Below are 72,089 nucleotides of genomic sequence, written 5' to 3'. Positions count from 1 at the left end.
TGAGAGTCGTGGTTATTATAGGCACGATGGAAATGTTGGTGATTAGCTCAGAGGTATGCTCGAGGATCGTGTCGATGGGAGTGCTACTGGAGAGGGTGGGATCGGTGATAGGGTCGATAGAAGTGGTGCTCGAGAGGGTGGGATCGGAGATATGGTCGATAGGAGTGGTGGTCGAGAGAATGGAATCAGTGATAGGGTTGATAGAAGTGGTGCTCGAGAGGGTGGGATCAGAGATATGGTCGATAGGAGTGGTGGTCGAGAGAGTGGGATCAGTGATAGGGTCGATAGGATTCCTTTTGACATGTTGTTCATCCACACCATTATGGTCACGTGACTCGTCCTCACCATTATGGTCATGTGACTTCTCTTCACCATCATGGTCATGTGACTCGTCTTCCCTATTGTTCTACACAATTACACCATATCATTCATACGTTACGCACGAAACACATCGACTCATCTACAAATCAAGAAATATACATACCCGACATAATATTTGCAATATCTCAGTGATTGCCTGCATTTGTACATTCACCTCTTCCAAATTAGACTTCACCTCCATCAAATCAGATGTCACCTCCCCCAATGTAGTCTCCACTTTCGAGACTCGCTCGTCTAAGATTTGCAAGTAGTCTCTACTCTAAATGCTCGCCTGTTTGAGTTAACATTGGGCTCTGGTACACGGTGATCTGACTCACGGATCTCAAATTCCTCTTCATGACAAGACTCATGCTCGAATTGGAAAGGCAATGGTCCCCCTCATGAGGTTCATGTCTACCAGATACCTCCGCTTGGTCAATGTCTGCTAGTTCTTCTTCGAGCTTCTTAACACTGATAACATCAGATCCTCCTCCTAAAGCTTTAAATACATTAGGCGTTTGTCAACTCGAGTGTCCCTAAATTGACTCTCCGCATCAGACATTGTTAATGGCCTGATCACCAACTACATGACAAACATATTGTAGACAATGTTAAATAATGTTAAATACTAAAACAATGGGAGGTGGTGCTTGTTACTCACTGAAGGGGAGTTGAAGACATATTTCTAAAATAACATGTTAAACAAAGAATGAGAGCATGACCACCTTAGAAATCGAGGCACGACATTATCGTTAAGTCGAACTGTAGTTCTCCTAGCAATAGTGGATATAATCTCATATGCCTAAACCTATAAGACCGTTTTAGTTTATAAGAAAATGTAAGAATTGATACCTGGAACATGTGAAGAAATTCAGGTAGATTGTATTTTAGCACGTAACTTTTATTTGTTTTCACCTTTTCCTTGTATGAGGTGACCTTGTCTTTTAATGCTTTCTTTAGACCATTGAAGGTCCGTTCCCATAAAATTTAAGCTGTTGAAGTATTCGAGGTCCTTCACATCATCAAACAATGATTTATCATTGCTACTTTTTGTCTTATCTTTTCCTATCAACCTCAACTCATACTAATATACAAGATTAACTTTCCCTGCATCCAAGTCATTTTTGAACTCTAGCGCCTTATAACATTCTTCAAACTTGGTGGGATGCACTTCCATTGCCATTAAATTCTTGAAATACTTAAATCGTAATGATTTCGTCACTTCAACAGTACGAACCAATTTGGTGAATTCCACAATCCCATCTCCAATAGAAAATTCTCATTCGAAAAAATTCACAATCGTCCCATCCAAATCAAAAGTCATGGAATTAGACCTACTACTTTCCACCTCCCTCAATTATATATGGTGGACGAGTGGGCTATTAAACACTATGTCCATATCTAAGAATTTTCCAAACACAATCCTCCTAAATATTTGAAGCTGCCTCTCTATAAGTTTTCATTTGATTATGTTATTCACAATCCTAATGTGAGAAGAAAGGCTTGTAGCTTGTCCAAGAAAATGATCCTTTACAGCAGTCTTCATATTAGCCATTACAACTGCAGGTAAAAGAAAAAACAATAGAGAAAAAAAGGAACAAAAATCACATTATCAAGCATTCTGGAAAAATCTCGTTTCAAGATCCCACTCCTTCCTCTCGTTCCTCTCATTTCTTCCTCTCGTTCCTCTCGTTCTTTTTCTAGTGCATTCCTCTCGTTCTTTTACTCATTCTTCCTCTCGTTCTTCCTCTAGTTCTTTCTCTCGTCATAGAAATTTGTACAGAAATCGAATCGCATGCATGATGACATGCATGTCATCTTGGGCCTTTTACTTAGAATTATGAAGGTTGTTAGGCAGAATATGCGGCAATCATGTTAGGAATTCACAAGAAAAAGAGTTTGCGTAGATCAGCATGTCAAATCTCAGCTAACCCATTATTTTGCATTAATTATGTGTTCAATGTTCTATTTTTGTAGCTAATGTAGGAAATGAACGCAAACGCGGAAACCGGACCACCGCATAGACGACCGCATGTGGAGAAACACTCCATCACAAAGGCAAACGCATCAATCAACACATGGAAGTTGCGGTAATCATCCGTATGCGTCCATCGCATGGGAGTTGTGCTCGTCAAGTGATTGCGGACATCATGTAGAGTTATGGTATTAAGAGAATGCGGCCATTGAATGTTTGCGGCTACACGACAATGAAAACTAATGAGATCAATGCAAGGTAGGTGGAATGAACACATCAATGCATCTACCTCGAGAAAATCCAAAAGATGATGTTGACATTTCACCTACCACGTTGTTGGTGGCAGAGGTTCAGAAAAGGACTAACGTGCGGAACTTCAGACTCAGAGCAGTCCAATTAATACTGTCGGCAACCCAAGCTCTATAAATAAAAGCCGACGAGCTGAAATTCAAGTTATCCGGGGGAAGATCCTTGTGAACCGGGGACTTTCCTCGCGATCCAAACAAAATGCATGAGAAGACGCTTACGAGTTCTTTACCTTCTTCATCCATGCCGAGTGACAACCGGAGCCTTCGACCGGAGCTAGATCTTGAGAGAGTCAGCTTCTCCCCCACCCATGGCACCACCGGCAGCCTTGATGCGCATCTGTTGGAAGCAAAGTTTTGCTTCCAGCCGATCATTTCTTTTTCCTTTCTTTTCCTATATTGTATTGTATGACATTTTGAATTAAGAAATTAATACAATGTGTTTTTCAATGCATTTCTCTATTCCTTCGACTTCATCTCCATCTTCTTGCTTAGAATCTTTACTTTCATTGCAACACTTAGTGGGATTGCTTGGGTAATGCATACTTAGTCATGTGGATTAGGGATATGAAGCATGTAGCAAACCACCGAGAGGTGTGCATTGCGTGAGTGTGTGAGAAAACCTTATTTGCTTAGTGTGAAGCTGCTGCAATTCCTGTCTATAGGCTAATGCATTGCTTGTCTATGAGTAAAGTCAGCAACAATCAACTGCCCAGGAAGGTAAGTGGTTGGATGCATTAAGCAAGGTTTGAATTGTTCACTAGGGATAGTAGCAACCTTGCGTCAACCAAGTTCATGTGATTGTCTTGTAGTATGTATGCTTCATTCATCCATTAGGGATATTCGGGAGGGTAGTCTAAGGATAGGATCTAGGCTTGGGAAGGTCAGGTCAGAATCTAGGCTCGGGAGAGTCAGATTAGAACAGATAACACAAGAGATAGGCGCTTAGAAATGAGCATTATTTGTTATTAACGCATCACATGCATCCTAGAGATAGGATACGATTGAATGCAGTCACCTTGCTTTCATGCATTTTACATCATCGCATAGGACAAGAGTAGAGACTTAGGAGTAAGCTCTATGGACACTTTGCGTTCAACACATGCATCCTAGAATTAGGAGCACCGCATTTTCATTGAAAATGACTTGTCGTGTATGGTTGTACCATGATTGCATGGATTGCATTGACTAGGGTTGCCCTTGCGATCATTCTTAAATTTTGCAATGAAACATCTCTGCATTTTATCTATTTTCCCACACATTTATTTCATGTCAAGATTTGTTGCATCTCTACCTTTCATGCATATTCTCATTGCGTTGTCTAATAGATAGGAGTATGAGTAGGATTAACATAGCAACATCCCCTCCATTCTTTTATTCAAACCGCCGTATGCACATCACCGCAAACATATAGCTAAAAGTCCCTGTGTTTGACCTTGGATTACCCGAGAAACTTGCGTTCATGTTATACTTGGCGTGAATGCAAGAAAACTTGTGGCAGGACGCATGGTCATCGCATACTTTCGTTAACGCATTTTTCATTCCAACGCATGATCATCGACGCATGATTATCAATGCATATCTTAGGAACATGCTTCGCACACCGCGTCCATAGGATTTTGGTTGTTGAGTAAAATTGACTTCTAATTTCTCGCCATCAATGCAAGAAATGGAAAACATAAACCACAATATGTACCACTGTTACCTTAACTTGTGGAGGTGTAGAAAGGAGCAAACGAGACAGTTCACCAGTGGAGAAAACCATCTACAATTTCTTGGCATTCAACGGTACAAAAATCGAATCGCGTGCAAGTTGTGGCATTCGATTTCAACGGTACTGAGAGAGATAAAAATATTGTACTAAGGAAGAGGAAATAAGTTTTAGCGAGAGGAATGAGGAAGTCTGGAATTTAAAATTTAAAACATTCTTCAGTCCAATGAAGAATGAGTCCAAAACAAGTTGAACAAGCGAGAATATTCAATGCGTGGGCAACTTCGAGCGTTTTGGGGACTAAATAGACATTTCACATGCAGTTGACGTTATCAAAAGGCCAAAATTCGAGTATTTATGAAAGATTGGCCAAATTTCGGGTGGGCCTCAAAATTTGACCCACCCGTATGAAATTTTCATAAATCATTTTGAAATAAATTAGACTATTTAGTAACTACTCAAGATAGCTTTTTAAATGTATTTTAATTATCTAGTTTCTATTTAGTCCCTAGATTTCAAAATGTTACACATTTGGTTCTTAAGTTTTGAGTTTGATTTCAATTTAGTCCTTAAGTTTCAAAATGTTACAATTTTACCCGTTACATTTGAATTTTATTTCAATTTGGTTCCTAGATTTCAATGTTTACATTTTTAACCTAAAGTTTTCACTAAATATTCATTTTCTGTCTTGACTGTTAATGTATGTTGATAAATTTTAAATAACTAAACAAATTATAATAAATTAAGTTTCACTATTTCGATCAAATTTTAAATTTTATTTCATAATTATTTTAAATTAGTTAATAGAAATTGACATCGATATTTGAAAATGAGTATTTAATGAAAAGTTAAGGTTAAAAATGTAAAATCTTGAAATCTATGGACCAAATTGAAAAAAAAAAACTCAAATGTCAAAGATAAAATTGTAACATTTTGAAACTTAGGGACTAAATTGAAATCAACATCAAAACTTAAGGACTAAATGTGTAACATTTTGAAACCTATGGACTAAATAAAATCTAGACCCAAAACCTAGGGACCAAAACAGTATTTTCCCAAAAAAAAAAAAAAACTAGCACACTCAAATGTCAACTGAGTTATGTTCGCTTTAGCTAGTTTGTAATTACTTAATTACATTACTTTTAAATTTGTAATAATAGTTGAAAAATAAGTGAATCAATATGTAGCTCCACATGATAATATGAAAGATAAAGAGCGAGTAAATAAAGATACAAAAGTTGGTAGCTCGATTTGGTGCAATATCACCTCCATCTAGAGATAGAATGCCAAGTGGAAAGAAACTTTACTGATAAGGAGTAAAACGATTACAATAAAATACTTATATTTTTTAGACATTCTTTATAGTGACTTTCAAATAGTCAACTCCGATTGAAGAGTTCAGGGTCTGTTTGGTTTACAATTCAAGTTTTGTTTCATGTTTTCAAATTCACCGAGTTCAACAAGTATATGTGCCAGACCATCCAAATTCTATTTCTAAAAACTGTTAGACAACATTTTTATGTTTTCTTTATATCCGGAATTTTAATTTTAAAATTTAAAATGCATAATTACATTAATTAAAGATAAAAACATTTAGAAATATAATATGTAATGTTATAAACCTAATTCAATTTTTTTGAAAATTAAAATATGTATTATGTAAAGTATTATAAATTAAATTAGGTTAAATTCCAAGTTTGGTTCTAATGGTTTGGATAGAGTTAAAAGTTATTCACGTGATTTTAAAATTTAGAATTTAGTTCTTATTGTTTGATAGTCCATATGGTTTGTTAAATCCTACACGATAGGAACTATTTGTTGGATTTTATGCCCTAAAACTCATAAATAGTAAATGTTATTAATTGACCACCATCAATAAAAAGTTATAGATGTTAATTCAATAAATGTTATTGTTTGTTTTATTTGTTTATTTTTTTCTTAATAACCCTAAATCCAATAAACTAACATCCAAGGTTGTCTTATAAGTCTTGAACTGTATGTGAAGACATACAGGGATCAATGTCCAAAATACAACTTGAAGGGCCTATAGTATAGGGATGAGCTTGGGTACCTTATCCTGATAATACTATGGATACGACCCGCTTTGTATTTGATACAAACACAATGATCCAACGTGTTCATGTAGTTGACATACGAGTGGTTGCATAAGACTGGACCACGAAATAGTAGCCACTATATGTAACACCGTTAACTAGTTAGGTTCTTATTTCAATAGGATGACCTAGACAACTTAGTCTTACTCCTGAGTATGTTATGAACTTCTGTTCACGAGGGATATCTTTTGATTTGTATGGGTGAGGGTGGCCAGTTCACCAACTCAATATGCCTTCCATTTTTGGGACAAGACCGAGTGGGGAGCTTGGAACATAATAATACAATATGGAACCCACTCCTTCCTACCTTAGGCATAAGTAGATGAGTGTTCCCTTAAGTGGTGTCTCTGGGACTTGAACAAAGGGCCTTTCCCTCTCATTGGCCTGAGAGAGGTTTCTGTTTATTGGTTGAACCATAAACAGACTGTTCATTGGAGGAGCACTGGTACTTAAGGAATTAGAGGTAACCCAATGGTAAAACAGTAATTTGACTCAGTTAGAGTTACGAACATTCGTGAAGGACTAACTTACTGTTATTGGTCTATATTTGTGGACACAAAAATATATCTATAGTGAGAAGAGTGCAGCTGTGGGTCTTTAGTGGATTATACTCACAGTTAACGAATATTGATTAACTTGGTTAATGAGTTTAGCCCATTAATCTCATATCGTGGGAGCTTCTGATCTACAGGTCCACCAGGTCCCCTTGTTAGCTCATTAGAGGATATTTAAGAGGGATGATTTGAATTGTTTAAATTAGTTTGAGGAAACCATATATCAATGTAATTAATATATAATTGATTATGGATATGATCTATAATTCAAATTAAATTGGAAAGTAATATTTGAATAAGATTCTTCAAGTGAATTAGATTCACAAAGAATTAATTATTAGAGAGGTATTGCACATATACATATGATGTTTATGATGATTATATATATATATATATACACATACATTAAATTAGATTGAATGTATAAATAATTATTTAATTAATGTACAAATTAAATTTAATAAGTGTTATTTAATTGTGCTAATTAATTAAATAGGTATTATTTAAAACTAATTGTTTTAAATAACACTTATTAAGTGTTTTTCCAATGTTTTAATAACTCATGTTTTACTTAAAAGTTCAGACTTATGCTAGCTTTATTTATAAAGATGTTTAAGATAGTTCCAAGCAAACTGATTTTAAAGTGTCTATTAACGCATGGCTTAGTTTAAAGAAGTTATGAAAGAATGTTCAAGTATTATATACTTTATATTGACAAGCATGTATTAGTAGTTCATGATTATATGAATAGGATGTTTAAGCATATGTTTCAGGCTACTATGCTTTTATACATGTTTTAATGAATAAGTTTTTATGATGATTATGATGAACCTGATACTAAAGGACAATGAGATTGAGAAGGTATCCGAGCCATAGTACCTAAGTTATAACGGTACTTAGTTATTACCTGCACGTAGGAAAAATTGACGTTGGTTGTGTTGAGATTACTCCGAACCAACTAAGGATAGAAGTTGAGGGATTGAGCAAAAGGGTTCTCTCTCAACAAGGTTTAAGAGGAGTTATGATGTTCTAATGTTTACAAAGATTCTATGTTTAAAAAGTTTTAAGTATGAGTTTGCATGGCAGCTTTTCAGTTTTAAGCATGATGATTAAGTTTTATTAGTTACTCATTGGGCTAGTAGCTCATTCTTTCAAATGTTTTCCTTTTCCCTAAGTAGTGGTCATCTCCCTAGAGGTTAACCACCCTACTTCTCTGCGACGCAAGGACTCAAGATTAACTCAAAGTTTGAAGAGAAGTTTTAGGTGTTTACTTTTTTAATGTCTGTACATATGTGTTGCTCATGTTAAGGACTAGTGAAGAGTCTTGGGACCCACTGAACTCTGTAATTGTTATTATGATGTAATTATGTAGTGTGTTGGATCTTAGTGTTCTGAGGTTGTTTCTAAGTTTTCCTTAGTTTACTAAATGTTATATATGGGATTCAGGGTTCTTAAGCAGGTTAAGGAGGCTAGTTTGGTAGTGGGTGCCACAAAGAGGGTTGCGAACTACTGTCATCACATTCTCTTCCAGATTAAGAGGGTAATCTGGGAGGGGGTTGTTAGGATTTTTGTCTTAAATCTCCTTGTAATCTCGTAGTTTGTAAACTCTGTATAAACATATTGTTGCTAATAAAATAAGTATTATTTTATAAGCATATACTCAATCTAATAAACTAAGATCCGAGGTTATTTCATGTAATTTAAGCAAGTATGTAGATACATACAAGTGGATCTTGTTTAAATAATAACCTAAATGGTCTGTAGTAGATGGACAAGGTTGGGTACCTTATCCTGGTGACACTACGAATACGACTCACTTTGTAGGTGTTACAAGTGTTGTAAAGTGCTACAAATGATCCGATCCTGATCATTCATGTAGAGATATGCGAGCGAAGGTATCCTATACAAAGAGTTTATATAAGACCAACCCACGAAATGACTAGTCTCTTTATATAACGTCATTAATAATAGACACTTACATTTCACTAGGATGACCATGGTGACTTGACCCGAATCCTGAGTGAGTTGTGAACTCCTACTCATGAAGACAGTTCTTTGATTTGTATAGGTGAGAGTGGCCAGATTGCCAACTCAACAGACCTACCATTTTGAGGATTTGTCTGACTGGGGAGTTGGGAACACAACTACACAAGACGGAATTCACTTCTTCCCCGATACAGGGCCAAGTAGATAAATTACTCCCTTAAGGGCAGGTTCCAGGTCTTGAACATAGTGGCCATACCCTCTCCTGGCTCGAGAGGGACTTGGTCATAGTGGGACTATGATTTATTGTTCATTAGAGGAATCAATGGTACTTAAGAAGTTAGATGTAACTACAGGGGAAAAACGGTATTTTGGCCCAACTTTACTTACAAGCAATTTGTGAAGGGTCATCGCACTGTTGATTGGTTATATCCAATGGACACAAAAATTTATCTATAGTGCAAAGAGTGCAACTTCAATCTTTAGTGGAGTGACCGGCAATTAACGGATGTTGGGTAATTTAATTAAAGAGTTTAATTCATTATCCGAGTACCGTTAGAGTTTCAATCTACAGGTCTATAAAGTCCCCACTGTAGCTCAACAGGAATTTAATCGAGGATTAATTTGAAGTGTTCAAATTAATTTAGGGAATTAATTATATATGATATAATTAATTAAATTAATTATATATGTGATATAATTAATATATAATGTATTTTGACACATTATAATTTAAGGTAATATGAGAGGAATTTGAATATGATTCAAATACAAATTATATGAATGAAATTCATGTAATTAAATATAAATATGATTTATATTGAAAGGGATAAAATATTTGGATATGATCCAAATATCATTTATATGGATGAGATTCATTTAAGTGGATTTAATATAAATGTGATTTATATTAAAAGCCATGTATAGTTGAGAGAGAATAAAATTTGTAGTTTATGTTGTATTTGATGCAATATAAAACTATAGGCTATATGTTATATTTGATATAACATATAGTGTATATATATAATAAAGTAGTTATTATATATATATAATTAATTTAATTGAAATTAATAAAAAGGGAAGGAGTTACAACTCCCTCCCCTTATTCTCTCAATTATGATAGGTGGGATTCAAGTTGGTTGTGTAAGTTTCTACTTCCAAAATGGCTCAAGAAAGAAGGGTTCTCTCCAAGAGAAAAGTTCTCTATAGAATTTTCCCTCTCCTCCTCTCGACCTCCTTCCCTCTTCCAAGGATTCAAGCAAAGCCCACAACTTTTGCTTGAATCCTTTATCCCAAAGAGAATACAGAGGGTTCTCAAGTGGTGGTGTCCTCATGAAGAATGAGATCTGCGTGGAGAAGAAGTTCCGTTCGTGACGTGAATAAGGGAGTTCTTGAAGAAAGGGTTCTTCAAATGTAAGGGTTTCTGAAACCCTATGTAAATGCATATCTAGTTGTTGTTCTACTGTAAAACTTTACGTTCAATAAAAATAGAATTTGGAACGATCTTTGCTTCTACTCAAAGGATCTTTTCCGAAAATTTCCTTCAGGTGTGTGACAGTCTTCCTCTAAAGACGTAGCATTTGTCAATACAAACACTTTATTTTTTTTAGGGTCATAGAATAAACCACCTCTCATTTCCTTAGGGTAGTGATGATGAGTGCAAGCACACGCGTCAAATTATAATATAGTAGAATAGTCAAGATATCGAATATCGTCCTCTGAGGAATTGGTTTAACTTCTTTAGCTATTCAAAGATTCTTCTCATTTTATTTAAAGAACTGGGCTGTAATGAGAACCTAACTAATCTAATCCTAAAAAGCAAGAAAAGATAAAACTGGGGTGAAACTAGTCAAAGACACGTTCTAGGGTCTGATTTCATTAAACGGATTAACCAAATTAATTACTTTAACCTTAGATTGATTCATACAAATTATAGATCTAGGAGTCTTTTATCCAGGTATCCTCCCTCGAGCTCAATCCTTTCTAATGACTAACCATCAACCCGAATCTCTTCTATTGCTTGACTAGCCACAACATTAAGTTCCTCTATCGACAATCTCTATTAATCTCTTATCACTCTCGTGCATACTCGATTAACAGTTTAACATGCTAGATCCAACTCAACACCTTCTCTCTCTCAACAGACATTAAGTAAAGAACATTCAATTAATGATCAGTGAATCAAAAGCATTAAGAATAAACATGCTAAAATAATTATGCATAAATTCAATCCAAGAAATAACCAAATCAATTTTCCCAATCCATAAAACTAGATCAACGCCCTAGAAACACAAATCAATAACTCATGGTTACAACAAAAATATAGACCATTCATGAGGTTTCCAAACACAAAGGACAAAAAATAAAATAGGGAAGAAACTGCAAGCCATGTTCTTGACTTTCATCCTCGAATCCGGAATCGCAACCCAACGATCTCTTCAAATCTTCAATCCTTTGAAGCTCCTAGATGCCGCCTCTGTCCAAAATTACTCTCCTCAGGGAGAACTCACTGAAATATTGCTTTACGCTCTCAAAATAGCCTTAAAAATGCCTCCATTGGCCTCCTCTCGGCCCCACCAAATCTGCTCGATGATAAACTACTTATATAGACAGCAGTCGTAGTGTTGCAACGCTCTAATGTAATGTTGCAAGGCTTATGGTAATTTCATACGTAGCGCGCATCACTAGCCATAGTGTCGCAATGCTACAAGCAGCGTTACAACGTTTCCCTATTTTTAAATGCTTTTTTCCTTGCAGCGTCGTGGGGTAGTATTGCAACGCTTGTTCAACACTGCCCTACCTCCTATTTCTACATTTTCTTTCCTTTTTCTCCATTGATCAATGCCCTAGGTCAAAACCTTGACCTTCTTGGGGGTATTTTGGTCATTAATCTTTCAAAATTGCTTCTTCTCATCCAATTGCTTGATTTCCTACAATCAAACAATAAAAGCATCAAACATCACAAATTAAGCATAAAACTAACCAAATTCTAAGCCCAGAAAACGCACTTTTTAGATGTGTTTTAGGTAGCTAAAAAATTGGCATAATCTTGATTGAGATTCCATCTTCTTAGGATTTTTCACTAACACATGTGCAGGACAACCCCAGATTCTGAAGTAATATAAACTCGATTTATGTCCCCTCCATAACTCGAAAGGTGTTACAGAAACACTCTTCGAGAGAACATTGTTCAAAATGTGTTCCATTACCTTCAAACTTATGTTCCATTAGGTATAAGTTACCATACCTCGAATAGTCATCTATAAAATAGATGAAGTATTCGTACCCTTCTCTAGCCTTTACATTCATCAGACCACATAGATTAGAATATATGAGCTCTAAGGGCTCTTTGGCTCTATAACCTTTTCCACTAAAAGGTCTTTTAGTTATTTTTCCTTCGAGACAAGATTCACATGGAGGAAAAAAATCATCTTCAACTTGCTTAGAAGTCCATTCTTTACCAATCTCCTGGTCTTATCGAGATTTATGTGGCCTAATCTCAAATGCCAAAGGTGTGTATCATTGTTACATGGAGAAATTCTTTGCCCTTTAGTTTGAGTATTAGTAGTTTTAAACATCTCATGATTTAAAAGTACATTTGATTTAGTTGGTCTTAACACATATAAGTTGTCTTTTAATTTAGCTGAACAAATAATCACACCATTTTTCATAATGAACAATTCATTTAAATTAAGAGAAACCGATTATGATTGTTCAATTAAACAAGAAATAGAAACAAGATTCCTCTTTATTTTGGGAACAATGTATAAGTTTTCCAAAAACAAAAATCTATTTCCAAAAGAAAACTTAGCAACTCTCATTGCACGAGCAGGAATAGTGTCTCCCGTTCCAACCTTAAGCATCATTTCACCCTCTTCTAACTGCTAAAAGAAATTAATTTCCTGTAAAGAAGAACAAACATGATTTGTGGCTCCTGAATTACTATCTAGGCATCATGGTCATTTTCCACTAAACAAGTCTTTAGGACTATTAAATTATATTTACCTTCATTCTCTTTCTTTTTCTCAGCAAGGTACTTGGGGAAATTGCATTTTCAGTGACCATCCATATTATAATGGAAGCATTTACCCTTGCCTTTGCCAACAGTAGGAGGAGCCTTCCCCTTCCCCTTCCCTCTTTTCTTTTTCTGGATCTTAGTACCAAAAGTTGAAGAAACGGAATTAGTTCCAGAGGATGAACTCTTATGGAACCTTTTGGAATGGGCAACATTTACTTCTCCTTCTATTGTTCCTTATCTTTCATAAGGGACTCAAAAGTCTCATTCAGAAGGGCAGTCATATTTTTCTGTATTTTGTTCATTACCGCATTGTTGCGAAACTGAAGAAAACTCTTCAGAAAAGATTCCAAAATAAAGGACACCTGACTCTGCTCATCTATGACCACACCATTCATTTTGCCAACATTGAAATGGACCATCAGGTCGAGAAAATTTTCTCTCACTGATTGACTCTCTTTCATGCGCACATTATAAATGTACTTAAGAGCCTCATGTCAGGTCTAAGCGGACGGCTATCCAAATATCTCCTAAACAGACTCCATAATCTAACGTGCAGCCATCATGGCCTCGTTCTTCTTGGTAAGAACGTCAGACAGACTTGCCAAGATATAGACTTGGGCCTTGTCATTGATCTTTGTCCAATGGTTATAAGCATCCTTCAACGCTTGAGATGCATTTTGAGCAGGGACTGGAGGACATTCCTTCATCAAGACAAACTGCAGATCATCGACAACTAGAATCGTATTTAGGTCAGATTTCCACGTCGCATAGTTTTCACTGATTAATTTCTCATTTTTAAGCAAAGATATGATTGTGGAAGACATGCTGAAACATATAACAATCAATTAACCTTATTGGTTATCTTTGTCATAATCCATTACTTAATTATCCAATCAATTTAGCAAAAGTATATTTAATCACAGAATGCTTGTTAAACTTTTGATTTTAGTTTTTGCAATGATACTTCAGAGGTTTAGAGCAACAACCACCGAAGGGTGATCAGTTACTCCTCTGAATTAAGACAATCTCAGCCAATTACTAATACCATAATAACTTTTATTCCTATAGTTTTTAGCTACCGTGTTTCAGTCAAGGATTCATTAAATAATATAATTAATCCCGTAAGTTTAACCTTCTCATTTTCAGATCCCAGAGGTATGCTTCAACAGGCTACCGAAGGGAAAAACAACTGTTGAAGATTAAGCTAAGAAACCCTATACATTATTTGAGTTCACGTTGTTCTGACCCCTATGATGAGGCCCTCCAAAGGGATGGTCACTCTAGGATGACACGCAAGCAGACCATAGGAATCTCATGGTGCAACCTAATAGAGGAGACAGTGGGACATGTTGACACACGTCCCTTTCGCACTTACTATGAATACTTTCCCCATTCACCTTGTTATTGGCCCATGTTAACACTTTCTGAAGGGAGGGTGCTCCCAAGGCAACATGAAACCAAGTATGAATCTTACAGTGTGAACTCTTGGGGATGTGAGAGCTAAAATTTGAATATCATATATACCAACTTCCTCCCACTAAAGTATTCTAATATTTTATTAGGATTTTATTATACTTAGTTAAAACCCCGACTAATGAATTTTTCTAAGTCCTTTAAATTTGCTCAATATGACATTTATATTGAATGGTTTGCAATATTAATTTCATTTAATAAAATCAATCATTTATTGCATGCTTATAATATATTTGTCCAATTCACCTTCTAGGTCGGTTCCTAGGTGGAGGTGTACGTTTCCATCAGCTTAAAAACCCCCTCCTAAATAGAACCTGTTGGGTCTTATGTCCTAAAACTCGCAGCTTGTAAAAATTAAACATATTCTATTATCAATAAAGATGTTATTCAACATTTCTTCTTGAGTTTCTTCAATAAAGGTATTGAATCTATTAATTGCATTCGTAAAGTCTAAATCCAATAAAGAATGCAACTTTCACGATCCTCAGAAAGACAAGGTATTTATATCGAAAAATGTAATTTCCTGGAGGAAGACCACATAAAGAATCATCAACCTCGTAGTAAGCTAGTAATAGAAGAAATGTCTAGAGAAACAAAAAATGTATCAACAAGAGTTTTTGACAGACCAGGTCCATCGACAAAAGTTGCTGATGAAAATAGTACTTCACAGCCTTCTTAAAAGTTGAGAATGCCTCGTCGTAGTGGGAGGGTTGTGCAACAGCCTGACCAGTACATCGGTTTAATTGAAACTCAAGTCATCATACCAGATGATGGCTTAGAGGATCCATTGACTTTCAAACAAGCAATGAATGATGTAGACGAAGACCAATGGATTAAAGCCATGGACCTTGAAATGGAATCTATGTATTTCAATTCTGTCTAGGATCTTGTAAATCAACCCGAAGAGGTAAAACCCATCGGTTGCAATTGGATCTACAAGAGAAAACAAGACCTAGCTGGTAAGGTACATACCTATAAAGCAAGACTTGTGGCAAAAGGGTTTACCCAAAGAGAGGGGGTAGACTATGAAGAAACCTTCTCTCTGGTTGCCATGATAAAGTCAATTAGAATACTCTTGTCCATAGCTACATTTTATGATTATGAAATATGGAAAATGGATATCAAGACAGCCTTTCTGAATGGCTATCTTGAAGAGAGTATTTATATGTCTCAACCATAAAGGTTTATTGAACAGGATAAAGAGCAAAAGGTTTGCAAACTTAACCGATCGATTTATGGGTTGAAACAAGCATCTAGATCTTGGAATATGAGATTTGACACTATGATCAAATCTTATGACTTTGAACAAAATGTTGACGAACTTTGTATTTACAAGAAAATTGTTATCATAACTGTCGCCTTTCTGGTGTTGTATGTTGATGATATTCTACTCATAGGAAATGAAGTAGAACTTCTAGCTGACATTAAGAGATGGTTGGCTACGCAGTTCCAAATGAAAGATTCGAAAGAAGCACAATATGTTCTTGGGATCTAAATAGTTTAGAACCATAAGAATAGAACTTTAGCACTATCTCAAGCATCTTATATAGACAAAATGTTGTCTAGATATAAAATGCAAAATTCCAAGAAAGGAACGTTGCTTGTCAGACATGGAATTCATTTATTTAAGGAACAAAGTCCTAAGACACCTCAAGAGGTTAAGGATATGAAACGATTCCATTTGCATCAGTAGTCGGGAGTTTAATGTATGTAATGTTGTGTACTTGTCCCAATATATGCAATACAATTGGAATAGTCAGCAGGTTTCAGTCCAATCCTGGATATGATCATTGGACTACCGTTAAGAACATTCTTAAGTATCTTCAGAGAACAAGAGATTATATGCTTCTGTATAGTGCTGAGGATTTAATCCTTACTGGATACATTGATTCTGACTTCCAAATGGATATTGATTCTAGGAAATCAATTTTGGGGTCAATATTTACTCTGAATGGAGGAGTAGTTGTATGGAGAAGCATCAAGAAAAGTTGTATTGCTGACTCCACAATGGAAGCTGAGTATGTAGCTGCAAGTGAAGCAGCAAAAGAAGTAGTATGGCTCAGAAAATTCCTGACTGACCTGGAAGTAGTTCTTAATATGCCCCTGCCTGTCACCCTCTATTGTGACAACAGTGGAGCAGTTGCAAATTCAAAGGAACCTCAAAGCCATAAACGAGAAAAGCACATCGAGCGGAAGTACCATCTCATTAGGGAAATTGAACACAGAGGAGACGTGATCATCACGCAGATAGTCTCACAAGACAATTTAGCTAATCCATTTACAAAGGCCCTCTCGGCTAAAGTATTCGAGAGTCACCTAGTAGGACTAGGTCTATGAGATATTTGTAACTAGGGTAAGTGGGAGAAATTATGGGTATCTAATGCCCTAGTTTATTGTATTTATACTTTTTGTTCTCTTAGTGTAACTCAACATTGTATATATTTGTATATATTGATCCACTAGAGTTTTAGTCCAAGTGGGAGTATTGTTGGGTTTTATGTCCTAAAACTCGCAGTTTGTAAAAATTAAACATATTCTATTATCAATAAAGATGTTATTCAACATTTCTTCAATAAAGGCATTGAATTTCATCAATAAAGGTATTGAATATATTAATTTCATTCGTAAAGTCTGAATCCAATAAACTAAGATCCATGGTTATTATATGAATACTTGAACTTTATATAGAGACATGGAGATGGATCAAGTTCGAGTAAATAACCAAAACGGTCTATAGTATATGATTAAGGTTGGGTACCTTATTCTGGTAACACTATTAGATGCGGCCTACTCTGTAGCTATAACAAGTTGTTGTAAAGATAACACAAACAAAGTAATCCAGATTCGTTCATGCATTGACATGAGGAATGGGGGTATCCTATGCAATGAGTTTACATAAGATCGGACCAAGAAATAAGTCACTCTTACTTTATAATGTTGTTTACTGTTTAAGACTAATTTATTCGCTTAGATGATCTAGGTAACTCGATCTTAATCTTGAGCTAACTATGAACTCCTGTTTATTCGGGATTATCCTTAAATTTTCATGGGTGAGGGTTGGCTCAACAGTGCCAGTGATGCGTGGAAAATGGAGTAAATAAATATGCATTCATTGTGTATTCTCCATGTGTCACTGGTCATGTGTTGGACTAAGGGATATGCAATATGCGTCTAATGACCATGCGTTCCTGCCACAAGTTTTCTTGCTCTCTCGCCAAGTATAACAAGATCGCAAGTTTCTCGGGGTGATCCAAGGTCGAACTCAGGGACTTGTAGCTAAATGTTATAAGGTAATGTGTTTGTAACGAAGAACAAAAGAATATTGAATTTTAAGGGCTATGCACTACTCCTACTCCTAACTAAACAGATTAAGTAATGGAAGTATGACTATGAGAGTTAGAGGCACGACAACTGTTAACGCGTAATAAGATGTATGGAAAAATAGATAAAATGGTGGAGGAGATGACTTTACCACATCAATAAGTTTGATCGCAAGGGTAACCCCAACCAACGCAAGTTATGCGATTATGCTATACACAATTGACTAAGACGCATGTAATGCATATGCGATAGTGTCAATAGACTTATGTCTAAGTCTTTATTCTTGCTCACATGCTCCCACACATAAACAAGGTGACTACCTACCACCGTATCCTACTTCTGGACACATTCAATGTGACCGCATACTTTCATATACTATCTATAGGGTGCATACGATGTGTAATAGCAAACAGAACTTATTCCTAAGCTTCTATTCTTGCTTATGTGTTCCAATCTGACTCTCTCAAGCCTAGATTTGGTTTTTAGACTACTCTCCCGAGTATGTCCAAATGATGAATGATGTGCTCATAAGACTAGGTAATCACATAAAGCATGGTTGACATAAGATTATTCCTATCTCTAGGAACACTACTTACTTTGCTTAATGCGTTCCACTACTTACCCTCTCAGGCAGTTAGTCACTGCTGATCAGCTCATAGAAAAGCGTTGCTACAGCCTCACACTAAGCAAATAGGATTTTCTCACAATACCCCTATAACACACACCTCTCGATGGTTTGCTACATGCTTCATATGTCTATGTTGCATGATAAGTATGCGATACTCTAGCAATCTTACTTAGTCGTGCAATGAAAGTAAAAGATGATAAGAAGAAGTAAATGAAGATGGAATCGAAGGAAATAGAGAAATGCATTGATCACAATATATATTAATCTCTTAAGCCACAATGTAATATAACGCAGAGATAGAAGAGATATGGAAGACCAGATGGGCAATGTCTTGCTTCCATCAGATGTGTGTCAAGGCTGTCGGTGGTGCCATGGATGGGCGGTGGAGTAGTCTCTCTCGAGATCTATCTCCGGTGAAGCTTCGGTCATCACTCGGAATGGTTGAAGGAATAAGAACTCTCAAGAATGTCTTCTCACGCTTTCTTCTGGAACACAAGGATCTGCACTAAGGCAGAACCTCGGATGATTTCAATTTGTGCTCTAAGGCTTCTATTTATAGAGCTTGATCGCCGACAGCATTAATGGTCCTTCTCTGAATTTCTGCTGCTAACGGCGTGATGGACCTACTCTGAATATCTGCTATTAATGGTGTGGTAAGTGAGATGTCAACTTCACCTTTTGATACTCCCAAGGTATGCGTTCATGTTTGGTTTCCGAAGTATCATTGCATTCCACCACCCTTGTATTCATCCCTCTATTATGGTTATTACTCTGTAGCCGCAACCTCTATACGATGGACGCATGCGATTAATGGCTGAAACATCCATGCGTCGAACGTATGCGATCGCCTCTACGATGGTGAGATTTCCCGCATGCGATCGATTCCTGCGATAGCTACAAAAATAGACAAATGGACGCAAAATAATGCATAATAATGTGTTAGCCGAGATTTTCATTGTTGATCGACGCAAGCTCACTTTCTCATGAATTCTTAGTATAATCACCACATATTCTTCTTATCAGCCTTCATAATTCTAAATAAAAGGCCTATAATAACGTACATTTCTGCCCGTCATCAGCCAGCTCAATAAGCCTCCTATTTCAGGGGTAAGACCAAGTGGATAGTTAGGGACATAGGGTGCAAGACAAAATTCATGTCTACCCAATTTAGGGTTAGAAGAAAGGTTGTTCTCTTAAGTAACTGAATCCAGGTCTTGAACAAGGAGCCCCACCCTCTCACTGGCCTGAGAGGGATCTGGTTTAGTGATTGGATCATAAACCAATTGTTCATACAAGGATCAGTAGGAACTTAAGGAACAAGACATAATATTGGGAGTAAAACAACATATTGACCCAACCGTTATTACGAACAACCTGTGAAGGGTCGACTTACTAGTTATGGTTAAATCACGTGGGCACAAATATATCTACAGTGAGGAGAGTGCAACTATCGAGCTATAGTGGTGTGACTTGATAATTAATGAATATTGATTAATTTGGTCTAAAGTGGTTTAGCTAATTAATCTTAATCGTTGGAGCTCATGATCTGTAGGTCCATAAGGTCCCTCTTCTAGCTCGTAAAATATGAACACCTTGAATTATTATATTGAGTGAATTTAGAATGATATCAATTTGAATTGATCAAATTGAATTAGGGTTTGAATTTGAATAAGTTCAAAATCAAATTAGGGTTTGTTTAATTATATTCAATATAATTAACGTTTAATTTATTGAAATTAAACAAAATTGGAGTGTTTATAATATTTAAATATTAATTGCATGAATAGGATTCATGTTTAAAATTAATTATGTGATTAATTTAATATTTGATATTAAATTAATTAATTAATCAAAAATCAAATTAATTTTCAATTTTAAATTCAATTTAAGAAATTGGATTTTGTATTTTTTAGATTTGATTAATTAAGAATTAATTGAATCAAATATTAATTAATTAAAGAATTAATTAAAACAAATTGGAAATTAAGAAATTAATTGGAAATTTTGATAAAGTGGGTTTTTTCCACTTTTCTCAAGCATGAGATGCTTCTCATGCACAAACACATAAATCCCACTTGAATTAGGGAAGTAGCTGTTGGCCATCAATGGGATTGAAGATGCTTGCATGCTGAAGAAATATAATACTCTCACAATTTGCTCAATTGAAGGGGCTAAGAAGTGGTTCTTGAGCTAAAAAAGATTTTCTACTACTTCATGTTCTTCCTCACAAGAACTCTCAATTCCTTTCACCAAATTCACTCAAATTCGAGTTTCACCACTCAATTTCAAGGCCAAGAATAGTAGAGAAGATCTCTTGGTGGTTCACTAACAATTTGGAGCTGAATTAACGTGAAGTGCAGCTTTGATTTGGGAGAAATCATCAAAGGTATGTTCATTTTGAAATCCTCTTCAGTTTTTTTGTTGAAACATGCTTTAGAACTCAAATTAAATGTAATTAGAGTGTTTACTGATTTTGTTTGCTTCCATTGCATACTTGTGTATTCCATCAGAACCTTCCTTAGACAAGGTTCTTATGGAAAATTATTTTATAAATTTAATCTTTTATTGAAATTCATTTTAATCCTATTAACAAAAATTAAAAAGATTTACATATTCCTAAACCCATTAGAAATAACATAAGCCAATTTTAAACAATTAGAAAAAAAAAAACCTATGTTTGCATGCAATCTAGATTATAGATTTTAATCAATTTCATTAATACTATAATACTTTATGAATTAATGAATTATTAAATCTATAAACACATCAAACATTCACATACATCATTCCACTATTTATTAAAGCAATTTTAATATATAGTATGATGCATGGATATGCTAAGGTAAATCAAACATCACTAATATAACTCTTATGTTATGATGCATGAGTATGCTATTTTGATCATGCATAAAAGAATATAACCCTTTATATTTAATTATGATGCATGTACATGCTTATCTTGAGGTGGGTATTTTTGAATCTATAGGACATATAATATGTAATATGAATTCAAATAATAATTTAAAACATACATCCAATGCATAGTTAAATTAAACATATGGACTGATTTTTACACCCTAAAATAAAATTAACTAATTAAATAATTAATAAACTATTATAATTAATTGTTAATTAATTAATAGTTTAAAAATAATTTACAGAATAAGGAGACTATGTTAAAGAAAAATTCAGCCGCCTCAAAGCCCTCACGCGTGCCGCTCGGCTCCGTCGAGAATTCATAGTGTTGCAATGCTGTGGGCAGTGTTGCAATACTGCGACTACAATGTTTCGCCTCTGCCTTGCAACGTCGTGACGCTGTACGACAGATTGCTTGAATCCTCCTCGTTTTTGGCTCCAAAATTGTCTCGAACACTTTCGTTTCTTCCTAATTTCTTTAGAAACCATTGCTCTATCGATCGACACGAACTTACAAACTTGAAGCAAGAATTAAAATGCCCAAAAATACAATAGACCTTTACAATTTAATCAAATTGAAAGATAATCTAGTGCTAAAATCGAAAACATCCAATTTTGCAAACCAACATTCAACACAATTCTGAATATTAAACCCACCTCTAAACGATTTTGTTTTGAAAAATACGAAGAACGAAAATACAAGGAATTGTCTCTGATACCAATTTAAGGGATCGAATCCCGCAGCAGAAGCGTTCTCGTGTGAAATCGCCTTACATCCCACGATTCGATTTTACATTAAACAAAATCGTTGTACTAAACAAAATGTATAAACATGTAAATTAGCATGCATTAGGGAAAATATTAGAAAAATTGTTACCTTTGTAGATTCCCTAAGTACCACGAACAATCCTCTCCAAGGTTCCAACGAAGGGATCTCTAAACGGTCTTGATCACGAACAACTCCTTGAGGGATCTCGAACACTATCACGAGAGTTACCTCGTTATTTTCTGGAATTCCAATAGAGGGATAGGTGGTATCCAATTATTGGGAGAAGAAGAGGAGAATAAGGTTTTGGAGAGTAAAGAGGATTTATGGCTTAGAAAAAATTATGCTCAATAACACTAAAGAGATGTATTGTCAAAGTTTCTCTGCAATGAGAATTGTATATTCAATGTATATCCAAAGGGTCATGGGGAGGTCTTTATATAGAGAAGGACCAAACATCTTTCCCAATATATTTTTCTTTTCTATAATTAATTAAATAATATTTTTTTAATTAATTAGCCCATTTAATTAAATAACACTTATTCGATTAATTAGTCGGATTAAATAACAATTATTTAATTTGCACAATAAATAACACTTATTTAATTTTGATTTGCACAATAATTAAATAACTACTTATACATTAAACCTAATTTAATGTATGCATTTAATTATAATATATCTCATGTATATGTGTAAAACGTCTCTATTAATTAATTTTTTGTGAATCTAATTCATTGAATTAATTAATTTGAATCTTATTCAAATATTACTTTCCAATTTGATTATAGATCATATCCATAATTAATTATACATTAATCACATTAATATATATTTTCCTCAAATTAATTTGAACAATTCAAATTATCCCTCTTAAGTATCCTCTAGTGAATTAACGAGTGGACCTAGTGGACCTATAGATCAGAAGCTCCAACGATATGAGATTGGTTAAACTCATTAACCAAGTTAATCGATATTCGTTAACTGTGGGTACAATCCACTAAAGACCCACAGTTGCACTCTTCTCACTATAAATATATTTCTGTGTCCATGGATATAGACCAATACCAGCAAGTTAGTCCTTCACAAGTGTTCACAACTCCAACTGGATCAAATTATCGTTTTACCCTTGGGTTACCTCTGAATCCTTAAATAGAGTACTCCTCAATGAAAAACTTGTTTATGGTCCAACCAGTAAACAGAAACTCCTCTCGGGTCAATGAGAGGGTAGGGCCCTTTGTTCAAGTCCCAAAGATATCACTTAAGGGAACACTCATCTACTTACCCTCAAGGAGGGAAAGAGTGAATTCAATCTTGTATTATTATGTTTTCAGCTTCTCACTCAGTCTTATCCCTAAAATGGTAGGCATATTGGGTCGGCGAACTGGCCACCCTCACCCATGAAAATCAAGAGGCAATCCCTCGTGAACAAGAGTTCATTATATACTCAGGATTAAGACTAAGTTTCCTAAGTCATCCCATTGAAATAAAAACCTAACTAGTCAACAGTGTTACATATGGTGGTTACTATTTCGCGGTCTAGTCTTATGCAAACTCATTGCATAGGATACCCTTACTCGCATGTCACCTATACGAATAGATTGGATCATTACATTTGTATCAAATACAAAGTGGATTGTATACATAGTGTTACAAGGATAAGGTACCCAGCCTTATCCATATACTATAGACCCTTTAGGTCGTATCTTCAACATTGATCCCTGTATATCTCCATATATAATTCAAGACTCATAAGGCATCCTTAGATGTTAGTTTATTGGTTTTAGGGTTATTTAGACAAAATAGACAACAATACAAAAAATAACATTTATTGATTTAATATGTATAACTCTTTACTGATGACGGTCAATTAACAACATTTACTATCTATGAGTTTTAGGGCATAAAACCTAATAGTATGTCTTGGGTGATAAAGTATACAAACATGCAGCGAAAGAAATCAGAATAAATAAGCATTCTAATTACACTTAATTTGAGTTTAAAAACATGTATGAAAACTATTTATAAGAGAGGGTTTCAAGATGAACAATACCTTTGAAGTAACTCTGCAATTTCAGCACCTCTTCACGAATTTGGCCTTCAAACGCACAGTGGACCACCAAGAGAATCTTCTTACTATCCTCTAACTCAGATTGTGCAGTGGAAACACTTAATTGAGATCAATTGGGTTGAGAAGGAAGAGGGTTTGGGAGTCTGCAGAATTTCAAAATTTCACATCCATTCCATCTTCAATGTTGAAATTCAGCATAATTATGAAGAACATGCATGCAACCACTACTTGGTAATGCTGATTGACACTTCTATTAGCACCGAGTTAGTGGGATTGGTGTTGATCTATGGATTAATCCACTATCTATTTATTTTCCAATTTTCATTTTCAATTTAACCCAATTTTCACCAAAATTAGTTTTAATTCAAAATTCAAAACTGAATTTGAATTGAAACTGAAAAATGTGTTATTTATTTAAATAATTAATAAAAAAAATTTAATTAATGAATTGAATAATAATTTAATATCAAATATTAAATTAATCAAACATTTAATTAATATATGAATCTTATTCATGTTATTCAATATTTAAATATTCTAATCTCTCCGATTTCGTTCAATTTCAACAAAATTAAACGTTTTAATTGTTTCAAATAAAATTAATTAACCTTAAATTGAATTTGAACACTTCAAATTCAAAATCCTAATTTCGAATTTGAACATTTCAAATCCGCTCAATTCACTAATCCAATTTAATTTTACGAGCTAATAGAGGGATCTTATGGACCTAAAGATCATGAGCTCCAACAATTTGAGATTAATTGGCTAAACTCTTTAGACCGAATTAATCAATATTTGTTAACTACCGAAACACATCACTATAGCTCGATAGTTGTACTCTCCTCATTGTAGATATTTTTCTGTCCACTTTAATCATAATTAGTAAATCGATTCTTCACAGGTCGTTCGTGTTTACAACTAGGTCAAAATTATAGTTTTATCCCTGTAAATATATGTTTCTCCTTAAGCTCCCACTGATCCTCTATTGAATAATTGGTTTATAGTCCAACTATTAAACCATGACCCTCTCAATCATGAGAGGGCGGGGCCCTGTTGTTCAAGACCAAGTATCAATACTTTAGGGAACAACCTATCTGCTAACTCCTAAATCAGGTAGGAGTGAATTCCATATTGCAGAACTATGTCCCCAGCTATCTATCCGGTCTTATCCCCAAAATAGGAGGCTTATTAAGTAGTGTTGTTGGACTATTCTCACCTTAGTAGATCAAAGGATAATCCCGAATAAACAAGAGTTCATAGTTAGCTCAGGATTAAGATCGTGTTACCTTAGGTCATCGAAGTTGAAATAGTTAGTTTTAACAGTAAATGGTCATTATAAAGAAAAGTGATTATTTCGATGTTCAATCTTATGCAAACATCCTTTGCATAGGATGCTTCCACTCGCATGTCTCCACATGAATGATTTTGCGATCACATCATTTGTATCAGTATACAAAGTGAGCCACATCCAATAGTATCACCAGATGAGTTACCCAATCTCATCTATATACTTATAGACCTTTTTTACTATAAGCTAAAACTTGATACATATTTATGTCTCTACATAAAGTTAAAGTTTTCATACTATAGCCATGGATTCGTTTATTGGGTTTACAACAGAATGCAATATCAATAACATTTTATTGAATGAACAACTAAATAATACTTTTATTGATAAATAGAATTGGTTTCCAATATTTACGAACGGCGAGTTTTAGGACATTTTCAACAATCTTCCACTTGGACTAATACTCTAGTGAGTTGCAAATACATACAAATATATAATGTACACAATGTTGAGATTAAGAGAGAAAATTCAATAAAGTAGGGCATTTATATACCCTTGACATTCTCCCACTTTCCCTAGATTATGAAGCTCGTAGTCTGTTAGCTCTAAAAAAGAGCTAATATTCCTAGCTTAATTCGAGCTCCTTAGTGGATTTTATGTGTTTGTTTCCCTATATTGCAGGTATTGAGCGATCAAGAGGTGGAATTAATCATTTAGTGAAGAACGGAGTTAATTTGAAGCAATATGAAGTTAATTTGAACATCCGGTCTTCAAAGAAGTTGAATAGACTAAATTGCCATCGAATTCCACCAAGTATGAGGCACCATCGAGTACCATCAAGTAGAAGGTTGTCGAGTAATCAAGAAAATGCTACCGAGTGACCGAGGATTGAGTATCGAGCTATCGAGCATCGAGTAGTGAGTATCCAACAGTGGACGCAGCATTGCAACGTTTGAGCGTCACAACGCTCTGGATTTTCATTAGTACCACCTTTGCAACACTGTGCAACGCTCGACTTCAACGCTGAGGGAAAGAAGTATCAGCGTTGCAACACTCTTTAACAACGTTGTGACGTTACAACATTTGACGGACGAACTTGAAGCGTGCGTGCGAGACAGTGTCGAGGCCAATGTTGGACTTCTTGCCTGACATATCCCTTCAGCCACAACAACGTTGCAACGCTATTCCAAGCATTGCGACACTACCCCGTATTTTTTCTATAAATTCACCTCTTCGTTTAGGGAAAAGATTATGCTGAAAAGGCTAAAAATGCTAAAAAAAAAACCTTGTTATTCTTCCATGGAGGCCGAGGAGAGGCCTGGACTTTCTCCTTTTCCTTTATGTTTTCAGTATCATTAGGTTAGATTTATTTTATTTTTGGATTACGAACATGTACTAGAACGTATCTCGTCGGTTTATCTATGAATCGATGAGGTAATCTTTCATTTAGTTCTTGGATCAACGTTCTTTGTATTTTGATGAGTTTTCAGTTCAATTTTTATGTTTTAATCCAGAGTTATGTTTTCTTTAAATCTTGTTTAATCTAGACTTGCTTTGATGTGTTGGATTGACGCCCCTATCATGATCGCATGTCTTAGCTAGTTACATTCAAGCTCGCACGTATCCTAATAATCGTCCATGCTTTGAATTTACCCTTGTAGTACAAATTAGGTGAGCATGCTTAGGTTTTAAGTTGGTCTTGAATCTTTGCATCACACGTTTAATGTAGATTTAAGAAATAAATTGATTATTTGAACACGGTTTTCCTGACACTTAATCAACATAGTTGAATCCTAAATCTTAATGCATGTGTTTCTAGTTCCTTATGGCTGCTGAGGACCCAATTCCATTTAGGAGCATGTAGGTTAGTTAGGGCATGGCTTTCCAGCCTTAATTACGAATTAGGATGCTTGACTGGTTCGGATTAATTGATTTTCGGGCTTATAAAGATTAGTTAATTCGTATCGATTGAGTAGCTATGCATGTATAATTCGAATATATGATATTTTGGTTGAAAACAGATTTAATTTACATTGAACGACTACTTGATCCGAGAGCCACACGAATCCATTACCGTTTCATATATTCATTACACTTTACTTTATCTTGCATGTTTTCAATTTAAAACCAAAAACCAAACCTCGTTTTTACTATTTTTCCACGGTCAAATCTAACCCAAAAGAAATTAATTCTTCGTTTCTCTATGGTTCGACCCTACACTTACTACTGTTGCTACATTTTAGTAGTAATAAGAGTAGTTCGGTAATTTTACAAATTTTCTTTTGTTTCAGTTTGGAGTTGAATTAACAACACTGATCCCCGATCCGAGCATAGTCCTAGTCCGACAAGATGGCCCTCGGACACTTTAGCCGTGAGGGCCTTCCTAAATGGATTAGCAAGATTATCTTCAAAGGCTATCTGTGTGACTATCACGTCTCTTCTGTGTACTATCTCCCGAATGAAATGGTACTTTTTCTCGATTTATTTCTCGCATTTATGGCTTCTTGGTTCCTTTGAATTGGCAACTATTCCACTGTTATCACAATACAGAGTGATAGGCAGATGCATATTGGGAACCACTTCCTAATCTGACAGGAACTTTCATGGCCATACGGATTCTTTAGCTACTTCACATGCAGCTACATATTTAGTTCCATCATGGAGTTCATGATACGACTCTGTTTGATGTTTCTCCACACTATAGCTCTTCCATTAAGAGTGATAACTGGTCCCAAAGTAGATTTTCTAGAATCTACATCAGTCTGAAAATCAAAATCAGTATATCCAGTAAGGATCAAATGCTTAGGCCCATACACGAGCATACAGTCCCTCGTTCTCCGGAGGTACTTGAGGATGCTCTTAACAGCAGTCTAATGACTGTGTTCAGGGTTGAACTAGAACCTATTGACAATTCCAACTGTAAAGCATATGTCAGGATGTGTACACAGCATAACATACATCAGACTCCCAACTGCAGATGCATATGGAATTATTTTCATTTCTCAACTTCTTGAGGTGTCTCAGGACACTATTCCTTGATAAATGAATTCTATGTCTAAAAGGTAACATACTCTTTTTGAATTTTGAATATTATATCTTGACAACATCTTGTCAATATAAGATGCTTAAGATAGTGCTAGCGTTCTGTTCTTGTGATTCTGAACAATTTGGATTCCAAGAACGTACTGTGTATTTCCTAAATCTTTCATTTGGAATTGAAATGCTAGCCATCTTTTAACATCAACAAGAAAACTTGTCTCATTCTCATTGAGCAGAATATCATCAACATAAAGAACCAGGAAAGCTACAGTTTTGTTGACTAATTTCTTGTAAACACAAGGTTTGTCAACATTTTGCTCAAAGGCATAAGATTTTATTGTAGTGTCAAATCTTATATTCCAGGATCTAGATGCTTGTTTTAATTTATAAATGGATTTTTTAAGCCTGCAAAAAAATTTCTTTTGACTCTGTTCAATAAACCCTTCTGGTTGAGACATAAATACTTTCATCAAGACGGCCATTTAAAAAGGTCGTCTTGACAATCATTTGTCATATTTCATAGACATAAAAATGCGGCAATGGATGAAAGTATTCTTATAGATTTTATCATGGTAACAGGAGAGAAGGTTTCTTCATAGTCTACCCCCTCTCTTTAGGTAAAACCTTTTCCCACGAGTCTAGTTTTATAGGTCTGCACCTTACTAGTTTGGTCTCACTTTTTCTTGTAGATCCACTTGCAACCAATGGGTTTGACCCCATCTAGTTGATCGACAAGTTCCCAGACAGAATTGAAGTACATTGACTCCATTTTTAGGTCCATGGCTTCAATCCATCGATCTTTATCTACATCTTCCATTGCCTGTTTAAAGGTTAATGGATCATCTAAGTCATATCATATATGATGACATGAGTTTTTGCTAAACCCATGTATCAATCAGGTTGTCATACAATCCTCCCACTATGTCGAGGCATTCTCAACTCTTGAGAAGGATGTGATGGAGTAACAATTGTTGTTGGTGGACTAACTTGATCAATAACTCTTATTGAATTTGTAGTTTCTCCGGATATTTCATTGAATACTAGTTTACTGCAAGGTTGTTGATGATTCCTAATATGATCTTCTTCTAAGAATGTAGCATTTGTCGATACAAATACTTTATCTTCTTGACGATCATAAAAAAATCCACCTTTTGTTTCTTTAGGGTATCCTACAAATAGGCATAATTTTGAACGTTGTTCCAATTTCTTAAGGTTTTTCATAACACGTGTGCTGGGCATCCCCTAATTCTGAAGTGATGTAAAATACCTTTACGTCCTCTCCATAATTCATATGGTATTTCTGAAACACTTTTTAAAGGAAACCATGTTCAAAATATATACCGTAGTCTGTACTGCATACCCCCAAAAAGATTGAGGTAATTGAGCGTAACTCATTAATGAACAAACCATGTCCAACAAGGTTCGATTTCTCCTTTCTGCCACACCATTTTGTTGTGGTGTTCTAGGCACTGTGAGTTGGGACCGAATTCCATGATCTACTAGATAGTTCTGAAATTGTAAATCCATATATTCACCACCTCGATCTGATCAAAGTATTTTGATTCTCTTACCTAATAAGTTTTCAACTTCTGTCTTAAATTCTTTGAACTTTTCAAGAGTTTTAGACTTATGACTCATTAGGTAAATATAGCCATATCTTGAATAATCATCAACAAATTTGACGAAATATTCATATCCTCCTCGAGCTTTAACATTCATTGGACCACAAAGGTCTGAATGTATAAATTCTAGGGTTTTTCTAGCTCTAAGACCTTTTCCTATAAAAGAACTTTTGGTCATCTTACCCCCAAGACATGATTGACACGGAAGCAATGAATTGTCTTCTAACTGATTTAGATGATCATTTTTTACCAGTCTCTCAATCTTGTTGAGATTTATGTGACCAAGTCTTAAGTGCCAAAAATAGGCGTTGGGAGAAACCTTTCGTCTTTTATTTTGAGTTTCTACCATTTTAAACATCTCTATATTTATGGCTTTTCCTTTAGTTGGTTTTAATATATACAAGTTATTTTCAAGTCTAGCAGAACAAACATGAACACCTCTTGAACTAATGAACACTTCATTAATATCAAAGATTACTTTGTACATATTTTTTAGCAGACAAGACATAGAGATTAAGTTCCTTTTCATTTTAGGTACATAATATACATTTTCAAGTAAAATGTAAGCATGTATGAAATATAACTTGACGTCTCCCACTGCTTCTGCTGAAATGACTTCATCCATTCCCACCTTGAAAGTCATTTCATTCTGATAGCTATGTTCAAGAACTAGTTTCCTGGAAAAAAAATGCAAATATGGTTAGTGGTGTCTGAATCTAGTATCCAGGTTAAGTGAGAACTTTCCACTAAACATGTTTCTACCACAAGTAAATTGGATTTACCTTGGTTTGCCTTTTCAGCTCTCTTTTCAGCAAGATGCTGCAGGCAATTGCATTTTCAATGCTCGTCTTCATTGCAATGGAAACATTTTTCTTTTGGTGTTTTATTCTTGCTTTTCTTTGCAAGGGCTTTCTTCTTTCCTTTTCCTTTCTTCTTCATCTGAATACTCTTATCCTTAGAAGAATGAGACTTCTTTTTCTCTTAGGGTTTTGTTCCAGACGAAGATCCCTTAAGAGATTTCTTCTGTGAAACAACATTTACTTTACTTTCCTTGTTTTTCATCAAGGATTGATAAGCCTGTAGTTCATTCAGAAGAGTGGTCAAATTGTAATAAATCTTATTCTTTACAGCATTAGTACAAAATGTCCAAAAGCTCTTCGGAAGAGATTCCATTATCATACTAATTTGACTCCTTTCGTGGGTTGTAAAGGGGTACCATTGGTCATTTCTTAAGATCTCCCTTCTTATTTTAGCCTTCATATATATTTTCAAACATTGTTTCAGAGATAACAACCAATAATTTTAAATCATAAATCCTAAATATAATACTTTAATAAAATACAAATAAATTACCCAACTATTTAAAAGCCTGTGTTTTAAAAAAGAAACTTACTTACAGTCATCATTTATAGATTTTATTTGTGAAATGCTCAAAATTGATGAAAATAAACACATCTCTTCTGTAACAAACACATTCCGAAAGTTTTTTTCTTTAGCCACTTTTTGATCCTTTTCTAAAGGGGTAATATTAATCATTTTTTGTCGATTTGAAAAGATATCATTTGCTATTTCTAAAGAACTCCCTTTTGTTTTAGTTTTTGTATATATTTTCAAAATTTGTTCCAGCGATAAAACCAAGATTTTAAATCATAATTGTTTAGATTGGCAAAAAAACAACAATATTAATGGAAGCTCAAGTCCGACATGGTTTATAATATCATGAATCATATTATGCGTGTTAGTAGGACTACTAACTGAGTATTCTCAATATTCACTACACCCCACAGCCCACCAAATAATAACAAAGTACAAGGCGAGTGAGGGATTTTCTACATTAGAGTTGTTCAATTTTCATGTAATATAATTTATTTATTTTATTATTATATTTTATAATTTTTTAATGAAAGGATAATTTTGAGTACAACTTACACTCAAAAGAAATAACACTTAGGCCATGTTTACCAATCTATAATCAAAGTTGGTGTAATCATAATAAAATTCTATTGATAAATCAACCGTAATAAATTACAATCGCAAACATTATTAGATTATTTTTTTCATCACGTTTACTTAAAGTCACAAAATTGTCACGTTTATTGTTATCGTCTGTTAAGATTAAACGATAATGATAATAATAACAGAAAGTGTGATAGATTCATAATCCTCGTACCGTAAACAATATTGGTGAAGGTAGTAGATCCCACATTTTTCAAATACAATCAAACTGCAAACTTTCTTTCCTCAATCGAATTGTGCATCTTGATTACAAATTTGGAAGTGGATCCTGCAGTTTCTTATAATTAAGGAAATAGGTACACAACAAACGTAATCAAATGAGACCCACTTTTCAAACTACCATTAATTTATTATCTATCACCTGAGTAAAGTAGCCCTAATTGAGACATTGCGTAAAAAAATACAGTGGATTATTTGGATCCCTACGCTTTTTTGCACACAAAGGGCAGCAATGAGTTGGAGAAAGCCATAGACCTAACCTGAAACCACCATTCTGATGGGTTTCCAAAGCAATGGCCAGGAAAAACAATACATAAAAATCCATAATAAAAAGTAAATGAGAAATGGGGTAAGCTTAATATATATTTAGTCAAATATCCGCTAAACCATAGACACAGACAGACAAAGAAGGGGGAAAGGGCCTAAGACTTGAGTAAAAAATGCTAACAATTGCTATTTACAAAGGACGGCTTTGGTTGAGATGTATCAAGTACTTTCACTCATTCCAAAGATTTAAGAAGCCTGAATAATGCCGCCGCTTCTCTAATCCGAGAGAATTCGATGCAGAAAGCTTGAACTTCGATGAAAAGATCTTTGACTGCAACCAAACCCAAATCGCTGAATTTAGCAGACTATAGCTGCAGTTACTCGAAGTGTTTATCAAATAATTAACAAGCTACTAAGTTGGAATTGTCTTCCATTCCAAGGTATCAAGAACTGGTATTGAAAAGAAAAGAAATAGAAGGCAGGGGCTTAAAATTATAACAATCTTATAACAGGAAATTAAAGAACTGTACGTTTTTGCATACTGAAAAAGCAACGCTCTGTTTCAAAATGATGGTGATACTATAAATAATAAAGCGTGCCCTCATAAGAGCTCTGAGCCAAGCTATCCAAAGAGATCGCAACTCTTATTGACAGCTTATACGGATGTTATATGATAGGACTATTATCCAAAAAAGATTAGATTCTTCCTTTGGGAAATCTCTCACAAGGCAATGCTATCATACATATCATGGTTAGCATATCATGGTTATCTCCCCAAGCCAAATTTCCCTTCACTGCCCATTTGCTTGCCTATTCAGAGGTAGATTTTAAATTCCTGCGCTAATAGTTCCCAGATGACTATCTATTGTACTTCATTGGACATTGGAAAGCAAAGGGACTAGAAGTGAACTCCCAAAGTATAAGGACCAAAATGGTATTTTAACCTTAAAAAAAAAATGAGTACAATACTAGTTAATATTAGGTAGCAAACATCATATAGGTACAAATCCATTCACATCACATAAGAGATGATACTTATTTGACAATTCTAGACTCTTCCAATCAGATTCCAGTATTTGTATCTCTCGTTAGAAAGATATATGCAAAGATGTCAAAGAAAACAAAGGTTGTAGAAGAAATCACAAACCAACTACTATAGGATAGAATGAACTACATTCTTAGAAGTGAAGAATACATATAATCACTTCAATTCAAGCAGCATGAGAGGAACTTACCATTGATGATGTTATTTCGAATTAGACTCTGTAGAAAAACACATACAAGTCGAACTAATCTGTTCTGCATGTACTTATCCTGGGGAAAAAATAAAAAATAAAAAAGTTTAATATCTTAAAGATGTTAAACCAAAACTAGCATATTGCAATCGGTAAATTCCTCCTCCCTCAATTAAATATAAAAGGCATTTGAGAACCAAACAGAAAAAAAAAAAAAAAAAAAAAAAAAAAAAAAAAAAAAAAAAAAAAAAAAAAAAAAAAAAAAAAAAAAAAAAAAAACTTAAGAAATAATTTTTTAATTATTAAATTAAATTTTTTTTATTTAAAAAAAATATAAATAAAATACAAATAAAAAAACCTATTGACCGGTTGACCCAAATAAAACTATTGCTCTTGTTACCCGTAGTGGAGGCTTATATACAATAATACGATCCCCTTAACAGTTTCTCCCCAATATCATATTTCTAAGGTACACATTGTAATGGGCACATGCAAACTATGGAAGGAAAATTAGAGAGTTTGAGGAATTAAAAACTCCAGAAATTCTGCCGGTGTTTTCTTTCTAAACACTTCTGGTTGTTTCCCTTTCTAAACACACACACACAGAATATTGTTTACCAAAAACGGCTTTTGATACCAAAATAAATCTTAATTGAGAGCCCATTGAGAAGCATCAAAATGCACTAAGTTCCAAATATCCTCCGATGATCTCTCCCTAAGAACAATCTCCTATTATTTTCCAACAAAATAAACCGCATAAGTAAAGAAACCAGTCTGCCAAAGAACCCTCCCCTAAAAGGGATCCTGAAAAACCTTCTCCGCCACCCCTCCCATAAAATGGAGTCCTCAAAAACCTACTCCAGCATCTCACATACAGTTCATACATAGGGACAAAATTGAACCCCTACCAAAGACACCTCCATACTCATGATGGTAAAAGGACATAACAACAATACATGATTTAGGTCATCAACTTCGCTCTGACAAAGAACACATTAATTTGAGCCTAAGACACGAGACGAGGCTATCCCCGCAAGCATAATCCTTTCCAAGGGGCAACCAACAAAGCAAATAGTCCCTTGAACCGTTAGGATCCTTACGTTTTCATCTTTAATGATGTTTCCATATTTAATGGAAAAAGCTTTTCATCTCTGAAAACATAAGAACAAATGATTCAAATAAGAGAATAGAGTTCATGAAAGTAACATTTCTTCAAGAGCCAACACTTGCAAGAAAATGAAGACTTAAAACCTCAAATGTTGAAAACTCAAATGAGTAATAAAAGCACATACTTTAATGCCCTCACACGATGATATACAATTAGTGATGTACATGTGTATGAACTCAGAGGGAAGTTCAACCGCTGTCGTTAGCCTGTTGACAACTTCCATAGAGTGTAAACTCATGTCCATGTTAACTAGTACAGTAAAGTACCTGCAATAAAAAGGTGTAATGATGAATACAGGGAAAAAGTCCAGGAAGAAAGTATCCCAGGACACAACCAAAAACAAGTCAACATGTGGATTAAAATCCATACTCTGCAATTTCAGGGGAATTAATCAATTTCTTTAGAACTTCAACTGCAATAAGAGGATTGTTTTCCACCAGTTCCTAATGATAAGAAGAAGAATATAAAAAAGATGAGGTAGACCAACATCTTTTCTAATGAAATCAACTAAGAGATCATCCAAACACATACAGGAAGCTTTCGGGGTGTCAGTCCACAATGATATACAAGCTTTGGGTCATTTGCCAACTCCACCACCACTTGCTGGTCTCAACCAAAGAACTAGCAGTTAGTCATTTCATCTTTTTGCAAGGAAAAAGAATTCATGTGAAAGTTAACAAAGTAACTGCAGGACTTGAACCTCTACCTCTTGTTGCGCAGGAATAAGAGGTCCCTTCAGAGCTTTTGCAATTAAGTCCCTCACAGCTGCACCTCTACTAGTGTCAACACACATTCTATGATCCCATAAAAGTTCACGATGATCGTCAAGGTTCAACCAAACTAACTGTAAAGGAGCTTTCCCAAGTATAAATCAGGTGTGCTCTATTCTATCTAAACCACACATGTTATTTCAAAAAGAGAAATAAAATGTGTCACCTCTCCATTCTGTATCGGAAGCCTTGGTGGAAGAGGCCGAATCCACTCAGGACTTGATCCCTGAAGTGACAAATTGGACAGTAACCCCAGCAATGTCTTATCTCTCTCTCCAGATCCCACTTTAGGCACCACTCCAGGTAGCAGGTCGAACCTAAGATGTCGAACATCATATAAATAACAAAATGAAAATAGTAAGTTAGTGCAGAGGCTTGATCTTTGATGTAGCCTAAAGAGATAAAAGGAGAACTTTCTCCAAAAATCAAATCAGCCTTTATTATGAATCAAAAGTTATCAATACAAGAAGACAATTACTTGATTTAGAGAGAATTGAAAAGCAAATTAATCCTAATCCTAATTAATAAAAGAAACTAATCCTAATCCTAATAAATCAAAGAAACTAATCCTAATTCTAATCAATCAAGGAAACTAATTTTGATCCTAATCAATCAAGGATTTGATCAAGATACCAAAAATTACTATAATCATACCACATTATTCTATCCTTCCCAAAAGAAACTCATCCTCAAGTTTCAAAAAGAAATTGAAGATTACAAAAAATAAAATATGATAAAAAGAAGCATCTCTGACATTAAAATACGTTGAAAAACGTAAAAGAAATTCATCTTCAAGCTGATTGAGCACAGATAATAGTGTGGCTTGAGGAAAAAATTGTCCAATCAAGTAAGGTTGAAAATCAGTTTAGTTAATTCTATAAAAAGTTTAGAATTGGTTGGTTTATATTTTGGCTTGGTTGGATTACCAAAGTCGGGTCAAGTTGTGCGAATTGTGGGGCCAAAGTGAAGAGAACTGGTTAGAGATCGGGTTTATGGTGTTCGGGCAAAAAGACTCATCATGCTTGTAAGATCAGAGGTTCCAATTTCTTCCTTCTCGACTTCTTTGTCTTTGCATGCAACAAACGTAGGTGAATTTGTGTAGGAACCTTAAAATCCTTGGTTTGGGTTGCAGAAGTAATTGGTTGAAAATAGTCGCACAATTTTTCCCTACAAACATGTTTCCATCTTCTTGTCATATGCAATAACACAAGGTTTTGTCAATTGATTCTTTCCCCTCCTTGACTCCTGCAACTTTATTTAACAAGTTTAATTCACCTTTGTCTTTGGTCGTGTCGCATTTGTTTTTACTTGAATTTGTTTCATTTGTCTCTTCTTCCTCTCCTCCTTCTCCTCCTCCATCGTATGCCTTTTCTTCTTCTTGTGTGCAATTGGTCTTCCCTTTCAATTTGGCTTGCTTGAATTCACCTGTGGGCTTCAACCGTGATTCGTTGGATTTTTCTTGTGTAAATTCACAGCTTTGAGTGATTTTCCGCCTTTCTTGAACTTTCCCCAGAAGACCCCAAATTTCATCCATTCCCTTCCAAAAGTTTTCTTGATAGATGTACTTATTTGAATATTTCTGTTTTCTTGAAAATGTTTCGACCTCCGTATTGGTGTTGAAATGATTTAGAGGTGTTCTTTGATGTTGGTCATAATAAATTCTTCTTTGATGTTGGTCATAATAAATTCTTTTACACTCTGAATCATTTTTTGAATCATCTAACTCCCAATTCTTGCGTTGATTTCTCAAAAAACTGATTTATTTGGACCGTCTAGCTCTTTGTTGATAATGTCCCCTTGTTATTCCGTTCCAAACTGCATTAGAATCTTCATTTGAATAGCTAGAAAAGAATCATTATAATCAAATTTTCAATGTGGATAATGATAGGTTCTTTGAAAAATCGAGAACGAACAAAATCATTATATATGAAATTCTTCTTCTGAATCACTTGAATCAGAATTCCAGCACTGCTTTTGGGAGCAAATTTGACTTTCTTGCCTATACCAACTGCTATATTTTTCTACGGCGTTTTCCTTGATTGGTAATAGTCCATTCATACAAAATCTTGAAAAAAAATTCAATATCTTCTTTCTTTTCTAGAATTTAAAGGGTTCCCCTATATAGATGTGAACTGCTCAACAACAAGCATAGCTCATGAAGCTCCCTCTTGCGATTGGCATCGTCAAGAGTTTCCCGATCTTCCACCAATCAGTCAATGTTGGCCCAAACGGCTGCTATAATACCAAATTGATGTAGCCTAAAGAGATAAAAAGAGAACTTTCTCCAAAAATCAAATCAAAGTCAATCAAAAGTTATCAATACAAAAAGACAACTACTCTAGTTATAGAGAACTGAAAAGTAACCTAATCATAATCCTAATTCGTAAAAAAAACTAACCCTAATCCTAATAAACGAAAGAAACTAATCCTAATCTTGATTCTAATCAATCAACAATTTGATCAAGATACCATAAGTTACTATAATCCTACCACATCCATCTTCAACACATAAATCATTGATACGAGAACTCAAAGAAGGGGGGAGGGAGAACTCATACTCTGTGGAGTTTGAATCACAACCCAGTGGGACATCAGGATCTGGCACCACACTTCTCACAGAACAATCTTTCAAAAAGCAATCAAACGATTGCGCTTGAACTTTATCACAAAACTGTTGCTGCAATTGCTCTAGCTGAGGGAAAGCCTGGAATAGAAAATAAGAAGTAAAGAACCTTGGCATCAAATGGATATTACAAATTTGATTCTCCCCACAATTGAACTTGTCGGTGGAACTCTTGAGGATCTTTCTATAGACAAACTAAAAGGAAAATTATATTCATGTTGACTTCAATGTCTTACATGCAATGAAGGGTCGAAACCTTTAATGTAATCTGAAGCAGTCTGTTTCAGGAACTGCAAGACAGAAATCCTCATCAAGATTCATACAAGGAGAATTAAATACATGAAACTTAGCATAGGAATATTGCTACATACTAAAATAAGATTAGTACAGATAAACTCAACAAAATTAGCATTCTGTGCTCGAAGTTCACATTGAAAAAGTAATAAACTAGATGCGCAGAACAAGACTAATTTCACAAGGGTTTGATGGGAAATTAGTCTCCTTTTTTCCGTAATAATCTAATATATAGTATCTCTGAAATCTATTACACTACGAAATAATGAAGAAAGAAAAGGATGACCTAAAGCTTCCACGTGTTAGCATCACTTCAAAGAGCTTATTCAGTAATCCCGTAGCAGCTCAACTTACTGAGTGCATTATTAAAATAAAATAAATAAAAGATTTAGGTGGAAATGACAGAAAAGTTTCTAGCCACTAGATGACAACTATCCACATCGCCTGTCTTAGCCTCAGATTTCAACATAAGGCTGATGCTTCAACTACAAGGATAGGGAGGGACTGGTGAGACCTGCGTGAAGAAAAAAGGCCTATCATATACTTCAAAGAGACAATGTCCAACTAGGTAAAAATACAAAAATTATGTCCACGGATCCCTATAACATCATTTACTCTTCAATTAATATTGATTCCACTTGTCGAGACTTCTACAAATTTTCAAGCCCAAAAGTGAGGAAGATGGAAATTTTTTATATAGTTAAAATGTCCCTCACCCATCAGTTTATGTTTTTGGGTTCCCTGGTGATTTAACAAAGACCAAAATTCACGTGCAAGCTAGGTGGATAGCATTTATAGAATTTGATTTTTTCATCAAGCATGAATCTGGAAGAATCAATAGGGTAGTTGATACATTAAGCGGTAGATTTCAACTACTTCCCAATATAGGCAGAGAGATTACCCGACCTAAACTATAATCAACAGATGACTAACTTTGTTAACAAAACATTAGCATGACTGATGGATTTCTATTTTAGAATGTTAACTAATGCGCACCCATGCATCCACAGAAAATTTCAAAGGTTCTTTTGTAATCTTCAATCATATGTGTTTTTAATGCTCTTATGCTTCTTCATGTTGGTTCAAGCTTCTCCGAATTTTCAACATTCAGTGGGTCTTCTCACTCTTATTGGTACTAAGTTGGCTCCAATGGCAAATCTTCTTGTTAAAGCTCATCTGTCCGAATTATGGCTGGAAAGAACTCAGAGAACTTGTCGGAACTCTTCTTTTTCTCTGAATGATCGTTTTGATTTAGCCTGTCTCAAAGCTTCTTCTTGGTGTTCTTTATTGAAGCTCTTTGGTGGTTCTTCAGTTCAAGATATTTTTTGGAAAGTTTTCTTAGTATTGACTTGATACCCATGTTTCTTTACTAGGATACATGGTTTTGTTTTGTTCGGTCTTTCATCTTTATTTTGAGGTTTTGATTTCTTTTGTTTTGTTTGTTTTCTTATTTTTATATATCCGTGAGTGTTCGGACCAGCTTACGCACACCTTGACTAATCTCACGAGACAACTCGCCTGACCCTAGACATTTAGCGTTATGGAAACACGTATGATATTAAATCCTAGATACGCGGTCACCATGGATTGAATCCATGACCTCTTAACCCTTTGTTAAAGGGATGTTCCCTTTATTTACCACTAGATCAACCCATGATGGTTTCTTTTGTTTTGTTTGCTTAATCTATTGTATTTTGAGCATTAATCTCTTTTCATTTTCTTTTTCAAAATGGAAACAAGCCTCTTCATTAATAAAATGAAATGAGACTAATGCTCAAAATACAAGAGAATAATACAAAGAGCAAAAACGCCTAAGGATCAGGAGGTGCACTCGGACATCTCAACTAGGTTGACACCCCTTACTCACCTTCTTAAGATAAAGTTACATATCCTTTTCAGAAAATCTTCAACGATCTTGTTTTTTCTTAGAAAATGATATGAAACTTCTCATTAAGGAGATGAAAAATCTTGTTAATCTTGAAAAATCTTGAAGTTCTTTGGTTTATTTCTTAAATCTTAACTGCGGGATTTTAGCTAGACTATTTTTGGGATAGCATTGTTCTGTTATGAGCACTTCTCCAAAAGTAATTCTAATGGGTGAAATGGTCTTTTGAAGGAATTAGAACTGGACTCGTTCATTTCACATCAAAAGTGGTATTCAGAGCCCTCATGGAAGGGACTCTCCATGCTGGAAAAAGGCGCCACCAGTGTTTTAAAATGCCCAAGGCATACTAAGACACAATGACTCTCTAGAGCCTAGGCGCAAAGTGCACAAAAATGCACAAACTTTTTTGTGTGAAGCACACTATATATAAAAAATATAAAAATATATATACACTATATACATGTTTATTTACANAGGAATATTGCTACATACTAAAATAAGATTAGTAAAAAAAAAAAAAAAAAAAAAGGCATTCTGTGCTCGAAGTTCACATTGAAAAAGTAATAAACTAGATGCGCAGAACAAGACTAATTTCACAAGGGTTTGATGGGAAATTAGTCTCCTTTTTTCCGTAATAATCTAATATATAGTATCTCTGAAATCTATTACACTACGAAATAATGAAGAAAGAAAAGGATGACCTAAAGCTTCCACGTGTTAGCATCACTTCAAAGAGCTTATTCAGTAATCCCGTAGCAGCTCAACTTACTGAGTGCATTATTAAAATAAAATAAATAAAAGATTTAGGTGGAAATGACAGAAAAGTTTCTAGCCACTAGATGACAACTATCCACATCGCCTGTCTTAGCCTCAGATTTCAACATAAGGCTGATGCTTCAACTACAAGGATAGGGAGGGACTGGTGAGACCTGCGTGAAGAAAAAAGGCCTATCATATACTTCAAAGAGACAATGTCCAACTAGGTAAAAATACAAAAATTATGTCCACGGATCCCTATAACATCATTTACTCTTCAATTAATATTGATTCCACTTGTCGAGACTTCTACAAATTTTCAAGCCCAAAAGTGAGGAAGATGGAAATTTTTTATATAGTTAAAATGTCCCTCACCCATCAGTTTATGTTTTTGGGTTCCCTGGTGATTTAACAAAGACCAAAATTCACGTGCAAGCTAGGTGGATAGCATTTATAGAATTTGATTTTTTCATCAAGCATGAATCTGGAAGAATCAATAGGGTAGTTGATACATTAAGCGGTAGATTTCAACTACTTCCCAATATAGGCAGAGAGATTACCCGACCTAAACTATAATCAACAGATGACTAACTTTGTTAACAAAACATTAGCATGACTGATGGATTTCTATTTTAGAATGTTAACTAATGCGCACCCATGCATCCACAGAAAATTTCAAAGGTTCTTTTGTAATCTTCAATCATATGTGTTTTTAATGCTCTTATGCTTCTTCATGTTGGTTCAAGCTTCTCCGAATTTTCAACATTCAGTGGGTCTTCTCACTCTTATTGGTACTAAGTTGGCTCCAATGGCAAATCTTCTTGTTAAAGCTCATCTGTCCGAATTATGGCTGGAAAGAACTCAGAGAACTTGTCGGAACTCTTCTTTTTCTCTGAATGATCGTTTTGATTTAGCCTGTCTCAAAGCTTCTTCTTGGTGTTCTTTATTGAAGCTCTTTGGTGGTTCTTCAGTTCAAGATATTTTTTGGAAAGTTTTCTTAGTATTGACTTGATACCCATGTTTCTTTACTAGGATACATGGTTTTGTTTTGTTCGGTCTTTCATCTTTATTTTGAGGTTTTGATTTCTTTTGTTTTGTTTGTTTTCTTATTTTTATATATCCGTGAGTGTTCGGACCAGCTTACGCACACCTTGACTAATCTCACGAGACAACTCGCCTGACCCTAGACATTTAGCGTTATGGAAACACGTATGATATTAAATCCTAGATACGCGGTCACCATGGATTGAATCCATGACCTCTTAACCCTTTGTTAAAGGGATGTTCCCTTTATTTACCACTAGATCAACCCATGATGGTTTCTTTTGTTTTGTTTGCTTAATCTATTGTATTTTGAGCATTAATCTCTTTTCATTTTCTTTTTCAAAATGGAAACAAGCCTCTTCATTAATAAAATGAAATGAGACTAATGCTCAAAATACAAGAGAATAATACAAAGAGCAAAAACGCCTAAGGATCAGGAGGTGCACTCGGACATCTCAACTAGGTTGACACCCCTTACTCACCTTCTTAAGATAAAGTTACATATCCTTTTCAGAAAATCTTCAACGATCTTGTTTTTTCTTAGAAAATGATATGAAACTTCTCATTAAGGAGATGAAAAATCTTGTTAATCTTGAAAAATCTTGAAGTTCTTTGGTTTATTTCTTAAATCTTAACTGCGGGATTTTAGCTAGACTATTTTTGGGATAGCATTGTTCTGTTATGAGCACTTCTCCAAAAGTAATTCTAATGGGTGAAATGGTCTTTTGAAGGAATTAGAACTGGACTCGTTCATTTCACATCAAAAGTGGTATTCAGAGCCCTCATGGAAGGGACTCTCCATGCTGGAAAAAGGCGCCACCAGTGTTTTAAAATGCCCAAGGCATACTAAGACACAATGACTCTCTAGAGCCTAGGCGCAAAGTGCACAAAAATGCACAAACTTTTTTGTGTGAAGCACACTATATATAAAAAATATAAAAATATATATACACTATATACATGTTTATTTACACAACCAAAACATAGATAGATAGAAATGTGACTTAAAAGAAGGATATTAAAAATAAATAAATAAAAGATAGATAAGATTTAAATATTAGTCATTGTCATTCAACACCAAGTTAAATAAAACGACACAAAAACAATCACAAATACAATTCTAAAATCCTAAATATCGAACTCATCTTCACTAAATAGGTCTTCATCTTCATTCTCTCCATCATTCGACTTATAACCATCTATATCTTCTTCGTCAGTCTCATAATCATCCAAATTAATTGATGTGGGGGTGGGTTGGGACGGTGGTTGTGTGGAAGATGAACATGAACATGAAGCGTTAGTCTTAGACTTAGTTTCTAAGGTACTAGCTCTAGAACAATAGGCAAGTTCTTTTGCTCCAGCAACTCTTGAAACATCGCCCCATGTTAAAGAATCGTCGTCGAAAACAAGATCACCATCCTCCTCAGAATCGTCATCCATTCTTCCAATCAACCACCTATCATCTATCTCTTTTCAAGAGATAGGGTCGACGATGTCCCGAATATTATATCGACGCTTCAATGCTCTATTATATTTTATGAATACTAAGTCATTCAGACAACTTTGAGCAAGTCTATTCCTTTTCTTACTATGAAGCTGCAAGTATACACAATAAAAATTTCATTGTCAACTTCAATTACATTCACATCCAGAGGCACTACAAATAACAAAAGATACCTAACCTGTTCAAAAACACTCCAATTACATTCATAAAGGCACTACAAGTGAGACCTAAATTTCTCACAACAAATTTTTGCAAGTTTGGAGTTGATTGTCCGAAATGATCCCACCATTCTACTATAGATCAAAATTGTATTAGTAGCTTTCAATTCGAAATGATATCTCAATGTACTTTAATCAAAGACTTAAAGTTAACGTTTTCCTGGAGATATTTTGTCTCTCTGTCTTATTGCTAAAGACTGTCCAAATAGTCCTTCAACTTTCTTGTATTTGGTTAGCTCTCCAAGTATCTTGTCTTGAATGTCCAAGAACAATGCAACTGAAGCTCCCATCGGCGATCAATTATTGTAAAAATATCTTTGTACTTTTCTTCCTTACCCATCGAAGGATTTGGCAATAGCCTCCTTAGCTCTATCCATAGCCTTATAAATGTATCCCATAGGAGGCTTCATCTCGCCATCCACCAACCTAAGTACTCGCAATAAAGGGTCGGATACTTTAAGAAACATCTTTCTCAAATTGTTTTTCTTGTTGTTCTTTGCTCCATTGGCTGCTTTTCCACTCGTCCGAAGTAAACATCTTTCTCAAATTGTTTTTCTGACGATGTAAACTTGATAATGTTATGCAAGTTGTAGCAAAGCAAGTCTTAGTTGGTCTAACTCCTTTTGATTAATTGCCTCATCATGTTTAACAATCTGGGACAAACGTAAATGAAATTGCTAACCTCCATGCCTCTTTTCAGCGTTTTACGAATATGTGGGAACTTGTATATATCCTCCAACATCAAATCCATGCAATGAGCAGCACATGGAGACCAAATTAATTGTGGTAGTTTTGCTTCGAACAATCTCCCTATTAACAAAGTAAAATAAGAACATATTTAGGCTTCTTAAATGTGTAAGAACAAGCGTAAGACTAACAAAATTTAAGAAAGAGTTAGTACTTTGCATTCTTGCCTGCCATAACATTTGTTGAGGCACTATCTGTAACAACTTGTGTGACATTGGCTTCTCCAATGCGTTCTACAAAATTGTCGAGTAACTCAAATATTTTCTTTTCATCCTTCACATAAGACGAAGCATTGATAATCTCAATAAACATGGTGCCTTTAGAACTATTAACTAAAAAGTTAATTAATGTCCTATTTCTTCTATTTGTCCATCCATCCACCATAATAGTACATCCAACATTGGCCCACTCTGCCTTATGGTTCTTCATCAACTCATTTGTGGCTTCTAATACCTTTTTCAAACACAGCACTCTCAACTCATGTACGATGGTGGTTTCAATCCATGACCAAATTGCCAAATTGCTTCAATCATAGGGGCAAAGCTTTCATAATTGCAGACATTGAGAAGTATTCCCGCATCATAAAACCATCGAGCAATCCTTTGGGGATGGTGTGCCCCCTCATTTCCTTTTTGTATGCCTCATTCATTGTAGTCTGTTTTCCCTTTCCTTTGTCATTCTTTCTATTTTGCACCACATTTTCCGGGTTCGGTGTAAAATATGCATCCATTGGACCCTTTTGTCTTGGCTTCTTTGAAGCTAGTGCCACTCTTTTATTTGAATTACTTATGCACACTTCATCTTCNCTATTTTGCACCACATTTTCCGGGTTCGGTGTAAAATATGCATCCATTGGACCCTTTTGTCTTGGCTTCTTTGAAGCTAGTGCCACTCTTTTATTCGAATTAATTGTGCACACTTCATCTTCGTCCTCGTCGTCAATACCATAGTTTTCCTCATCAATGTCCACAATCAAATTTCTTTGATCTTTAATCTCCTTTTTCTTAGACATATACTCTTTAATCTCTTCCTTCACGTGATCCGAACATTTTCTACCGGCTGTGACATTTCTATAACCACCAACAAGGTGTTGTTTCATTCTAAAACTCCTCCTTTTGTTACTTTTGAACAAAATCACATACTAATGTATATACATCTTGATCATTTTGCAATTTTGCATATTTCCATGCCCGATTCTTTCTTAAACCGTCCTCAACCATCTAATTATTAGAAACTTAAATTGATTAGTAACTATCTTAAGAAATTGATCGCAAAAGTGAGGATTTGGGATTTGGGAGTCGGGACTTACCAGAATTTAGATGACGGCTGCTGTTTTGTAGAGTTTTCTTCTCTGTTTTGAAGCCTTTCTTTGTTTTTTTATGACAAAACAAAGATACTAATGTGGTAGCAAAGTAATGGTGGCTGGCAAAAAAAAAAAACAGGATTTTCTTCTGTTTTTTCTTCGGCTAGACAAACGTACGTCACACTCTGTTTTTTTTTTTTTTCTTTCTTTTAAGAGAATTTTGATAAGGCACCACCGTTGCGCCTTGCGCCTAGGCACATGCCCAGCCGCGCCTTTCAAAACACTGGGCGCCACCACCTCTGGTTAAAGAAAGATCAAAGTGGAGTTGAGACCTTCACCGCCAATCCTCTTCTCAAGAAGTAAGAACTCCAACCCAACGCTTGTTATTGGTTGAACAAGGCCTCAAAAATATCCAGCGCATCATGTGAGCATCAATGGCTGCCCAATGTACCACAGGCCAACCAAGAACGCCCAGATGATAATATAAGACCCGAGGAAGATGAAAGGGTGGACAATTTGAGAGGAACCAAAAAGAATATCGACTAACTTCATCAACAAAGATGGGAGGGAACATAATATATCCAACAACACTACAGTTCTTCCCATGAGAAGGAATAATTTGTTAACGTAAATTATGGCCTAGTTATGTTTTCCGTTCTAGTATTTTTCTTTTCTGCTATTTTCCTTATTGTATTTTTGAAGTCTATTTATTTTGTAATTCACTATATTCTAATTAAGTTAGATTATTCAAGAATATACACAAAATTCACATAGTATCAGAGTCATAGGGTTTTGTCTTATTCCACTTTAGCCAGTACCGCCTCTGTACAATCTGTGCCTCCGTTGAACGACCATCAATAGAGGCAGATCCACACTCAAATCCGCCGCTCAGGACAATCTTTGCTCCGACTCACCTCTACTTTCCAAGCTCTACAAATCGCTTGTCGTCCTATTGTCGATGCATCCACGCCCTCTAGATCTACCGTCGTCTGCCGCTGTCCCCTAAAGCATCCACCGTCGGTCCCATCTTCCTACCAATCCCATCGTCACGCACTCCTCCCAACACCGTTGCACGCCACTTGTGTAGATCAGTCGCCACTGCTCGGGAGCTCCTCATTAGTGCTCCGATTGCCAGTACCTAGATCCTGTTCACCCATGGGTCTCTCTGTTCAAGTCTCCCAATAACCAAATTTGTCTCCGTTCAAACCACACGCCCAATTACGATTCCGTCACAGTTCCATGGGCCTACTTATGCTTTTCGTCGGCCGTTTTCCACCGTTCATGGGTTTCATTCGCCTTTCCATGGGTTTCGTGAGATCAGTCTAGTTCGGTTAGACTGGTTCAATTCAGTTAGCCCAATCCAGTTCAGTTAGCATAGTTAGTTCAATTCAATCAGACCAGTTTGGTTTGCTTTGGTTCAATTCTGAGTTTTAGTCCTTGTGTTTTTCAGTTTCAGCCTATGTTCTATTTTCAAATCTTCCAAGTCTTTGTTCCGTTTTCAAATCGGTCGTCCATGGGTTTTGTTTTAGATCTCTCTATGAGAATCTCCGTTTCCAGTCAAAGAGTCTTTGTGATTTAGTTCTTCGTGGGTTTCTGTTTCCAACCAAGAAGTTTTCCGCATTTTAGTCTTTCGTGGGTTTCTATTTCCAACTCAGATTTGCCATGATTAGATTCACAAGTTTTCTTCAGTTTCAGTCAACTATCACTTTGAATATCATCCTGTCACTTCAGTTGGTCGTGACTCTACCACTTTGAGTTTCAAAGAGGGTGTTAACGTAAATTGTGGCATAATTATGTTTTCCTTTCTAGGATTTTCCTTTTCTGGTACTTCCTTTATTGGATTTTTGGATTCTATTTATTCTGTAATTACTATATTCTAATTAAGTTGATTATTCAATAGTATACATAAAATTCACAGAATTTATGCACCAATACCCCTGCTTATTCACCCATGCATTTAGTTCCTTCATGTTGATCGCCATTCAATTCATACTCTGACATATCCTTTAACAAATCCACAAATCCCTTCACAAATTAACTTCATTTCTTACTGCTTCTTGCATCCTTTTCACATTTTATCTTTCCAAAAATATTCATGTCTTATTTCATTCCACTTGAGAACATTTAAAATTATAAATGAAAATATCTTACTTCATTTTATCTCTATTATTACTTTTAAACTGTCCAATATTTACAATTTAAAATTTATAAAAATTATATTTCTTCCATCATTTTTACTTCACCCTAGGAAACTATGTTTCAATGATTTTCAGCTACGTCTGACCTATTCTATATTCATCATTAATTTGCAAAATAAAACATATTTCACCCATTATCTCTTTTATTACTTTTAAATTTCATGTAAGATATTTACTATTTAAAGTTAACTAAAATTATATTCATTTAAAAATTTATGTTTAAAAGATCTGTAAACATGTGCATCCCACGTGTCATCAAACTAGTGCATTAAAAAAAAAACAAACAAATGATTCCTTATAATAACATAGTTCCTATGATTTCCGAAATATCACATCATTTTCCAAACCAAAAAGCACAAGAAATTCTTATAAATAATTAAGAATATGCAAAATGGTCAACTAGAATCAATCAAATGAAAAAGTGAACCTCTTTGCCACCACTGGAGCTGTCTGTTGCTAAAAGCTGGAAAACAAATGCCCTCTCATATTTTTCAGCTTCCTCGTCAGAAGCAGCCTGACACCCAGAATACAAAGCAAGAAAATTCTCAATAACTAAAATTAACCTTATTCAAAAGGCAACGATAAGATCAATATCTTTTTTAAGCTCATCCTGCAACAATAACGTCTTTTACTAAAACCCATGAAATGAGATTAGAAAATTGACAGCAATCTGTAATCTTTGCTTTGGATCCTTTATAAAATGTTATCATTATTGATGTTTCACTGTTCTAGATTCCTTTTTCTCATCAGCTGCTCCAAGAATTTTAATAAATGACATGACAATGGCCATTTTTATCCCAACGCCAAGTTAATGCTTAACTGAGTTATATTGATGGATTTAGTATTATAATATTTTGGCATGATTTTACATAGAAAAATAAAATAAGATGGAGATACTCAAAAAGAAAAACAAAAACACCAGTGAAGCTCAGCAACTACAGAGTGTAGACTGTGCCCTTGATTAGGCAGGTCAGGGGAAAGAAAATGAAGGGTATAGAGAAGGTCTTGTTCTAAAGGATAGGTTGATGGAGAAAGAGCAAAACTCAGGATCTAAAGGCCATCCACGGAAACCCTAAATCCATATCGTACACTCTGCTCTGAGTTCACAATGGCATTTGGGAAGACAAATCTGAATAAATGAAAAGATCTTGAAACTTCAAATTGTAATAAAACAAGGATCTGTGAATTTTTTCCCAACTTACTAGCCAAATCAAACGTAAATTTGGAGGCAAATTGATTGCTCCTACTCACCTTCTCAAAAACAACAACAGACTACATTCCAGGGGAACAAATCAATCGCATAGCCTAAAAGCACACCGCTGCCACAACAGAACCTTTGAGAAGCACCATCTCCTAAATATCAGCCACAACTTGTTGAATGATGAACAGACCCACTAAGCATCCCTCACCCATGCCACTGTACCCAGATAGACCACATCCCCTTCTTTTTCTATATGGAACTTTGTCCAATAATATATCAAAACCACAAAGAAGACAGCCTAAAGGCAGGGAGAGGTAGAAGGAAACCATCAGAAAAAGGCCATCCAATTTGTAATAATCATAGAAATACTATAATTATAAAAGAAATCTTCGTGATTTGAACTACACCAAGAAGCCAAGTGCTGAATACTATAAACAAGAGAATTCTCTGTATCCATCGCATCCTCGATAACTCCAAGGATCTCTCCATCTAAATTAACCAAGAATGAATTCCAAGTATCCTCTCCATCCAAATGGTAACAACCTTGTTTTATAACTGTACTCTCCTCCTAAACCTTCCCCTTCCAAAACCCTATCCACCCCTCCGGCCAGCCTCCGACCACCACTCCCCCCGGCCATCAATCTCCACTCATCGCTTTTCGGTTCACCTTCTCCCATTTTTTCAATAAACCCTTGCCCCCCTCCGACCCACTGTTCTTTTCAACAACTGCTTTTCTCTTTTCTACTTCCTAGCCACTCTTCTGTCTCACCTCTATTCTTTAGCCATCGTTTCAAATTTTCAATTGTCGTTGTATTCTATCGCTCCCTACCTCTCCCTACCTTTTCACCAGGACATCGGTTGTGACTTTTGCTTCGTTTTTATTGCTATTATGCGGGTTTTTGTTCTCTTATGCCTTGCTGGTCAATTTACTCTTTTCCTTCTGTTTTCCTTCATTTCAGCCAAGTTTGAATACAATGGAGGTGAAGAGTTGTTGTATGCAATATGCATAATTCTTACTTTTGGTTTTAATGTGAAAAGACATGTTTATTATTGAGGATTCAAGTAATAATAATCAGATCTCCCTTTCTATCCCTCATTTGTGATGGTATGAACTATCTTTGGTTGAGTTATTATAGAATGTGGTTCATATGTTCTCCAAGAAACACCGAGATGGCTCTGAAGCTTGGCTAAGTTTAAATCCTTCAATAAAAGGTACTTTTGAATGTGCTATTTAGCCCCCAGCTGGTGGCAGGAAAAATTAAAACATTGCAGTTGGTTTATTGAAGAAATGTTGGTACTCTGGGAGATGGTTAGAGACTTTCTTGTCAAAGTGGAGACATGTTTGTTGCCCTCCCTGTATTCCTCACACATAATGGGATTGGAGAGTCTTTAGTTTTTCTTTTTTTTTATATATATATATAGGAAAGGAAATAATATATATAAACCAAGGCAAAAGAGGAACAGCTTAATGGCGAGGGGTTGAGAGGACCCCCCCCCCGCCCCAAGCAACTAACAAAGCAAAGCCTTCCAATTGTTAAAAATCATTAGGAGCCTGTAATTATAAAAGAATTTAGTGTACTTAGTACACCACCAAGAGGTTGTGTGCTGCACAAAAGCTCGAAAAGAATCAAAAGAAGCAGACTTATCTTCAAAAATTCTACCGTCTCTTTCTTTCCAAGTGCACCAAAGGTGCACACGAGGCCCATCTCCAAAAGCACTTTGCCAGCACTATTAAAGGCATAACTATCAAGCCATTCAAGAATCCAATTATCAACATTGTCAGGGAGACAACCCTAACGTACACCAACCCTGATGAACAAACTCGCAATGCAGAAACAGATGGTCCAACCTTTCCTCAGCTTTCAAGCACAGACAGAAAATTGAAGGAGACAGGGAGTTATTCTTAAGCTTTCTCTGCAAATTATCATGGGTGTTTAAGCTTCTATGTCTTATATGAAGAATTTGACTTTCTTGGGCACCTTCATCTTCCACACAATTCACACCAATGGGAACATGGAGGGAGAAGGAGGCCCCTAGCCAAATGCAGGAAAGTGGCTTTTGTAGCGAATTTCTCCGAAGCACCAATCTTCCATTTGAGGCTGCCGTTGCTACCATTACTTCCTTCAAGCTTCCAGTATTGAAAATATGCAAAAGTTCCACAATATCTCCCAACTCTATCAAAAAAGTTCCTTCTAAAGCCCAAATCCCAAGATTGGTTAGAGAAACACCAGCAATCAGCCACTTTAGCCTCCTTCTTGTTAGATATGGAGTAAATACTATGAAATTTCAAAGCAAGAGGAAGGAGGTCACACCACCGGTCGTTCCAAAAGCTAATAGTTTTTCCGTTGCCCAACACAAATTCTTCGCTCATGAACTGCTCTTTATGCTTTAAGATCCCAGCCCAAAGAGTACCCTTTCTACCTGGCTTAGGAGCTTTAGTCATCCGACCGTTAGTCTCTAAGCCATAAATCGCACTGAGCATCTTCTTCATAACAGAATCTCCATAACCATTTCATAAGGCGGGTAGAGTTCTTCTGACGAAATGATCCAATCCCGAGACCCCCAAAAATGGTAGGGAGTGAAGTCAAACTCCACCTGACAAGATGGGAAGTCGGGTTAAAGGAGCCTCCATTCCAAACAAAATCTCTTATAGACTTTTCCGGATGGTTGAGAGTTTTAACCGGAGCTTGCATCAATGAGAAGAAGTAGCGAGGGAGACTATTAAGGACCGACTGGGCAAGGGCCAACCTACCTCCTTTGGAAAGAGCGATCCCTGTCCATGTCGATCTACGTTTTAAATTTTTCCTCTACACCACTCCAAACATCCTAAGCCTTATAATTTCCACCAATAGGGAAACCCAAATAAACAAACGGTAAAGATTCCACTTTACACCCCAAGTTCAAGGCTATTCTATCTAAAGCATTTCTATACAAATTAATACCAATGATGGATTTTTTGGAAGTGTTTAAGGACAAAACAGAGCCCAAAGGAAAGTGTTAATAACATACCACCATTTTGTAATATTGTTGTCCTCCAAAGAACAAAAAATGAGTGTTGTCAGCATATTGCAAGTGGGTCAAATCGGAAAACATTGGAGAGTCTTTAGAATCAATCTTCTCTAAAGATATGAAGGTGTAAAATGGAAGATAGCATTTTTTTTTCCTTTTATGTCATCCTAAGGATGACCTTCCAAACACTCTCTCCTCTCTCCTCTCTCCCCCCGGCCCATCTCTAGCCTTTCAACCTTCCTTGGTGCTGACCTCCGACGATCTTCTTCTGTCTTCCCCTGCCTTCTACAGCTGTTTATTCCCAAAGATCCTCTTCAACCTCTATCTCCCTTACCATGGAAGTTCATAGTTGTAAGATTGAAGACAACTTCTTTTGTGTTTGGAATGAAGGCTCGACTTTCTTCATAGAAGTTATGATCAACCGTCTGGTCTTATCCCTTACTCCTAGACATCATTTGAAGGCTCCTTTGTTGATCTTCTACACTTATCTATTCAGTTTCCATTCCTTCAAAAGTTCATGACAATGGAACTTGTGGCTTATTCAAATGTCGCTTTCGAATGTTTGGTTGGTGGAATGCATACTTTGGCCTCCGACAGGAGGATGCAAAGTTATTCAAATTCTAGCTGCTCACCATAATTCTGGTACGCTTAGTGCATGGGAATTATTGAAGGAAAGTAGGAAGGATTTTTCAAAGTTGATTCAGTGTGATACCTCTTTAGCTCCATGGCAAACAAAAGCTACTATCACATTTGTTGACAAACAAGAGACGCAATCCAATTCAAGAAGAAGCTATGCAGAGGTGGTTCATTTGCCTCTCTCAGGTCATTTCTCTTCTAATTCGAGTTCTTATTAGGTTAGAAAGAAAAAAGAGGTGGTGGCTATGAATTTCAACGAACTCAAAGTGGTCGCGCGCCTTTATGCTTATAATTCATGTCAAACATTCACTCAGCTTTAGAATTTTATTTTCAAGCAGAGATCGTCATGAATCCACTCTCGGCAGATAAAGCTCTTTTGCATTTTTCTGGTAGATGGACAGATTGGAACTTCAGAGGTGCTTGGGAAATGATTGGAGATTTTCATTTAAAAATCGAAAATTTGTCTAAAAAACTCACTCGATTCCAGATTTAATTGAAAATTCTCTTAACTACTGGAAATTGGAGAATTTTGAAGCTTAAGGAAATCGTATAGGAGGCTTAATCCGTGTTTCTTCTTCCACACTCGATTTGCTTGACTATTCAACTGCCCGATTTAAGGTTAGAGAGAAGTTACGTGGTTTTTTACCTGCTTTTGTTAATGTGAAAAGTCCTTGATGGAAAGATCATGGCTTGTTTTCTAAGGAGGAATCAAAGGAGATGTTGCTTCCACTTGAAGATGAATGATTCCCCTACAATCCTAAGATTGGTGACTGTTCAACTTCTCACAATCCAAGTTTTGCCAAGCTGGATCTAGTAAAAAGTGTCCTTTTAACTTCTTAAAAGTCGTGTTTAGATGAAATCAGTTGCGATTTGGATAAAAGGGATGTCAAGAGTCAAGAAGCTTTAATTGAAGCTCCTTTTGCCGAGGAGATGTCCCACAAATTCCTTTGGCTTTAAATGAGAAAAGATTAAATGTTGCACCTCTCATGGACAAAGGAATGTGAAGAATCAAGAAGCTTTAATTGAAGCTCCTACTGCCAAGTTGTCCCAACCAAATCTTTTCACTTTAAATGAGAAAAGATTGAATGCACCTCTCATGGACAAAAAGAATGTGAAGGATCCAAAAGCTTTACTTGAAGTTCCTTTTTCTGAGGAGTTGTCCCAACCAATTCCTTTGGCTTTAAATGAGAAAAGTTCTCCTTCCCAAGCAACTCCTCAGCTTCTCAACAAGAAAGGGCCTACATCGGATTTAACTCTTCAGGATTCTTCTCCATTGTTTGGCTCCTCAGAACAATTAAGTGTGAGAGTTAAATGAGCGTTTTTCTGCAACCTACTCAAAATATTACTCTAGAAGGAAATCATTTGAAAAGCTAACCCTTGAAAATTCTAATTCCTCTCTCTTAAATGATGACAACATTGAAGAATCATGTTCCATCAGTTTGCCTCCCTTAGTGACTGTTCAAGTGACCTCCTTGAATGCGACTTCAGCAGTTATTTTGGGCCCCTATCAACATGACCATTCATCTTCTCGTGTGCCTGATCATTCTGATTCAGACTCTGAGGTCAGTTTGAGTAGCATTGAACCAGAGGATTCATTCAATTTTCCAATTCCAGCATTAGTTGATGAACAACCTCTAGATGATCCATGTTTGGCTTCATTATTTTCAGAGAATTCTTGTGAAAGTTTAGAACCCTCTGCTGATATTTCTTCTTTGGACCCTTGTTTGGCACCTTTAACAACAAAATTTTCTAGCAAAAAGACTATTCTAGCCACTTGTTCTTATCAGAGTGACAGTGAAGACTTCTCTTTACTTTACAAATAATGTGGACTTTCAAAGAATTCTAAAAGAATTAATAGTTTGGTGTGGATTCTTCTATATGGTTCCCTCAATTGCTCATCCAAATTGCAACACAAGCTACAGCACAAACTTATTTCACCCTCAATATGTCCTCTTTGCTTAGCTAACGGGGAAGAAATGCAGCATCTGTTTTTTTATTGTTCCTTCTCAAGTAATTGTTGGTGGAAATTATTTTCTTGCTTAGGTGTGCAATGGGTTTTTGTGAATTCAGTTAAGGACAACATTCTTCATCTTTTGGTTAGCCATTCTCTTGCCTATAGAGCTCAGATATTATGGGCAAATGCAGTTAAAGCTTTGGTCTCTGAGATTTGATTTGAACGTAACCAGAGAGTTTCCCATGATAAATTTATAAATTTGCCTAACAGATGGGGGTCAACCTGACTACTAGCTTCTACTTGGAGTTCACAATCTGAGCATTTTGAAAATTATTCTATCCAGGATATTTGTCTTAATTGGAATGCGTTTTTATTCTCTATGTAATCAAGACATGTATTTAGTTTGTTCGTAATCTCTGAATTATTGTATCTCATATTGGAAATGATGAGGGTGCTATGGAGGTATCAACATAGTTGAGACGTCCGAGTGCACCTATTGATCCTCAGTTTTCAATTTTCAGTTCTTGTTTGTTTTGGTTTGATATTTTGTCTCTTTGTATTTTGTCTCATTATAATTGAGCTATTGCTCTTATCATTATATCAATGAAAAGTTCCGTTTCCGTTTAAAAATAATAATAATGTGGACTTGATATATATGAGATAAAGGTTTCGGCGCTCTTCTCCGGTTGCATAGGGTATGAAGATCATTTCTTGGACTCCAAGAGGTTTGGGGATTCCAACAAGAAAATTGCACAGGAAAAATTTTCAAGGATCACAACTCAGATATTTTGCAGGTTCAAGAGTCTAAATTACCTAGCTTTGATTCAAAGTTACTCAAGTCTGTTTGGAGATCTAAAAATGTTGGTTGGTCAGCTATAAATTCCATTAGTTGTTGGGGTTGATTGTTAACGTTGTGGGATGAAAGCTAAGTCAATTTCATTGAAGATCATAAAGGCTCCTTTTCTTTCTTAGGCCATTTTTCTTCTCTATCCAGTATTAGTTTTTGGGTAACAAATGATTATGGGCCAATTGATTACCGAGAAAGATCCTTGTTGTGAACTAAAATTCATTCTTTATCCATTCTTCGTTGTGGTTCTTGGTGTATTGGAGGAGACTTTAATATTATTTGTTGGATGCATGAAAGAATCCCAATTGGTAGTCTCAAGAAGTATGCTCCAGTTCAACAAAGTAATTAATGATCTAAGCTTGGTGGAGCTTCCCTTATCCAATGGTGATTTTTCATGGTCAACATCAGAGGACTGCACTATTCACTCTTTATTGGATCAGAATCTGTGAATTTTTTAAGAAAAGTATTGTTCTAGCTCAGACGTACTTGTCGTAGTTTGCGTCAATGCCTCTCTTTGGTGCTCTCTTTCTTTTTTTTCTTTTTTTTTTTGGAAGGAAACAGAATTTTTCATTGATATAATGAAGAGAATCTAATGCTCAAAAATACAATGAAACAAAGCAAATAAGAAGTGAAAAATAAATATACAAACAAGAGCAGCACAAGAGTATCTAACAAAATGATGCTAAGACAAAGTTCATTGTGAAGAAATAAAAGCTCCTCCGTTCAGATAAATGTCTTGAATGGAAGATTTTACAAAAGATTTGGATAGAGAACACCAAGCGAAAGCATTGCGCCTAGCTACTTCAAAACGGTCGAACCATTGAAGATACTTTTCATGAAAAACTCTCAGATTTCTTTCAGACCATAATTCAAGAGCTTTGACCGCATTAATCCAAAGTTGCTGGGACATCTTCTTCAAAGGAACTCCAAAAAGAACCTGCTGGACATTAAGTTTGACAGAATCGCACAAGACCCAATTTAAATGAAAAATAGACATAAGCTTTTTCCAGCAAGCCGAAGAGTAGCTGCAATCAAAGAGTAGGTGTTGTAGATCTTCGCACTCAATATCGCACAGGAGGCAAATGGATGGAGATAAGTAATGACCTGACAGATTTCTTTGAGGAGTTGAGGAACAATTCAAGGAACCATACAGCAAGATGCAAATTAGAACGTTGATTCTTTTTGGACTATTTGACTTCCAAAGAATTTTAGCTTTATCCATATTGTCTTCTGCAACTAACCTTCTAAAAAGGGAATTAACCGAGAATTTGCCATAAGGCTCCGAAGACCAGCATCTTGAGTCAGGCAAAACCCCAAGAAATTTATTTGATATATCTGCAAGTCTCTTACTACATCCTTCGCTAGCTACTCTTCTCCTTTGTGGAGTTTTGTATCTATTGAGCATTAATCTCTTTTCATTTCATCAATGAAAAGTTTTGTCTCTTGTTCAAAGAAAAGATATGAAGGTGTCTTGAAGTTTTAAGGAAGTTCTTCACCGGAATCTTAATCATTTTCAGTGTAGCAAACATCCCGTCGATGTTTCCTCTTTTTGGGTTAGGAAAGATACAGAAGTGGTGGATATGAAGTTTAGCAATCTTTTCGTGGTTTCTAGATTGTTTGCCTACTATACATGGAAGGATGTTCATTTTGCTTTAGAAGATTATTTTCAGTCTAAAATCTCAATCAAACTTTTTCTAACTGACAACGCATTGATAAAACTTGATGATAGCTTTGTTGACATGGACTTTGATGAAAAATGGAAGACAATTGGTAACTTTCATTTGAAAGTTGAAAATTGTCTCACAAAGTATATTCTCATCCGAAGTTTATTGTAGGATATGGTGGTCAGCTCCTACTAAAAAAAAACTTACCTATGCCTTTTCGGACACATTTTAATTTTGAAGCTATTGGTGAAAACCTTCGGAGTTTCGTTAGGATTTCTTCTCAAACCCTAAATTTCTTGGATTGTTCTAAAGCCCATATTGAAGTTAAAAGAAATCTGTGTGGTTTTTTGAATTTCTCCCCGCTAAAATTGAAATTAAATATCATACCAATGAAAATTTTCATCTTAGATTTGGTGATATTTCTCTATTAGACCCTCTAAGTATTCTTCAAGGTGAATTACATTTCAAAAATTCATCAAATTCTTTGGATATTGCAAGATGAATTGAAGTTAAGAGAAATGAAGAAGTGTCTAAGGTAACTAATTCTTTTGGTGTTCCCACTAAATTAGCAAAGGAAACCCGAATTGATTCGACTTCAATCAAGGCTGTTCAGCTCCCCAAAAGGAAAAAATCTCTCCTTCAAAAGTCTCTTTTAATCATTTCGAATTATGAAGAATTAAAGAAAGGTGAAAATGATGAGGAAGATGAAGGATTTCCCTTACCAAGCAAAGAAGAGTTGAAGATAGAAATTGATAATCCATCCGTTCCTACCATACATGAAGCATACATTATTGATATTCACAGGGTGAACAAGAATTGAATTCTAAGTCACATTATATTTCAAGTTCACTTGGTCCAAGGAAGTAAGTAATGGAAAGGTTCATGTTTTCTCTATCCCCTAAAGCAACTTAGCCTCTACATTACTATCAAAGAAAGGAGCAGCCGCCTAGAAAGGCACATCCAAAGATCAATTCAGATGCTATGGAGGAGTCTTGTGTGCCAAATTCTCAGTTGATAGACAAACCACAAATCCACAATCATTGCTTCCTGATATGAATTTCAGCCAATCAGCCATTAATCTCCTAGGATCAAATATCATTTTATCAAAGGGGTCTCTAGCCATTTCCCCTTAAGAATAACATGTCTAATTATGATTCAAATGGAGAATCCATGGTTAGTGTAAGTAATGAGAAACTTATAGATTTTCAGACACAATCAAATTATGTTGACAATGACATTATTCAGAGGTTTGCTTCACAAACGGTGTTGATTCCTTGTTTCAAAATGACAACAATGAGCAAAAACTTGAATAGTCAAAGTTTGTTATAGATCAAGTAGATAAGTCACCATTATTCCGGCCAAATTTCCTTCTCTGATTGAAAAATGTGGTTTCAAAAATCGATCATCAGGTAAAATCTAGCTGGGATGGAATTAATCCTGTGGAATTCCTATAATCTTGAGACTAAGACTAAATGTGTTGCTTTGGAGAAGTTTTGTTTCAGTAGCAGATTTCAAGTTCGGAATAGCTTTTTGGTTAGATTCGTGGGTTAACTCTGAAGATATAAGGCTCGAGTTCCTCATTCATTCAAGAATATCAACCTTCCACATCGGTGTAGTCTTTAATCACTGGGATACAATTTGTATTCTTGGAATATATCTGTTTCTAGGCTATTTTAGGTCGAAGATAAGTTGGACTTTCATTGGCTTTTGGGTTGTTTCTCATCCTCTAAAGTAAAACATACATCTTTGCCCGATTTTAGAATTTGGTCTCTTGAGATATCGAGCCTTCTCTCGTTGAGTGGCTTTTCTTCAACAAATCCGAGGATTATATTTTTCGATTTTCACTAGTCTTTTGTTGGCATTGGATTTAAAGTTTTTGTGCTCTATAGCTGTGGGAGATATTTTTTCAATTCTTCAGATTTGTTAGGAATTAAAATGATCTTGGAATTTTCTATGCTTCCATGGTTTGTTCATTTTGATTCTGCTTGTTTGGAGATTTTTCATTGTATTTCAGTATTATTGTCTATCTTTGGTTTAGTTTGTTACTCTCCTCTCTAAGGGGTTATATATTTTTGTGCATTAATCTCTTTTAATAACGAAAAGTTTTGTTTCATTAAAAAAATAAATAAATAAAACAGGTATCCACTCCATCCAAATTAACCAAAGGATGGCTCCCACAACACATGTCCAAGGGACTCGGCCTTGCCCTTGAAGCTCATAACCATCAAAATTTCTGTCAACCAAATTTCCACTCTATTTGGAATACAAAACAAGAGGCGAAGTTCTTTGAAATAAAGATCCATCCCACGTAGGCAAAAGGAGCAGTGAAGGAAGGAATCAGTGGTCTAAACTTTCCTCCCCCTTTTGCAAAGGTTGTATTGTCGAAGGAGAGAAAATCCAACTAGGAAATCTCCTACAGTGTTAAGAGTTTGCACATGTTTTTATGGAAACAACAAAGAAATAGAGTACATAAATCCTAGGTACATCAGGGACCACAAAAGTTTTTTTCACCCTTTTAGGGACTTCTAGTTTCTAGATTGCTTTCACCCAATGAAAACTAGCCACTCTTTTAGGGTTCTATAGGCTAGCTTGAACGAAAAAGACCCATTAGATTCCACCATCCATTTAAGACAATCTTTTTCCAATTGAAGTTGTACCCACCAATGTCCCAATGAGAGAAGTCTAATTATCCATCTCTCAATCAAACAAATGTCCTTTAATCCCCAAGTCCCAAGGTTTTCAACTCAGCAACCTAGTAAGAACGATGTTTGCTTCTTTCTTTGTAGTTATGGTGTAAATGTCAAGGAACAAGGAGGACAGAGGAACATGATCCACCCAAGCATCTTTCCAAAAACAAACTTGTTGGTCGTTTGGTTTCTAACCATAAGCTTGGGTGAAATTAAACAAGTAGCCTTTGTTTTTTACTATATCCATCCACACTCATCCCCTTGCATTTCCTATGACAATCTTTGTCATACAGCTGTTCAAGTCACACCCACATATCCCCTTACTTCACTCCACCCAAACAATCCTCCTCCAAAGACTTGCTCAATGGAGGCCAAAGAAAAAAGAGTTAACCTCATCCATGGTATTTTCCTTAAAGCATGAGCCGCACTGCACTAAAATAAGGACCAATCCTAAGGCTTGCACAAAGCACAAAGTCTTGCGAGGCACATAATAGAAATCTATGGAAAAAAAATATAGCTCTTTTAAAATAAGTAAACCAAGTTTTATTTAGAAGAACACATGAGGGCAATACAAAAGAGAAAGCCCAAAACAAAAGGTAAATGAGTACAGTTACAACAAAGCTACAAAAGGGACCTCCAATCCAAAAGTTAAGTTCAGCAATAGTTTACAACTACGTTAAATTGCTTAGGTTTTTCCTACCCAAAGTGTAAAATAGCAAACATAACACAATGGTGATGACCGTTGATATCTAACAATAATTAAATAATTGAGCATCTATTTGAAACTAAATTTTTTAGTCAAAAGGTATTAAGAGCAAGAACTCTAAAATGACATGGTGTGACAAGTCATGAGGTAACATACTTACATTTACAATAAAAGATATAAATGGATTAAAAGATGACTTCTGCGAGGAATATGTCTGGTGAAGAATGGAAAATCCCACTAAACGTTGTGTGGCACGGAGCAACTTCTTGGGCTGCAATTTAGACCCATTAACAAGTAATCCATAAAGACAAAAAGCGGTCAAGCCTTCAAAATATAATGATTACATGGAAAATATAAGAAAAAAATGGAAATAGGCACACCAACGATATAGAAATTTAACCATCACTAAGCAAACGAGTGTAAATTCTATAGTGGAAATCAAAATTTTGTCCTTTTTTTCTTTTGGTAAGAAACCACGCTTTCATTAAGATGAATGAAAGAATGTAGAAGGGCATACAAAAGACCGAGCCCAACAAAAAGGAGAAGACTCCAACACTAGCCATTCAAGCAAACTCCAATCCACAAGAACAAGATTATGTTCGTAACTACAAAAAGGTTTAACCATAAAAAAAACATCTTCACACAATCTCTCAACCTCTCTGAAAATTCTATTATTCCTCTCGCTCAAAATGCCCTTGCCTTGACACAAAATTGTACCCTTCCCCTTAAAAGGGAAAGTTCAAGGGAACCTCCTCCATTTGAGCCCTATCATCTCTGTGCCACACCCAAAAAACCCCAAACAATCTCAACCAATGACTCCAAAGAAAGTGAGCAAACTGACAACTCCATCTATGCCCTATCCTCCTCGTACCTCATGCAGGGAACGAACCAATGCAAGAACAAAACTGGGGACATGTGTCTTTGAATACAATCCATAGTGTTGACTTTCCCATGTAAAATTTGTCAAGCAAAAAACTAAACCTTCTTTGAAATTAAGATAGAACATGAAAGAAGCAATGAAAAGAGAAGCTCATTAAAGTGTCCAAGGCCCAAAACCTAACATCCCTTCTCCTAGAAACCACGAATTTAGCTTGAACAAGGAAAAGAAGATTTATCACGTGCATGTCCACCACCTCTCTTTTTGTCAAGGGTCTTTGGAAATCCAAGGAGATAGAGGAGGAAGGATCTGAGCAAGGGAGCACAGAGGCTACTAGATGCGACCTCTTATCCGAGCAATGGCACAACCGCAAAAACAATGTACAAAGAGGCTCCTCCCCATCCAACAATCCTCCCAAAAATAAACCTTTGAACCTTCCCCAATCGAACGTGTGATAAATTGAGAAATTGAGGGAACCCAAAAGAGATAGCTTTGAAAAGGCTTTTACAAGTGCTTCTCGAAATACCATCAGCCCCCACTCAAAAGGGTGAGAGTCGTGCATACTCACAAGTCAAAATCACACTAAACCATAGTGTTTGGTTTTTTTAAGGAACGGCAACCATTTGGATTTTGCCAAGAAGGCCTCATCACATAATCTAACATTCGTGATACCTCATCGGCTACAACACCAACTCCCACTTGACCAAGTGAGACCCTCCCATGTCATATTTCCCTTCCCAAAGCAAGTCTCTCATCATGCTCTCAATTTCCTAACCCAACCGGAATTCTGAAGAGGGAGATGAAGTAACTTGGTCTAATTGTCCAAAATCCACGAACCTGTCCTAGTTGTCTCAACAATTCACACTAACCGCGAGAATAACAAAGAGAACATGAGGGGAAAAAACAACAAATCCTAACATTCTTCTTTCTAAATGATAAAAGAGAAGGCTTCCATAAGAATGAATAAACTACAATGAAAACAAAGGGTTACTACCAAACATAGCAAGAAAGAGCAGTGCTTCAGGCATTTTCTAAAAAAAGTACTGCAAACTAAAACCATGCATTTGAGAAGACCTCAATTATCTAAGACTAAACTAAAATGACAACAAAAATAAATGAGAAAAAAATCCTACACGTTGCATAATTCCACTGAGTGAAAAGCATTGACGATTTAAGATACCTCTCGCTTGCATGAAATTCAGTGAACAAAATCTTCTGCAGCGTTTTAAAAGTGTTACTTGTGAAAGAATATCCGATGTTGTCAAGATGACTCGAATCAAAAGATGGACCGAGATTGAGTACTAAATGTTCTGTTATAATTTACTGGATGATGATTGGAGAAATATTTTGACACAGTTTGAGTGACCGTAAAAGAAACGTATATATCATTATTGCAGCAGAGTTTCTGCGGCCACAATTACATCGATTTGGGTTATGCATCCCTAGTGGGTATCCGAGCTTGGTGACACAGACGCTTGTAGTTACAGGTTAGAATTGGTTAAACAAACAAAAAATGGTCAAACGAGATGAATGAATTATAAGACTTGCAAATGAAGTACAACCCTAAAGCCGGGCGTAAAGAAGTAAATCAGAACAAATCATAAAAGTAGAGAGAAATTAAGACGTGGAAAGTTCATAGGAAGAGTGACATAGATTGAATTACCTCCAACAGAATAACGAGTGAATAACAGGCAACAAATTGACGAGTGCGAGGGATCTTGGAGGTAAAATCGGCGACGATATCCGTAAAGGAGCGGTGATCTCCTCCTGCTAGCAAGGAGTAGAGAGTTCGGGATTCATCTGCCGTCAGGCTCATCTTCATGCTTCCCCTCTTGACTTCCTTGTTCGAGATTTTGAACATCAATGCACTTGCAAGGATGGAACAATAAGAACTCTCTACACAAAATTAGTAAATCTTCGACTTATATATTTACGAACTTTATTTTTGTTTTCAACAAGACGTCCGTCTAAACGAATGTTTTTTATTTTTTTCCTTTGTTGAGAATACCTTATTATTTATATTATATTCTATTAAAATATTGATCTATCCGTAAATCTAAATTGGATCTATGGAGTAAGGTAAGCTATCCACCCCTTAGTTGCGCGTAATATTCAAAAATAGAATCAAAACTACTATTTGGCTACAACATCAATTGAAATGATCGAATCCTACGTAGAAGTAAATGATCGATTTACTTTCAATTAGTGATCGCTTTACTTTCAATTTTATTCTCAAAATTTTATACATAATATAAAAAATATACAAAACATTCTAATATAGTAATTAAATTAATAGTATTAAAAATTAATCTAGATGGGTGAATCGATATTTCCATGATTAAAAAATTCTACAAAACATAAAAATAAACAACAAAATGTCAATAGTGTAAATATAATATAAATAATAGACATATTAATTTGATCAAAATTATAAAAGGTTTGTTTACTGATTTAAATTTAATTTTTGAATTATTTGTTTTTATAATTTTTTCTATAAATATTGATCAACAACTTGATATTTTCATCGACATTTTTATAAAAATAAGACTTCGAAATTTCCCTCAATCGACAAACTAAACTATATCCACTTATTCAATGACTAGAGACAATTCAGTTCATTGTTGTTACCTACCTATGATTTAATATTTTAAAAGTTTCTGGACACATAAATATTGAAGGGTTGGAAGGGTAGTCAAATTGGTCTGAACACTCACCAAATGGACAACAAATATGAAAGTATGGTTATGTTGACATGTGTCTCGTAGTCACATATAAGATATACTAGTCAAGACCACGTGCGTTGCATGTATTATCATAATGTTTAAAATGAAATATACATGTATAAGTTGAAAAGACTATTCCATCTAAATATCAATCTCACACAAACTTAAAAAGCACACAGAATCTACGTTAAATGATAAGAAACAAAATTAAATAAGATAACATATCTTAGGAGGAAAAGAAAAGTGGTTTTTTTAACACGTTTCCTTTATTTAATGTGAAGTACATATTTGTTAAAGATAAAATTTATTTTTAAAAAAATCATTTATTTAACGTGAAGTAGATATTAGTTAGAAATAAATTATAATTTTCAAAATATATATTTTTTTCTTAAAAAATAGATATTAATTTGAGATAAAATGTGATTTTGTTATTTTAAAAAAAGAAAATTTACTTTAAATGACAAAACTTCTGAAAATATTTACAAATAATAGCAAAATATGATCGTAATAGACAGATAGACACAGATAGTAATCTATCACGATTTATCGTACACAAATAGTAATCTATCGCGATTTATCGCACAGTGAAATTTTGCTATGTTTATAAATATTTTGATTTTTTTTCCTATATTTGAAAACAGTCATTGAAAATATTCTTAGTTAAGGTGAAGTATATATTAGTTAGACATAAAATATGACTTTTTTTTAAAGATTCTTTAATTAAGATATTCATTTGAGATAAAATATGAATTAACGTGAAAAGCAACTTGGATAAAGGAGAATTCATCAAAGGTATGTGAAAAGAAACCCTCTTGTGTTTTTTCTGAGAATGCATGCTTTATAACTCAAATTAAATGTAATTAGAGTGCTTATTGATCTTATTTGCTTTTATTGCATGCTTGTGTATTCCATCAATTTATTTAACAAAAAAAACTTTTTTTATTGGATATTTTACTAAGCCTCATAATTCTAAAATTTAAATTAAACCAAAATATTTTTCTTTTTTCTTTTTATTTATTTTGGATGGGATGATTTGATTATTCTCTTAATTTTAAACTTTAAATTAAAACAAAGTATTACTATTTTTTTCATTATAATCTTATCTATATTGATTTTTTAAATTGATTTGAATGATATGACTATCCTTTTTAATTTCAAACTTTAATTAAAATAAAATACTATTGTTTTCTTTTTTCATATAAAATTTCATGATGATTTTTTCTCGGTTGAAAAAAGATATTTGATTACCCTCTTAATTTCAACAAAAATATAATATTTTTCTATACAAACAGAAATCTTAAAAACTTAATATCTTTTGATTTGCAATGATCTTCTTCTTGATTTTAAATTTTATTTCAAATTTTTATGAATTGGTGTATAATTACAACAAATTTGAAAAGAGAAAAAAATAACAAAAGCATGTAAAAAATAATAAAAATTATTATAAACTCCTAAACTCATTGGTGTGCATTTACAAAAATTAAAACGTGAAAACAAAAATACAAAGGTATTAAAAACAATAACTATCTTCTTTGTCATTTTGTCAACATCTAAATTGCTTGAAGTTTGAGTATTTTCTGGAACCTAAAAAACAAGATTTTTTCTCCACTCTCTTTAATATATGAGGATCAGTAGGTGAATCTATTGCATGTATAGAAAAACTATAGAAGCGTTTAAAAAAATTTATATTAAATCATTCTATATGTTTTTACAAAATTGAAAAGTGTAAATTTTTGAAAAAGACAACATACATTAATCAAAAGAGAGAGATGATATCTTAACAAATGAATTAAACTTCTTAGAGAAGTAAAATAAACATTGGAGAATATGTTGCTATTAATGATTTAAAAAAATATATATATTTGCAACAATTTTTTTTTTAAATAGAGGGAGAGAGAAGAAGAAAGCAACAACGCTAGAGAGAGGCAGTTAACAAAAAGAAAAAAGAAAGAAAGAATAGGGAGAGGAGATTGTATAAGATCGGATCATGAAATACTTAATCTCTCTTTGTAACGTCGTTGACTAAAAAGATTAATATTTCATAAGATAACCATGTGTAGCTTGATCTCAATCCTAAGTGAGTTACGAACTCATGTCTGTGAAGGCTTGTCCTTTGGTTTATATGGGTGAAAGTGGCCCGAGTCACCGACTCAATAAGTCTACCATTTTGGGAACAATAATCGAGTTGGGAGCTGGAAACATAACTACACAGGATGAAATTAATTCATTATCGACTTTAAGGTAAGTAGAAGATTTGTTCCCTTAAATGTTGATTTCAGGTTTTGAACAAATGATACCCGCCCTCTCTCTGGCCTAAGAGAGACTTAGTTTATGGTAGGACCATAAACAGATTGTTTATTAGAGGAAATGTAATTACAGGGGTAAAACGATAATTTAACGCAACTATACAAACAACTTATGAAACATTAACTTACTTGTAATGATTAAATCCATGGATGCAACATGTTCTACAAGGCGAAGAATGCAGTTATGGATCTTTAATGGAGTAACTCATACTTAATGAATGTTGGTTAATTTAATTAATTAATCTCGGATCATTGGAGCTTCTAATCTGTAGGTTCATTAGGTCCCTTACTAGCTCATAACGGTTAAACAAAGACCATTAGTTTTGATAATGCACAATAATTGTTATAATACTTATTTTAAATTATATTAAAATAATTTCAAGAAGAGAGTGAAAACTTAAAAAAAAAAAATATCCAATAACGTTAAGTGGTGGTTGAGAGACTAGAGCAGGCCATATGAAAGAAGTATAGGATAAAGATTGAAAAATGAAGTTGAGGATGAACGGGGGTGTGAATCATGATTTAGATGGTGAGATACAAGAGAATAATGAAGATTTAATTACGTTTTGGGGTTTTTTTTGTTTTAATTTTTTATGTTTTTATCATTTTCAATTTATTTGATTTGGGATTGCTCGATTTAATTGGACTTTTATGTTTTGGAGTGATTTTAAAATGATCAAAATCACTGTTGTCATTTTCAGTGAAACATGCTTAATCCTTCAAAACTAATCTTGATGATATGAAAATTTTATTTAAAAGTTAATTTTGAGTAATTAAAAGTGTGTATCGAGTGTTTTTAAAAATGAAAAAAGTGATTTTGATGACTTTAAAATCATTTTAAAACATGCACTTAAATAAAATGGGTTGTGGGTTGGGCTTAAATTCGAAAAAGAAAAAAAAAAAAAATCTAGCGTATCCCCTTCACGTATTGGGAAGTAGATACACGTATCTGAAAATTAAAATATATATATATCAGATACTTCAAATCACATATTAGACACATATCTGTCATGTATCTAGAGGTATCTGTATCTGATACTGATTCTCTACACAATTAGAAGTATATATGCTTTATAAATGTCAAGCATTCCAAATTATACATATATACAATACCATATATGTATATAACATTAACCAAAATATTTGAAAATAAACCACTCACAATTCACCGACAATAATTTCTTTTCTTCCTAACCTTCCCAGCTTCCCAGTTCCTCTCAGTTTCCTCCAACTCCAACTTGCCTTGAATTTGTCCTAAATTAGCTTAGAATCCAAGAATTAAGGTTAAAATAACATTGGAATACCTTATTGGCCCTAAACTTAGCTTACCAACACCAAATAGGGGAAACTAGGTGTTTTGAAACTCAATGGGTCGCATGAGACATGTTGGGCACGCGACTAGGTTGTCTGGACATGCAGGACACGGTTGCTGAGTGAACAAACACACAGACAGGCGTTGAGTGTCACACAGGCGCAAGGCTGGTGTTGAACTGAGGCCCTAAACATGATAGATAGGCAGTAAGCGCGCGAGCGTGGATGCTAGTAAAGACGCATGTGCAGGCACAGGTGTGTATTGGGTTGGTCGAGTGGCAGAGTGAGGCACGAATGCTAGTGCCCGTGTGCACCCTGATGGGATGTCATGCACGAGGTGTGCGAAGTCTGCGATGGATGTGTATGTGCGAACATTCTCATGGGCACAGCAGTTGGGCGTGCAGGGTGGTTGGGCACCTGGTGCTGGGTGTTTTCTGGCCCACGTGGCAGACTGCCTTCTCCATTTAATTTCAAATTTTCCCAACATTCTATTTTCCAAACCATATGGTAGCCTAGAACCCCTTTCTATACTCAATCTCTCTATTTTGGCTCAAGAAAAATGAAGTTTACACGAGTGAATTAGAAGAACCAAGAATCCAATTGCCCTTATTTATACTAGTTCTAAGCCCTTCTCCTTGTGCCAACTCCTCTTTGCATGCATGCTTAGTGTCTTCGACATGAATATCCCAACACAACACACCCCTTTGAGATGTCTTCATCAGCTTCTTGCATAGCTCTTCCTTGTTCCATATGCGCCCACTTCTTACTTGGACTTAATCAAGACTTCTTCTAAATTTGCCACATGCCTCTTCTAGCTGTCAACTTGGCCTTGCTCCCCAAGTAACCCTTAGTTTCAATGCATCCTCTACCTTCCTTGGGCGCATGTTTCATCAGAGTTTAATGCATCCTACCCCATATTGGTCACATGGTTCTCTTGTCATGTGCCCATATCAACTCTTTAGGTTCAAATATATGCCACCATGGTTTCAAGGGTACTTCCAACATATGGTTTCTCTTACACTCTTCCTTCCTTGTTCACCTTAGTATGCATCCATAATAGTATCCTATATGCGTCTAAGTGTTCGACTATGCGCCCAAATGGTCTTTTTAACTTAGTATGCATCCAACCCTAGGAATGATGATTTGAACTTGTCCAATCATGCTACACGGGTTGAGTTCTACTACCTTCCTACTAAAACTTAGACAAATTTCCACTTCTCTAAAGGACTATGCATTCAACCCTTCCCTTCCAATCTTCTCCTTTGTTCCACCGCATGACCCTAATACTTAGAAATTTTCCTAAGTACCTTAACTTCTTCCAAAGCATAGTTTGGACACTTAACCAAATTCTTAGCTTCTAAGATCCAAGTATGCGCCTATCATACTTCCTTGGCTCAAGTGATTTTTTAGTGTACTCTAGCTTGGATGAAAAGAAAAAGGAATCGAGGGCTTATGCTAACCTAAATGACCTAGTTTAGGCTAATAATAAATAATGGCTACTAAATGTTGAGCAAAGTAAAAGGAAAACAAATGGAGCTTGTATTCTTTTTTAGGGCATCCACATATTTGAATCTCAAGAAAAGGACTAGCTTGTGATAGAAAATAAAGAACACTAGAGATAAATAATGGAAAAACTCATATTAATGTAAAATTAAGAAAGTACCATAATACACAAAATACTAATTTTATAGTAAATAGAATATGCATAAATTAAATTTACAGCATGCTAATAATATTAAAGAAAAAAGAAAGAATTAGGGTTTGAGAAAGGTTTGAGAAAGCCCTTACTTTTGAATAATCTTTCTTCACGAAAAACTCCTTCTCTGGAATTGATCACGATCAAATCAATCTCCAAATGATCACCACCATGAAAAATTTGTTGGGATTGATGCTTTAAATCTCGTAGGGTTCTATAGTTTATAAATGTTTTTTTAAAAATACTCACTATTAATAAAATAAATGATATTTTATTCCATATTTGTTGCATTGATCACAAATCAATAAATTAATATCCAGGGTTATTTTATAGTTTAAACATGTATGTAGAGACATATGGGTGGATCATGTTTAAGTGATAACCTAAATAGTCTGTAGTAGATAGATAAAGTTGGATACCTTATCTTGGTGACACTACGAGTATGGTCCGCTTTGTAGGTGTTACAATTGTTGTAAAGTGCTACAAAAGATTTGATTCTGATCATTCATGTGTAGACATGTGAGCGGAGATATTCTATACAAGGGAGTTTGTATAAGACTAGACCACGAAATGTTTAGTCTCATTATATAACACCATTCATAATGGAGACTTACATTTCACTAGGATGACTATAGGTAACATGACTTGAATCCTGAGTAAGTTGTGAAATCCTGCCTATGAGGACGGTCCTTTGATCAGTATGGGTGAAAGTGGCAAATCGTCGACTCAATAAGATACCATTTTAGGGATTCGTCTGATTGGGGAGCTGGGAACACTGCTACACAATAAGGAATTCACTCATTCTCCAAGGTTAGGGTAAGTAGATAAATTGCTCCCTTAAGCATTGTGAGAGGAATTAAATGTTTGAATATGGTTCAAATGTTAACTATATGAATTAGATTTATCTAGTTAAAATTTAATGTAAACGTGATTATATTAAATTCCATTAATAAGAGAAAAGAAACTATAGGTTATATATTGTATATGATACAATCTTAAACTATATGTATGGGGACCCCTCATTTATCTCCACCACATACGTGGTTTAGTGGCACAAAAGGGTCTTCATCTTCTTCCTGCAAAACACAAAGGAGTGTGAGTGAAAAAATATAGAGTTCAACACAAAATCCTTTTTCCCTCTTAGAGATTTTTTTTTTCTTCTTCCTTCTTCCCAAAATCAATTAGAGCCCACCATTCTCAGGTCCATCATCTAGAGGATACTGAGGTTTTCCAAGTGGTAATGTCATTTGGGATTCTAAGGATTTCACAAGTGAAGAAAAAGTCTTCAAAGATAGGTTTTCCGAAAGCCCTAACTTTTTTCTTTTAATTTCAACATGCTCTATAATTTTACAAATGTACGATCTTTTCTATCTTCTTTGTAATTTTTTTTTTCAAAAGAATTAAGATTTGGGACGATCTCGCTTCCGCTCAAGGTCATTTCACAGTGGTACCTTCAAAATTTCTCTATATTCTCTGAGATGAGAATTACAGGAGTTTGTAGACTCTATGATATTTTGGAGAGGGAAAGAGATTGAGAGGAACGAGAAGGAATTCTTGAGACTTCTTTCTTTCTTTGAGAGCTTCACATACCCTTTTTTCTCTGTAAACATTGTGAAGAACCGAAAAAACTCCAACCAACCACACCTACTCACTACGTGAGTTAAGAGAGTTATGTGGAGTGAAACTATTTCCCTCCCTTTAATTCAAAATTAAAATTAAAATAAAAAAACAAATTAATTTAAATTTAAATAAAACATATAATGTATGGTTTATTATTGTATCACATACAATATAACCTATAGTTTTACTTCTCTCATTAATGGTATTTAATATAAATCTCATTTATATTAAATTTAATTATATGAATCAAATTCATATAATTATTATTTGAATCATATTCATATAATTGTTATTTGAATCATATTCAAATATTTGTTTCCTCTCAAATAAACTTTATATTATAATGTATCAAATACATTATAGTAATTATATCTTATATAATTAAATTAAAATTAATTATATCATAGATAATTAATTTCTCAATTAATTTGAACATTTCAAATTAATTCAAAATTGATTTT

General features: G+C 35.0%; 1 protein-coding gene across 4 annotated transcripts; it reads right to left on the bottom strand.

Annotated features, from left to right (window-relative positions):
• Positions 1-32,488: 32,488 nt before the first annotated feature.
• LOC120088153 (CCR4-NOT transcription complex subunit 11) lies at positions 32,489-63,934 on the bottom strand. 4 transcript variants are annotated; one of them, XR_005484835.1, is made up of 14 exons: positions 63,636-63,934; positions 61,256-61,366; positions 48,819-48,905; positions 45,045-45,123; positions 44,826-44,953; positions 38,679-38,732; positions 38,378-38,523; positions 35,986-36,136; positions 35,756-35,893; positions 35,581-35,652; positions 35,419-35,492; positions 35,214-35,315; positions 33,882-33,960; positions 32,489-32,977 (listed from the first exon to the last, which is right to left on the bottom strand). XR_005484835.1 is itself a non-coding variant. In XM_039045257.1 (14 exons), exons 1-14 carry the CDS (start codon positions 63,831-63,833, stop codon positions 32,880-32,882), a joined length of 1,557 nt encoding a protein of 518 aa, XP_038901185.1. In that variant the 5' UTR covers positions 63,834-63,933; the 3' UTR covers positions 32,489-32,879. The 4 variants fall into 4 exon arrangements, 3 of the variants coding, with proteins under 3 accessions (XP_038901185.1, XP_038901187.1, XP_038901186.1); XM_039045257.1 differs by having other exon boundaries at positions 35,174-35,315; positions 63,636-63,933; XM_039045258.1 differs by lacking the exon at positions 32,489-32,977 and adding an exon at positions 34,982-35,032 and having other exon boundaries at positions 35,174-35,315.
• Positions 63,935-72,089: the final 8,155 nt, after the last annotated feature.

This window comes from Benincasa hispida, chromosome 10, assembly GCF_009727055.1.
Source record: "Benincasa hispida cultivar B227 chromosome 10, ASM972705v1, whole genome shotgun sequence".
Taxonomy (NCBI): Eukaryota; Viridiplantae; Streptophyta; class Magnoliopsida; order Cucurbitales; family Cucurbitaceae; genus Benincasa; species Benincasa hispida.
This window is presented reverse-complemented; position numbering and strand designations above follow the sequence as displayed.

Bases quoted from the DNA above. Each gene is read 5' to 3' on its own strand.
- LOC120088153 (XM_039045257.1), bottom strand. From the start codon at position 63,833: ATGTTCAAAATCTCGAACAAGGAAGTCAAGAGGGGAAGCATGAAGATG. The intron at 35,894-35,985 runs GTGACACATTTT...GCTCCTTTACAG, and splicing joins TTCCGATACAGAATGGAGAG to TTAGTTTGGTTGAACCTTGA. The intron at 33,961-35,173 runs GTATGTGCTTTT...TTTTTTCCCCAG, and splicing joins CATCGTGTGAGGGCATTAAA to GATAAGTACATGCAGAACAG.